This window comes from Musca vetustissima, unplaced genomic scaffold (assembly GCF_032173495.1).
Source record: "Musca vetustissima isolate MV318-11 ecotype Yass unplaced genomic scaffold, APGP_CSIRO_Mvet_v1 utg21585, whole genome shotgun sequence".
NCBI classification, from domain to species: Eukaryota; Metazoa; Arthropoda; class Insecta; order Diptera; family Muscidae; genus Musca; species Musca vetustissima.
This window is the reverse complement of record NW_026872787.1, coordinates 1,464-73,552: the sequence shown is the minus strand read 5'-3', so window position 1 is coordinate 73,552 and position 72,089 is coordinate 1,464. Positions and strand designations below refer to the sequence as shown.

Here is a 72,089-nt window from a genome sequence, read left to right as displayed (position 1 = left end):
ATAGCCTTTATAAATGACAGATCAAATGTATGTGTAGACTTTAAGGAATACGCCCAAGAGTGCCGGAATAAATTAAAACCAATTATGCCGCAGGAGAGAGAGATAGAGGGAAGTTCATTTGCTCAAAGAAAGCATTGTTAGGAAAAATAATAAATAAATAAAAAAAATTGTTTTGGAAATATGTTTTATCAATAGGTGATTAAATGTAGATACATCACTTAGAATGTTTTGGTCGGTTTTGCTTAATTAATGGCCGTGCTATTTTCTATAGCTTTCTTTAACGTGTCTGCGGAGTCAGAAACGAACAATTTATGAGCAAGGCAAATTAGGGACTCATTTCTCATTTTATGACGTCTTTAGTCTGGTTTCCCAATTTTTCTAGGAATTTTGTTTTCTTAGTGAAGCCCTGTTTGTAATTGAATCTGTGATATGTAAGTGAAACTTTATAAGAATGTGCATTAAATGTAAGCACCATTTGATATCTACTCCTTATATACGAAATTCTTGAAGCTGTATGAATTGACATTGGTCGTGGAGTGTGCTTTCTGCTAACACAACTTGTAACATTGTTGGTATTTGATTTAAACGCACGCACAGTCACGCATTTGCAAACTGTTCATTCATATAATTCATTCAGTTGACGTATTGACTTGACCCTTGTCATGTTAACATTTCGAACTACACGATTATGTGGACTGCTAGAAAAGATGCCCTGTAGGAAGCCTGGTGTCAAGTGTATCAAAGTCAAAACTAAATTTTGCCTGGCGTCATTTGACATATACGTTTAACGTAGGTCCATGTGTTGTTTCCAGTAAAATTGATTTTTTAGACCTCCGCAGCCCCTTGACAAATTCAATTGTGATAGACGAAGAAAAATTGATGCCGTAAGCGAACTGATACTTCAAGATCGGTATTTTAGTATAAAGTGTAGACCACACATGATTCACCATTCGCTAGTTATGTAAGTGTTGTTATCGAAAAGTTAACCATCTGTAGATTGTAAAGGAAAAAAGTTCTCTCGTTTTAGTGGTACTGATGACAAACTCAATATAGTGTGTCGGCATTTCCTACATGGCATATATACATAATTTTAAACACACCCACCCACAGTGATAAACCATGAAATCTTCTTGGAACGTTCGACGTAAACTAGTAATTTGATTTCGAGTGCAAATATTATTGGAATTTATATAAGGGAAGAATGAAAGATTTATGACTGGATGACAAGAACTGAAGTTGTATGTTGATTCTCCGCATTTTTTGACACTGAGTACCGACAAAAATGATTGATTATCTATATTTGTAATATAAATATGTAATTCTCGTGTCACAATTTTCATATACATACATCGTTGAAATTGCCTGACTGATTTTAATAAACGTTTATATTTAGATTCTGTGAATTTGAGAATAAGACACAAGTTATTTTTTCCGAAAGTAGAAAACCAGAACAATTATCCAAAACACATTTATTCCGGAAAAAATACTTTTTTCTATTACAAATTAATAAGAATAGAAAATAGTTCAAATTTGCTCTGTTCATCTTCTATATCTATCTATATACATAAAATAGAAAAAAATTTGTTTGTTTGTTTGTGTGTATGTTCCCGATAGGCGCTAAAACCGCTGAACGGATGTTAATGATATTTACACTGTATGTCATGACATGCCCTGAAAGTAACATAGGCTAGCTAAACTTCTAAAATTCCGCGTAGATGCAGAGTTATAGCGTCAATAGTAAACAAACCTCAAAATTTCAGAACATGTAACATGCGTATATCTTAAGAACGGTTGCAGATACCGTGTTCAAAATTTGTGTGTATAACGTAGGTGTAAATACACACCATCCACACAAAAAACGAGCTTGGTATGATCAACGGAAAATACAATTTCTGCTACATTTTCAAAATCTGCATATTGAAAACAGAAAACATTTCGGTTGTAGACTCAAAAATCGCTGGACACATTTTACTGAGACTTTCACAGAACGTCATGCGGAGCTATAGCACCGAACGTACTCATACCTCAGAAATTATGAACATGTCATTTGTGTATATCTTAAGAAAGGTTACAAGTACCGACTTCAAAATATGTCTGAGTAACGTGGGCGTAAGTACGCATAATCCATTTAACAGGATCGCCGGCTACCAAGGGAAAATGCACTCCTCATTGCATAAATATGTATGTATGTACATATGTGTATAGAAAATCGAAAGCATATTGTTTGTGGACTTAAGAACCACCGAACAAGTTTTACCAAGAGTACGTCAAGCGATGGAAGTAACATAGGTTAGATAAACTCCTAAAAATTCGCGTGGATGCGGTGCAATATCATCAAAAATAAGGATACTTCTGAAAGAATATATGTTTGTATGTATGTTAGTAGCATGTAGCTACATTCAAATTTGTTTCACAAAGATTTGTTTCCGAAGATTTTGGAACGTCGAGGATATATTTTGAAATACATAAAATACAAAATATGTACATATGTATGTGTATTGAAATACAAATAGAAAGAAATAATTGACATTATAATTTTTTCATTTTTGTCAGTTTGTGAAAAACTTTGTTTGAATAAAAAAATACCAAAACAATATTATTCTTATAGGAAAAATGGCAATGCCCAATATCGAATATTAAGGTTGGTCATATATAAAAAATGGCACGTTTGGGACGAATTGAGAATAAGTTCATTGAAAATAGTATTTGAAGTGAAGACCCTAACATACTCTAACAATTTATTAAAAAAATAAATAAAAATTGGATTGAATGTCACTTACACCCTTTATAACCCTTGATTTTAACTATAAAACGATTTATTTTCATCTGGAAAACACGTTAAGTCGTATTGATATTGAGATTTACCCTATTAAGTGTACTTATCTGTACTGACAACAACTACCAGTTCAGTAATTATACTAACCGTCTTCTCTTCATTTTAATGCACATATGTACATACTTATAACGAAATAAAATTTGTGTAAAATTTATGAAAGGTATCAATTTTGAATTTTATCAGTATATGAAAAACATATTTTTATTAGTTTCAAAGGAAACAGGAATTACCACCATTACAGAAAACAGCGAAAAATTCAATCACTTTTATACAAATATCGTCAGTTAACATTGGAAAGACAAGAGAACGCATAAATATTTCACACATTTCTGTATTGTTAATACGAGCATATAAAAATTCAAGATTCAGGGGCAGCGAAGCGCCACGGGTCCTGCTAGTGTTGTATAAAAGCAATATTTTCCTTATTTTAAATTACAGTCTAACAAATGACACGGATATAGTTGATAAGGTCTTTGCATCGCTGTTCTGTTATCTAGGCCCATGTCCATGGAACTACATCCCATAGTTCGGCTTTTGTTTTTGGTTCGGTATTGGTCACACATCGTTTTACATCTGCCAACAAATTTTCTATAGGATTAAGATCCGGTGACTGCGCATGTCGTTGCATTACACCAATCCTTTCGGATACAAATTAGTCCTTTGCGCTTTTGTTGGTATGTTAAGGATCATTATACTGTTGAAATACCTATTTAATGGGCATTTCCTAACTGGATACCGACGTATCCTATGTGGATTGGTCCTGCGCCATAATATGAAAAACAGGCCCTATTTTTATGAACACAACTGTACATATATCTAAATCGGTCTAAATAAACGAAATGTGCTAAATTCCAACTCATTGTTTACAATTTTATGAACAAACTGTGCTTCACAATTTTATGGATGGTTGCTGGTTTCATTTGAATTTTCGAACATTTAGATATCTTCACAGTAATGTTACAGGGTGGCGTAGGGGATGATAGATACCAAGCAACGGATCTGATTGGCTTTAACATGGCGAAGTCCAGGCTTATCTTGCTCCCCCTTTCATCTCAATTGTGGACACTGACCTCCCCGCAATGCCACCTGGGGAGCTAATATGTGCCACGAGTTCACCCATAAGAACTATAAAAAAATGGGCTGAGGCGTCGGGTTAGTTGCCCACTCTCGGAAAACCCAATCTACTATGAAAAAGCTAAGAAAAAGAAAACCAAACCCCCTAATGTTGACGACCCCCGCAAACGTATAAAGGACCACGATCTGCGAATCTGCACTTGGAATGTGCGCACGTTCTACAGAACAGACGCAGTGTTCGCTTTGGCGGATATACTCAAGAAGTACAAAGCCGATATTATTGCCTTACAGAAAATGCGATGGAAAGGGACAGGCGTAAGTAAATCAGACGATTACGCCCTGTATTATAGCTGCCATGAAACGAGACATGAATTTGGCTGCGGATTTACGGTTAACAGGAGAATAAAAGACCTTGTCTCCAGATTCAATCCAGTAGATGAACGAATTGCTATAATCTGTATAAAAGCGAAGTTCTTTTACATCAGTCTAATTTGCGCCCATGCTCCGACCGAAGATAAAGATGAACAAACCAAAGACATTTTTACGAGCGCCTAGAAACAGCATATGACCGTTGCCCTCGTCATGACATTAAAATTCTACTAGGAGATTTTAATGCAAAAATCGGAAGGGAAAATATCTTTGGCCCCACCGTCGGAAAATTCAGCCTTCATGAAGAAACATCCGACAACGGCATGAGGTTGATTGACTTCGCGGCAGCAAAAACATGGTAGTTAGCAGCACCAGATTCAAGCATCTCGATATACACAAGGCCACCTGGAGCTCTCCTGATCAAGTAACGAGAAATCAAATTGATCATGTTGTGATAGACGGAAGGCATTCATTCAGTGTTTTAGACGTCCGATCGATCCGAGGAGCGAATATCGATTCGGGCCATTACCTTCTGGCAGCCAAGGTACGCACCCGTCTTAATGTAACAGAAAAGGTGCGATCTAATATAACACGGAAACTCGACGTCGAAAAGCTGCAAACACAACAGGTAGCCGAGGCCTACTCCGCTCAACTTACCCATCTGCTTGAAGAAAGCACTTCTAGTCCCGATAATAGTATAGAAGCACAATGGCAAAGAAAGGCCCCTCCCTACAAACTGCAGCAAAAGCAACAATTGGGTACCAAAAACCACCACCAAGAAACCCATGGTACGATCAGGAGTGTCGTAATGCTACTGAGGTGAAAACGCAGCGTATAGGGCAACCCTGCAGACAGTAGCAACACGTAACGTGATGGAGAACTATCGGGAGAAAAGGAGAGAGGAGATACGTATTTTCAGAAAAAAAGAAGAAAGAACAAGAAAAACGTGAGCGTGAGCAAATCGAGATGTACAGGAGTCAGAATGAAGTCCGGAAATTTTACCAACGAGTAAAACACCAAACCGAAGGCTTTGGTGCAGGCACATCCTCCTGTAGAGATGAAGAAGGAAATCTGGTGACAGATACAAACAGCGTGTTGAGGATCTGGAAGGAGCATTTCGAAAAGCTTCTAGTATCAAATAGTGGCGAAGAAGATACCCCAGAACCAATAATAGATGACGCTATAGAGTGTATACTACCTAGCCAAGATGAGGTCATAAAAGCAATTAATCGGCTCAAGAACAACAAAGCAGCAGGAGCCGATGGGTTACCAGCCGAACTATTCAAGACTGGTGGCCAGATGCTGGTCAGGAGCATACACCAGCTGATTAGCACAATTTGGCTAGATGAATGCATGCCCAATGATTGGAACCTCAACATCCTGTGTCGCGTGCACAAAAAAGGAGACAAGACGATATGTGCCAACTATAGAGGAATAAATCTCTTTCCCATCGCATATAAAGTGCTATCCAGTGTGCTGTGTGAACGATTGAAGCCAATGGTCAATGACATCATCGGACCATACCAATGCGGCTTCATACCTGGCAAATCCACCATTGACCAGATTTTCACTCTGCGCCAAATCCTGGAAAAGACCCACGAAAAACACATCGACACATACCACCTATTTGTCGACTATAAAGCCGCATTCGACAGCCCCATCCGTTCAGAGGTGTTTAAAGCCATGTCTGCGTTCGGCATTCCTGCAAAATTAATACGGATATGCAGGATAACTTTAAGTGGCACAAGGTCAGCAGTTAAAGTCGGAAAGGACCTATCGGAGCCCTTCAATACCGAACGAGGATTCAGACAAGGTGTCAGTTTGTCGTGTGATCTTTTTAACATCCTACTGGAAAAGGTCATACGAGACGCAAAGATGAACAGAAATGGCACTCTGTACACCAAACAACACATGTTACTCGCCTACGACGATGACATCGATATAATGGGTCGAACATTGCGAGCGGTAACAGCCACCTTTGAACAAATTGAAAAGGAGTCTGCCAAAGTGGGTCTGGCAGTAAACGGCGAGAAGACCAAGCTGATGGTATCAACGCGCAAGACGTCCAGTAGACTCGGACCAACTGTGGAACTTGAGAACTACAGCTTCGAGGTAGTTAAAGACTTTATATACCTTGGTACCGCCATAAATAAAACGAATGACATCAGTTTTGAAATTCGGAGAAGGATTGTGATGGCCAACAGATGCTACTATGGTCTAAGTAAGCAGTTTAGAAACAAGGCCACCTCCCGCCAGACCAAACTTTACAAGACGCTGATACTACCCGTGCTATAATATGGATCAGAAGCATGGGTACTTGCGCAAGCAGATGAGGCAGCTCTTGGGTTGTTTGATTCGTCAAAATCGGTTCAGATTTAGATATAGCTCCCATACATATTTTCGTCCGATTTTAGGTATATAGTGCACCAAGGTCCCTTTATATCCTTCGATTTGCACAAACTTTGGCATAGTGTACTGAATTGAGCCTAGGGTGATGTGTGGTAAGATTCGAAAAAATCGGTTCAGATTCCTATATATTCGTCCGATTTTACATTAATGGTGCACCAAACTCTTAATATATATACATAATACACATATAAATATATATATTCGTCCGATTGTACGTAAATAATGCACCAAACTCCTTATGTTTGTCCGAATAACACGAAATTTTGCACAATGTATGAAATTGAGTTTTGAATGACGTTATTGCGTTTTGCTGAAATTGGTGAAGATGCACCCATAGCTTCCATATGTATTTCGAACGGGTGTCTGATTGAGATTACATTTTTAACAGTGCGGCGTACCGAATAGCGGGTATCAATTTTGCTATAAATCGTTTTCCATAAATTTGTCCCATGATACGCAGACGACTCTAAATCCGCCCGAATGATATTAAATTTATCATAGGTTGCAGAAAGACATGAGTATGTTCCTTCGAGGGAACATTTACATGCAATTGTAAGGATACATATGTACATTATACCTAAAGTGGTGAAGGGTATCATATAGTCGGCCCAGTCCGACTTTACTACTTTCCCTGATTTATATTGAATAGTTTTCCCACACTCACACTATCCATTTGAATTGAAAGCTCAAAAGTACGTATGGATGTACAACACAAACATATATTTTGATTGAAATGTAATAAAATTGATAAAAAAAGTTGCAAGTGTTTCTTTACAAACAAATACTAGCACGTCACATAACTATATTTATACACGCTCATATTTGTGCAATTGAGTACATACGTTTGTGTGTAGATGAATGAATGCAAAAAAGTTTTAAGTTCTTTAAATCCTTGAGTTTCTTTAGGAATCCTAACTAGTTATCTTGTTATTCATTTTCCTTTTCCTTGCGATACATTTTCATTTAAGTAGTTTCATCCGATAATAGAAAATTTATTTATATTTTCATAAGTAAATGCCGATTAGCTTAACGTCGGAAAATGTTGGCATTGTAATTTCATGATTTGTTAAATCCTTAAACCAGGCTTTAGTATACCGACGCCAAAATTGCAAAAGCACTGAAAGTTACAGCATTGATAGCTAAATTCATCCTCAATATATGTAGCATAGCCATGAAGCTCATTACACAAAATGCAAGGAAAGCTAAATAACCTTCGGAGTACCCTCACACATTTCCAAGGACAACTTTAAATACCAAACCAGTGAGCGGAGCAGTATAGTCGGACGGGGTCGACCATACGATACCCTACACAACTACCACTGAACTCAAATTTTCTACGGATGTGTATTCCGAGCCTGGGCAATATTTCGTGATATTTGCACACTCTTGCCCGATCAGAGGTAAACAGCACCTCTTCCTCACACTGACATATTTTCCGAATATTACGAGTATTCAGTACAGTTATTGTCCAGATTCCCTTCACCGTGGGTTGTGTTGTTGTAGATCCACTCGAAAATAACACAAAAAAATTAAGTTTTCGGTCCACTTCATTCCAAAATTATTATCTGATCATCACCGAAAATTAAAGGCGTTGTCCTTGACCATAACTGGAACCTCATGAAACATTTCAAAGCGATCAGCGCTATGTTCGGCTCTCTAGAGTGATAATGGGTTACTAAATAACATACAAATACGGAGATACCTGTAAATATTTAGGTGTAACTCCCACATCAGAGCACATGCGACAATATAATTGGTCTTAATTTAAAGGCCAACCACTCCTCTTGGATATATTTTTCGGGTCTATGTCCTTCAGGGGTAAATATATACGCTATAGAATACAAATTTTGTCATTTTGCACACAAAAGTCAGGGTCCATTTGACCCGCTAAATATTGACCGATCTTTATCAAAACAGGCATGCTTATTCTTTGGCCCGACCCCCTTCTCCATGCAAAATTTCACGATGTTCGGGTCATTATTGCGGCCTGTGGAGCGACCAGAAAAACCGACAAAAATTTAGTATTTGGTCCATTTCATCCCCTAAATATTAACCGATCTTTCCCAAAAACAATAGGGGTCTTCATTGGCCAGAACATATCCTACATGCAAAATTTCGTGAAGATTGGTCCATAACTGTGGCCTGTATCGTGTTTACAAATTATAATGAACGGACGAACACACATGTCGAGATCGACTCAGCTAGTCGACGATCGGTATACTTAAAGGTGGGTCTAGGGCCAATATTTCGCGGCGTTACAAACTTTTGGGGCTGCACAAAGCTATAATACCCTGACAACATAGTTGTGTAGGCAATATTTCGCGATATTTACACCCCTTACCCATTACAGGTCAATAGCTCCAGTTTCTAATCTTGGCATCTAAACAGCTGTTCTATGTCTTTGGTAAAAGATGTGATCTGAAAACCAAAAAGTTTTGAAAAAATAATTTTTGGGTTCATAGCACCCCCTAAATATCATATCAACATCACCACAAATTACAGGCGTCATCCTTGACCATAATCGGAACTTCATGTAAAATTTCAAAGCGATCAGCGCGATATTTCCGCCCTCTAGTGCGGTAATAGTAATACTAAACAATATCATAACATATAGACACCCTTAAATATTTACGTATAACTCCCACATCCGATATATATCTCAATATCTCGCGAAATATTAACCGATCTTCATCCAATAGGGTTCGTCATGCTTATTCCTATCGCGTTTCCAACAGACGAACATGCGTCGATTTACGCATAGAATATTATTCTGATTAAAAATAGATATATTTTGTGGGACATTCCGTGAATATTTCGGAATGACAAATTTAATATACACTCCTTCTTATCCGTATTTATGTTTCGGTGCATTTTTATACCCTCCACCATAGTATGGAGGGTATATTCATTTTGTTTTTCCGTTTGTAACACATCGAAATAATAATTTCCGACCCTATAAAGTAGATATATTCTTGATTAGCGAAAAATTCTATGATGATATAGCCATGTCCGTCTGTCTGTTGTAATCACTCTAGCTTCCCATATTGAAAAGTACACGACCCACGACAATGTTCTCACTTAATTATTAAGAACCAGTAGGGAAATTTGTAAAGTCGGACGGGCCGACTATATGATACCCTTCACCAATTTGAGCATATTCAACAGATGCATCCTAACAGACGTCGCATTTTTGAAAGAACATTAACATGAAGTTGTTTGGTGAACCGACTTAGATCAACCCATAAACATATTAGTCTGCAACCTGTACCAAATTTTTCATTTGGACATATATACAATTATGTAAATAGATTTAGAGCAAATCTCAATCGAACACCCGTTGATTATTTGGAGGCCAATTAATATATAGTCGATCGAAAATACAAAACGCAATTACGTCTCTCTATACTCATGTTATGCAAAATGTTATGTCAATCTGACAAACATAAGGAGTTTGGTGCACCATTAACTTAAAATCGGACGAAAATATACATGGGAGCTATATCTAAATCTGAACCGATTTCAACAAAACTTCGCAGATATCAAAACGGACTAAATTCAGTGCGCTGTGCAAAATGTTGTCCCAATCGGACAAATATTGGGAGTTTGGTGCACAATTTACATAAAATCGGACAATACTATATATGGGAGTTATATCTATATCTGATCTGATTTCAATGAAACTTACTACTCTCAATTCCATACGTTATGTCAAATTTCGTCTCAATCGGACAAAAATTCGAAGTTTGGTGCACCACTTAGATCAAATCGGACGAAAATATATATGGGAGCTATATCTAAATCTGAACCAATTTTCTCCAATAGGGTTCGCTCTTGGGCCAAATAAATGAGCTGTGCCGAATTTCATCCAATTCGGAACATAAATGCGACCTCCACTTTGTTCACAAATATACATTGGCGGAAATACGTAAATCAACTCAGAAAGTGATTCTTTGCATATTCTCAAAAGGAACCATGTGTCTTTCTCGTTTCCTTTTGCCTGTTACAAACATATGCACAATGACATAATACCCTGTACCACAGTGTGGTGAAGGGTATAGAAATTCAATACCCACCAAATGTGGAGGTTTAAAAATAGTTCGGGTTTTCGGAGCTTTAAGACGTTTTCACATGTTCCTTTATATATACGAACAATTTTACCAATTTTTGAGTATGGGAACAGACAATTAACTACGTTTATTTTTATTAATCTAGGGATGTAGAACTTGCTAAAAAAAACCTTTTAATAGGCACCAATGTCAATTCAGACATATTCAATGTGAGTAATTCGTCATCCTTAACTCATTTAGTCTTTGATTTCACAATCTTTAAATTTTTGTTCCTGTGGTGTTCGATATGAATTTCAAAACAATAGCAACTTTATTTATTTCGCACGGGATTTGACGGAAATCCTCTTAAAATTAAAACTTAAAAAAAATTAAAAAAATATTTTTTATGTTTTAAAAAATATATAGAATCTATTTATATATCATTTTCTACTGAATCATAAATAAATGTACGGTAAATGTTCAACCCTTACTATTACCAATTATGAAATATACAACAAAAATCCATATCGATTTTATTGTTCGCAAACAATAACAGAAATAGCCTTAACAATTCGATAAAAAAGTTATGGCAAAGAAGACAAACTTTCAACGTAGAACTTTTCTTGTTATCCGTAAAAAAACAACGAATGAATGAAGAAACATTGGACCAGCAAAGTACCAGCCCTACTACACCTGCAATGCCCAGCCCAATCGACCATGCTGTAAGACGTTTCAATAATTTTTCTTTTTTTCGTAAACTGCGTGTTGTGTGTTGCCCAAACTCCGTTATCGTTTACCATTACTTTCAATTGCTTCGAACTTCGAAATAAAAAAAAACTTAGAATATATTTTGCTACAGTTAAAAAAAAATTACAGCCCTGAGCGTACTTCGGCTTATTTATATCTTTATGTTTTCTTGGCTATTACATTTACTTGTTCGATTGGGGTTGTTTGTTGCTGTTGTTGACTCTCCATAACTTTTTGAGTTTCAATAATTTTTTTGTTTCTTATATAATTGAAACTTTTCCGCCTTGTTATAAAAGTAATATCCAAGTGAAACTTGTTAAGTTTCATGCCTTGGATGACATAAAAAACAGGTACAGAACTAAAACGCCTACAGAATTCATTTTAAAAAGACTTTCCTGTTTGAAAAAGGATAATTGGTAAAATGTGTGTTATTTTATGTAATTAGGTCTGCAAATATTAAAAAAACAACAACTAAAATGGGGGGCACTCAAAATATCTTATTTCGGTCTGGATTGTCGTTTTTATATCCTTCACCACATTGTGGTAAAGGGTATTATTCTCTGAGGAAACGAAATATCAAATTACAGACATTAAAATCGGAAAATTCGGCTAAGGCCTTCAGAATAATAAGTGGGTCGGGAACTTCAAAGAGAGCAATATTTTACCGTGGAACTATTTGATGTTGTTAAAATTTCCACACTCAAAATACCTAAAACCAGTCAGGATTTTCTGCTATGATTTTTATAGCTTCCGCCATAAGGTGGAGTATATATTAAATTTGTTATTCCATTTGCAACACCTCAACAAAATTCTTGATCGGAAGAACATGCTCCCCATATAACAGTACACCAAAATATTTGGTATTTTTGGGCAGATTTTCCAACCCAATTGGCTGCAATTTGGAATTTGGGGCTCCCATTTAATAACACATATCCGTACCAAAAATTATGAATTTTACTTCTAGCTTTAATACGCAAACAGGAATTTCTAAAAATCGATTATAAGATTATTGTAGTTGCGAATCTGCGTAATTTGATATGTATTTTGTGTATGTATTATGCACAGCTTCAGAGTAATTCTCATCCAAAAATGGAAATTTTGTGCGATCAAATTTCTAAAAAACCTATTTTTCGGGCCAAATTTTTAGATCTGTCAACTGAATGATATGGGTACTCGCGATCAATAAGGTTTTTTACGTTTCGGATGATATAAAATCTTCTTCGTAAAAATCCATCTACTAGAACGGAGGGAACTGTATTTCCAAAAACACGAAATTTGGTAAAAAATGTTTTTGAAAATATCTCGGATTTATTTGCGTTTTTGTGGATCATTTCCGCTTCAACAAATGACCTCATACGTATTTTGATCTTCTTCCAAAAAAGAACTTTAAAAACTTCAGCCGAAAGAGAGATGTACCCAATTTATTTCAAAAATAGTGCGAGCTGGCACATCCATGGTTCTTAATGGACCACATTGAAATCGGTATAGATCGATGTATTTTTTTAGGGTACACACCGAAATCGGATGCGCGTTAATGGCATATTGAGTTTTCGGAAATTATTCGCGTTTTACGATTTTTTGGGTACTTCAATGTAACGTGTGGCACATCTTAGCCGTCAAATGAAATTTCGCAAAATATATATGGATTGGAAGATAAACTTCAGTACTTCCTGGAAACCGCATGCGCATCAAATGATTTTGAGAATTACGCGATTTACACGCAATTTAAAATTTATATTTCATAATATTATTTTATTTTAAGATTTATTCCTATTTATAGAATTCTAAGATTTATCGGAAGGGTCTTGATATAATCCGCAAGGCGTATACTTATACACAAAAAGTGATTATTATTATATAGGTCAATTTTTCGGCGAAATTCGGGTAAAATAGCAGAATAACCCCAACATTTTTTCTGAAATTTCTTGTATAAAATTAAAAAAATAAATATGATGACATTATTTTTTCGAACCAAAAACAAATATTTTTCCTCAATATCTTGTTTTGTTGTAGCTGTGATTTACAAACCGCTACACGGACTTGTGTTGATTCATCATGGTGTTTAGATTATGTAGATATTTTTAAATTAATTTTTAGGTGTGTGTATGTCATTAATATAATGAAAATATTGATGTAATCTCCTATATTTTTCTTATTCTTCTCATATTTCGCGAAGATGTGCAACTTTATCGCGATTATTATATTATATTCATATTCTTATTTTACGGAGGAAGATATATATCAACGTTTTTGGTCAATATAATAAACGGCGTAATTTTAAGATTTTTTTCTTATGCCCAAAATTAAAACCGCGATAACTTTTGCGCGCATCAACCAAAAATTTGATCGCGAACGGTTTCGGAGTCAAAACATGTGCCACATAAACAAAAAAGCTGATTTTTTGAAAATTGAATATTAAAAAATTGGCAGTATTGCCCATATATATATATACATATATATATGTATATATATTGACTTACGTTTAAGGGAAGGCCAATTAATATGCTACCCCTCGACCCCAATATGCGGACTTTTTACAGATTTTCCAACCGAATTGACTGCAATTTCGTATTCTCATTGCCTGTAAATTTCCACTAACAAAAATTTCAATATTGAACTCTTCTTAAATATTTTAAAAGTTTTAATCATATTTTGCTCACGTATTTTTCGGTATATTCAAGGTTCTATCATGAGTTTTCTCGTAGGAGCCCCCATTAATTTTAGATATTTTGATTGTCATCCTCATGGTGGAGTGTATTAAAAGTTCCCCGGGCCGTATTTAACATCGTATTTACGTGTTTTATTCGGGGAAGGTGAAATATAAATTTACTGGCATTTAGTTCGAAGTTTGCCCAAGGCCTTGAGAATACCGAAACTGGCTAATCATTTTTATACCCTCCACCATAGTATGGAGGGTATATTAATTTTGTCATACCGTTTGTAACTCATCGAAATATTCATTTCCGACCCTATAAAATATATATATATTCTTGATCAGGGTAAAATTCTAAGACGATCTATCCATGTCCGTCTGTCTGTCTGTCCGTCCGTCTGACCGTCTGTTGTAATCAAGCTATCTTCTGAAGGAATTCAGATAGGGTGCTGAAATTTTGCATAGGGTTGTCTTTTGTCTGCAGACAGGTCAAGCCCATTTTTGGTATTTTGGGGTTCCTGAGCGCGTTTTTCAACCAAATACGCTGAAATTTGGTACATTGAGTTCTTATTAGGTACTAAATGTCTCCACAAAAAATTTTAATATTGGTCCACTTTTCCGGTAGTCTCTTTATAACGGTATCTCCTAATTTTCAGTATTTTGGTGGTTTTGATCGTATTTTTCCACCGAATTGGCTGTAATTTAATATTTTGAGTTCTTAATAGGTACCAAATCTCTCTACAAAAATGTATAAATATAGGTCAATTTTTTTCGGATATCCCCCATATAATGGTACCCCCCAATTTTCGCTCTTCAACCGAATTCGCTGCAATTTGGTCTCAAATATCCCTACAAATCAAGAATATATATACTTTATGGGAATAGTTCGGGGTGAATGACAAATTTTGTGGCATTTCAAAAGATGTTTATAAAATCGGCACGAATAATCATTTAGCCCGAAATAAAACATCAAACGACCGTGTGTTGATTGAAATGCGAGCGAAATCCAACGAAAGGTTTTGAACTGTTCCGCTCGAACAATGTAGATAGCAATTTCCGAGTGACACACCACAAAAATATATAGTAGTCCTTGCAGACTAGCTGACATCGCCAACTTGGACCTACCTGTCTTACCAAACCGAGAATGTTAAAAAAATTAAATTTTTTATTTTAGATATTTTGATTTTCCTACTCACAATACAATTCGTGCTTTAAATATTGAATATCCATTTATCATTTCTAATACCATTCTAATAATGTTGTATAGTTTGTTCTCTCTCTCTCTCTCTCTCTCTCTCTCTCTCGAATAGGACATGAAAACATATTTGCATGATGTTAACTTCTACAAAGGCATTTCATTTTGAATCCTAACAAAGGATTTCTAAAATCACTTAACACCAACAATACTCGATAATATGTGTTGTTTGAAACAATGGTGCTCAGAACAAACTTAGAAGAAATCGATGTTCTTGTCACCAGACTCTTGTAGTTATTTTACAAGTGTTTGAGATTGTAATCGACAGACATTTCAAATGACAATCTCAAGAAATGCTCTTCAGATTTTAATGAATCACTGACATGTTAAATATTTTACATGAAAAAAAAACACGCATAAAGAGGTAAATATATTAGGGAGTAACACATTTTTTGCTGTGATCTTTGCATACAATTATTGCATATAACCTCTACAATACTGTTGGAACCTTGATTTTTCTTCATGTTTAGAAGAGTATTGCAGTTGTTTGTGGATGTTTCAAACTTTCTCTTAAATATTTGCATATTCAAATCCATAAGTTTTAGGAAATGGTCAAATAGACAGTCCTTGTGAAATATTATAGGCCAATTTTCTAAAATGTCCTTTATGGAAGGAATATGTTAGGTAGAATTAAAGTACACTCTCCGCGTGGCAAACAAGTGGATATCAGTTTGATTTTTTTATAACCTTCACCACACTGTGGTACAGGGTACTATGTCTTTGTGCATAGACCTATGGTTCCTTTTTGAGAATATGCATAGAATCACTTTCTGAGTTATGATTTACATAAACCTAAATGATGCACCAAACTCCCAATATTTGTCCGATTGGGACAACATTTTGCACAGACTACTGCTAAAATCGGTTTGGATTTAGATATAGCTCCGATTTAATGAAAATGATGCACTAAACTCCCAATATTTGTCTGATTGGGACAAAATATTGCACAGCGAATTGAATCAGGTTCATACTTATGTATGCGAAGTTTTGTTGGAATCGGTTCAGATTTAGATATAGCTCCAATATATAGTTTCGTCCGACTTTATGTAAATGATGCACCAAAGCCCCAATATTAGTCCGATTGGGACAAAATTTTGCACAGCGTGCTGAATAATGTCTGCGAAGTTTTGTTAAAATCGGTTCAGATTTAGATATAGCTCCCATATATAGTTTCGTCCGATTATTTGTGAATGATACACCAAACTCCCAATATTTGTCCGATTGGGACAATATTTTGCACAGAGTACTTAATTAGGTCCAGACTGATGTCGGCGAAGATGTGTAAAAAACGATTCAGATTTAGATATAGCTCCCATATATAGTTTCGTCCGATTTTTTTTTTTTTTGTGAATGATACACCAAACTCCCAATATTTGTCTGATTAGTACAGATTTTTGCATAGAGTACTGAATTAAGTTCAGATTGATGTCTGCAAAGTTTTGTTAAAATCGTTTAAGACTTAGATATAGCTCCCACATATATAGTTTCGTCCGATGTGTTCATATATAGCTTCCATATATAATTTTACCCGATTTCATACAAATGGTACAGCAAAGAATCCAAGTCTGATCGTTTGACATGCAATTGCTTATTGATTTCAGAATGGTATGTGTATGGGGTTTTTTTCAATTGGTTCAAATATCTATGTAGATAGATATATTATTATGTCTGTTCTATCTACAGGATATTGTAGATATTAACATCTCTTGAATGTACCCAAAGTGGTGAAGGGTATCATATATAGTTTCGTGAAGGGTATCATATATAGTTTCGTCCGATTTTTTTTTTTTTGTGAATGATACACCAAACTCCCAATATTTGTCTGATTAGTACAGATTTTTGCATAGAGTACTGAATTAAGTTCAGATTGATGTCTGCAAAGTTTTGTTAAAATCGTTTAAGACTTAGATATAGCTCCCACATATATAGTTTCGTCCGATGTGTTCATATATAGCTTCCATGTATAATTTTACCCGATTTCATACAAATGGTACACCAAAGAATCCAAGTCTGATCGTTTGACATGCAATTGCTCATTGATTTCAGAATGGTATGTGTATGGGGTTTTTTTCAATTGGTTCAAATATCTATGTAGATAGATATATTATTATGTCTGTTCTATCTTCAGGATATTGTAGATATTAACATCTCTTGAATGTGCCCAAAGTGGTGAAGGGTATCATATAGTCATTATGGCTGCTTGAAATTAGCCATTTATACACATTACACAATATTTTGTTGAATATTACGCACATTAAAAAAATACAGTGAATTTAATTGAAATTTTCATACGATGAACCGCCAAACGGTTCACAGCGCCAAATATACAAAAACGTTCAATTTAAAACTTTTTTTTTAAATTGTGAGACACGCTTATATACAAAATCAGATATGTATTTCAATGCAGATTCCACAACTATTTGTGTGAAAACAACATCATTTGTTTTCTGCAAACTATGGGTTAGCATTCGTTTATGATTCATTTTATCGGCATTGTACGCAATTGTCGTTGCTGTCATTTACAATTTCAATCAACTTTTGTTTTATAGGTAATTATTAAACAAAGCAGACGAACTTCAAATATGTACTTGATAACTACATGGTTGTGTTATTGAGATTTGAGATGCGTCAAAGGCTTCCAACCTTTGTACCCCAATTGTTGTACACAGACTTCAAAACGTTTATATATATATATGGGCAATATTGCCATGTTTTTAATACTCCATTTTCAAAAAATCGGTTTTTTTGTTTTCGTGATACATCAATGATTTTTGGTACACATATAGAGAGAAATGTTCTGACTCCGAAACAGTTCGCGATCAAATTTTTGGTTGATGCACGCAAAAGTTATCGAGGTTTTAATTTTTGGCATAAGAAAACAATCTTAAAATTACGCGGTTTATTGTATTGACCAAAAACGTTGATATCTATCTTCCTTCGTAAAATAAGAACACGAAAAAATTTCACATTTTTGCGAAATATGAGAAGAATAATAAAAAATATAGGAAACTACGTCAATATTTTCATTATATTAATGACATACACACCTAAAAATTAATTAAAAAAAAAAATATCAACATAATCTAAACACCACGATGAATCAAATGATATCAAGATCACAAAAGTCTGTGTAGCGGTTTGTCAATTACAGCGACAACAAAACAAGATATTGAAGAAAAATACGTTTTTGGTTCGAAAAAAATGTCATCATATTTATTTTTTTTAATTTTATACAAGAAATTTCAGAAAAAATGTTGGGGTTATTCTTCTATTTTACCCGAATTCCGCCGAAAGATTGACCTATATAAAAATAATCACTTCTACACCTTGTAGCAAGACCCTTCCGATAAATCTTGGCGTTGTATAAATAGGAATAAATCTTAAAATAAAACTATACATTTTAAATTGAATCTAAATCGCGTAATTCTCAAAATCATTTGATGTTAATGAGGAAGTACTGAAGTTTATCTTCCAATCCATGTATATTTTGAAGTACGTTATGCCAAATTTGGTGCAAATCGAAAGATATATAGGGACTTTGGTGAACCATTTACATGAAATCGGATGAAACTATATATGGGAGCTTTATAAAAAGTTCGTGCAAATTGACACAATATCAAAATCTGAACCGATTTTTCCCAATTTCAATAGGGTTCGTCCTTGGGCCAAACAAATGAGCTGTGCTAAATTTCATCCAAATCGGATTATAAATGCGACCTGTACTTTGTTTACCATTTAACACCAACAGACGGAGGGACGGACATGCATAAATCGACTCAGAAAGTGATTCTATGAATATTCTCAAAAGGAACTATGGGTCTATCTCGTTTCCTTTTGCCTGTTACAAACATATGCACAAAGACATAATACCCTGTACCACAGTGTGGTGAAGGGTATAAAAACAAAAAGAACGATGAAAGAGAAAGATTCAAAGGAAGTATGTAGGAATCGGAACTATATGGAGAAAAGGAACTATAAAGAGCAAAGGAACTACGAAGAGCAAAGGAACTGTATGGAGTATAGGAACTACATGGAGCAAAGGAACTAGATGGATCAAAGGAACTATATGGAGCAAAGGAACTATGTTTGAAAATAAGACAAAAACGAAAAAAGAACGATGAAAGAGAGAAATGCGAAGGAACTATGTAGGAGTCGGAACTATATAGAGAAAAGGCACTATATGGAGTAAAGGTACTATATGGATCGAAGGAACTATAAATGGAAAAGAGAGAGATGCAAAGGAACTATGTAGGTGTCGGAACTATATGGAGCAAAGGAACTGTATGGAGTAAAGGAACTATATGGAACAAAGGAACTTCATAAGGAACTAGTACGTTTTTAAAAAAATGAACGAGAAAGATCGATCCGCGTAAGTGACATAGATTGCCCAACTCTACAGTAGAGGCTACAAAACGTGAAAACGAATCAGCCACTCCATATGATGAAGGACAATGCATTTCATATCTATGGTTGGAAGGTGAGTATAAAACCCAACAGCATCTCATTAGTGTAAACATTGCTTCATATTAGAAAAACGCGTATAAGAAAAACACTGATATAAGATATGTTTGTCAAACGCCAAAGCTGACAAAGGTATTAGAAAACGTTTCATATAAGAAAATATATACGATTGTTGGCCAATTTATTAACATTGAAAATGTTTTAAAATAATAAAATAAAATACTTTTTAATTGTATTTGAGAGAATATTATTTATATGAATAGAAACATATGAACCTATTTTGTGAACTGATTTTAATTTAGTAATTTTTAATACGCATATAAGAAAAACGGCATATAAGAAAGAAATCGCCGGAAATTCATATACATGTGTAAGTCCAGCATGCTATCAGCCTTGAACCATTATTTCACCCCATCATCCTATGACATATTAATGGCAGCAGCAAATTGTCTATTCAGACATTATTGTCGAATAGGACCAATGGTGGTTATGTAATTACGTAAACGATCGACTTAAAAATTTAGAAAGAACTGTTGGGAGTGGACTGAATTGAAAATCTGTAAAATACCTGCTGCACTAGTCGGTATTAAAGTAATCTATGTGCCTCCGAATAACATCATGGACAAAAGAGGTAAAGCGACAAAACATCATCTTTGTAGTTGCCATTGAACCAAGTCAATAATGAAATACTTAATACAGTGGACTGTACATATAACTTCGTTTTGTACAAATTTCTATCACTAATCGTTAACCCCCATATGTCTAATCAAACATCGAACATTTTATTGGCTTTGTGTAAAATATATTTCCACAGAACTAATAATCGAAATTAGCGACATCTATTAGAAGTTTACTTCCTCCAATTTGTATGGGTATCCCAACGTGGAAGCTTAGTAGATTCACCAACCACTTGAGACTGTACAAACAACTTAGGAGATAATAGTTGTGTCGGTTTACTTGGCATTTGATAACAATTGTTAACAAATTTGTTTTTTTCGAAGTCCAGTAAATGAGAGAGCTAGTTTGACGAACTATGCTGTTTATGTAAGATTTATTTAGTAAAAATAAACCAGCACAGTTCGATGTATATCAATCAGACGTTAATTTTAAATGTTGACCGAAGTGGAAAAACAGGATGTGTTACCCAATGTCAACCCATAGATTTATGCCTTTTTAGGGCGAAAGATCATTTATGTAAATAAATGTTTTTATTTATTTCTCCTTAGAAAAGGAACGACAGAGAGATACCACATTCCCACCACTATGCGACACGTTTCGCCGTTGGTTAAGCGACTCATCAGGCATATTGGGCAATGTGGCTCGATTGAAATTTGGAAGGTACTGCTATATGGGGACCATCGTGAAAAAATTGAACGAATATTGAACGTTTTCAGCACGAATATTTGACGGCAAATGAAAATTCAAATTATTTAATAATTCTATTAAAATGTGTAAAAAATTGGTTATTTTGTCGTATATCTGTTGGATATGGGACTATATTATAACGCTGATATATCCAAAACTCTAAAGCTTGTTTTAAAATATTGGGAGCTCTATCATGATTTCAACAGACAGACGGACGGGCAAACATGCATAGATCAACATACTTTGTGGCATCTCCGGTGAATATTTCAAGGTGTTGAAAATGGAATATACACTCCACCTTAAATACTGAAAATTTGTGTATCCCCCCAAAAATAACAATAAACACATAATATCCTTTACCACCGTGTTGGGTAGTTTATTTAAACTTTATATTTTATCTTATAAATCTATATATAACACTGATTCTCCTTATGCACTATTATAAATATCTTCTATTTGATATTTCTTAACCAAATTATTGTCCTTAATACACGCTTGCACCGTTGTTACCACGCACAACGGTCGTTGTTCACTGTAGTATGGACTCTGCTCACGAACGTAACTTATTTGGCGTATTTCCAAAAAGTTCACCAATTCATCCCAACATGGACATTGCCATGGATTACCTTCCACCGATACTTTTCGTAGCCGAGGAAATGTTGCATTGGTATCAGGCAAAAATGAAAGGCGATTATTATCAATCAACAATTCACTGACATCTGTCAGGCTATCAAGAACCTCTGGAGGTATAACCTCCAATAGATTATTCCCCATGTGCAGTTTGTCTAGACGTCGCATTGGGGCAAACATTCGTACATCCAATGTGGTGATTTCATTATTGCCCAGCGAGAGATACTGAATGAATGGCAACGAGGCAAATGCCAGTGGGTGCAAACGTTTGATGTTATTCGATTTTAAGATAAGTTTTTTCAAACGCGGTAATGTCGACGGTCCAAATACATCTGCATCGAAATATTCCAGTGCGTTTTGTGACAAATCCAGAGTGTCCAGTGTTGTTAACCCGGCAAAGGTATTTGATTTCAGCATTTTTAAATCATTTTCCTGTAAATATAATTTCCTCAACGATGAAAGATTTGAAAACGCTGTTGAATTGAGTGCGGTCAAGCGGTTGCGACTCAAGTCTAAATATTGAAGTTTTATTAAATGTTCGAATTGCTTATCTGTCAGTTCTTTGAGATCATTGGAACTCAAATCTAAACTCAGCAGACGATTGAGACCTTCAAAGACGTCAACATCTAATAGCTCTAAGCTATTTGCGGATAGGTTTAAAGTTTTCAACTGTGTCATACTGCTGAATGTATGTTTACCAATATAATGCAAGGGATTTGAGGTTATTTTCAATTCATCCATTCTTTCCAGGCCGCTGAATGATTTAATTGTAAGCTGAAAATGAACAAATAGAAACAAATTTATTAAAACAAAAACTATTGTACATTTTTAAATGTCCCTCCACCATGAATTGTACGTTTAACATAAATGTAAACGTTCCGGATTTTAGAGATATGGTGGGTAATGTCCTGAATTATTTTTGGTTGATTTAATTACCCAATGAGAATCAGGAGGTATTACTATATTGAGGAGATGCCTAAATGTCTGTCGATATATTTTATTACTGTCATGTTTGAGTTTTTTTTATCACAATATCTTTAGAAGGCGGAATGTTTGCAACAGATGGCTAAAACGTCTTTGTAGGGTAACAATTCACTATTCCACGTAACGACTACCCAACCCCAACACACGGAACAAATCAGATAACTATTTTAATATAAACAAGTAAAAAAGCGTTAAGTTCGGCCGGGCCGAACTTTGGATACCCTCCGCCATAGAAATACTGACAAATTGTAGAAATGAAAACATAGGGAACATACATATAACGACAATTCTTTTAATGGATAAATAGAAAATTCAGCAATTTCAATGGGGGTTTTCCTAAAATATAAAAACCCTAAAATGTTGACATATGTTATTAACGCATGATACGGTGAAACATGTGTATAAAGTCCTGAAAATACTCCTATTTAGAGGGCAATATTATATATGAGGAATACTAAAGCGGGACCAATATAGACAACATTGTGTAGAAATTAGCAACTACTTTGTGTTTTTATTTTATAAAGGGTTAGGCCTAATTAAGGGCCGCTGTAGCTCAAGTTCCAAGCTAATATTTTAGTTTTGAATCCCAATACCGTCCATCACGCTAAATATTAAAGAGGAAGGATGTTTTATGTAGGATCTGGTCCTAAATGCGGGTCGATACAGTTCATTCTCAAACCTCACGTTCTAGTTTTTATGTCGATATCCTCCGAGAGAAAAATTATTAAACATATGGCTAAATCGACTAAATCGTTTTAGAATTCCATACTATGTGGGATATAAACTGAAAATTTCGTCTACCGAATATCCCCTTACTATGGTGGAATATAGTATATGTGATAACCCCAATACACGAAAAAAATCCTATAACTATTTTAATATAAAAAAGGGGTTTATAAGGGGACTACCCCTCAAAGGGGGTGAATATTAATAATTTTCGGTAGGAAGATTTGTTACCATATACCACTGCAAAGTACCAAATTACAGCGAATTCGGTTGAAAACCGTGCTCAAGAAGAGAGATTTGCTACGCAATAAGAACTCAAAGTAAGAAATTTCAGCGTATTCGGTTGAAAAACGGGCTCAAGAACCCCAAAATACCGAAAATTGGGGGTTACCCTTATATGAGGGCTACCGAAAAATGGACCTATATTTATAATTTTTTGTGGAAAGATTCGATACGCAATAAGAACTCAAAGTACTAAAGTACAGCCAATTCGGTAAAAAAAAATCCGGTCAAAACCCCCCAAAAACTGTAAATTGGGAGGTACCCTTATATAATTTTAGTGGAGAAATTTGGTACCCAATAAGAACCCAATGTACCAAATTTCAGCGAATTCGGCTGAAAAACGCGCTCAAGAACCTCAAAATACTGAAAATTGTGGGTATCCTTGTATGGGGGCTGTCCAAAAAAATGGACCTATATTTATAATTTATAGAGGGGAGATTTGCTACCCAATAAGAACTCAAAGTACCAAATTTCAGGGAGTTCGGTTGAAAAACACGCTCAAGAACCTCAAAATACCGAAAATTGGGGGGTACCCTTATATGGGAGCTATCTTCGAACTTGACCTGCCTGCAGACAAAATACGACACTATGCAAAATTTTGGGGCACTATCTCAATTCGTTTAGACGCTAGAGTGATTACAACAGACAGACGGACATGCTTAGATCGTCTTAGAATTTATGAATTTCAATCATCTTTTTCTCAGGGGGTGGGGACTTCCCCGTGAAAAAAAGATGATTGAAATTCTTAAATTCTAAGACGATCTAAGCATGTCCGTCTGTCTGTTGTAAAAGGGGGCGAACATTAATAAATTTTGGGAAAGAGATTTTTTTAATCTATATGACTACAAAATACCAAATTTCCGCAGCAAAAATTATTATTATTGACCTAAGTCGGTATTTAGAGAATTTTGGACACATTTTTAAATCGAATTCGCTCTATTTTTGTATTCCCATTGGATGATAAATCTGTCTACCCATATATAAGAGTTAAATATTATGAGAATTTCAATCATCTTTTTCTCACGTCTGTTTCGGTATATTAATGGTCCTATTATAACCTAAGGTAATTTTTGATATTTTGATCGTTATCCTTATGGTGGGGGTATAAAAAACTTGGTTTTCCCCTACTTCTAATTTAATTAAAAAAAACTGCACTTGAATAACCATAAACAAAGCTTACCTCTTCAATTTGATTATCGCTCAGTGTCAACAATTGCAATTGGGGATAATTATGAAAGCTAACCGTTTTCAATTCGTTATTATCCAAATGTAGACATTTCAATTTTTGAAATGATTTCCATAAATCAGCTTCGATATTTGTTATTGAATTGTGTGAAAAATTGCCATACTGTAAATACAACAATTTATTCTTCAATTCAAATGTTATTTCTGTTAAAGAATTCCAGCTAGCATCGAGATTTCCCAGTCTATTATATATGGAAAAGTAGGAACCTTTTAGTTCTTCTACACCTGTACGCGATATGTTCAAGTATACAAGATTTGTCAGGGCTTTAAAGCCATCATCGTCATTGCTTAATTCCAATGATCTCGCTTGAGATAAATCCAATGATTCCAAGTCATTGCAACAGTTGATAATTTCTAGAAAATAAAAATTTTCAATTCCCATTTTCATTACTTTCAACAATAATTACCACTAATTTGAAAAGTGTTTTTCTTTTCGTTCAAAATTTTTAGATGTTTCCAATTCCTCTGTGCGGCAGAATGTAAATCCCTTATTTTCTCTATATCAATGCAAACAACAACGTTGTCTGGATGCTCAGAAATATATTGCTGTTGTTGTTGTTGTTGCTGATGCGTTGAAGTGTATTCCAGAAACTGCTGATTTGTATTTATGAATGGTACCAATCCCGTAATCAAAATTAAAATTCTCAATGAATTTAAGATCATTTTATTTATTGTTATTATTTTTTTTTCGAATATGATTGCTTCTATGACTAATAATGTTTCTTTTCTGACTTCAGATTTAAGACTGGCTGCATTTGTTTACGAAGAATACTTTTTGATAAAGAAAAAAAAAACAGGTTCTCTCCATGAGTTTTTTTATTTGGTTTGTTTACGCGAATTAATGGTGCTAACTTAGTATTTTTGTTGATATTTGCGTTTTCGTCTTGAAATGAACTTCGTTTTTTGAAATTTCGTACAATAGCCTAATAACCGTTATTTTTAAATTTCATGAGTTGCAAATATTCGATTTTCAATTTTTTTTTTCTTCAAAAAGGTCATCACTGATGCCAAATAATATGTGTATGACTATGACAATGAAACCAAACGGACACATCCCAAAGAGCCAAGACCGAAAATAGCGATCACAAAACAAGTCATACGCCGTTCGCGCGAAGCAATTCGTCAGAAGCACACAGGTGAGGGTAACACTTGGCCCAAAGTTATCAGATAAGGCGGCGTTTTGGAAATTCGTACTAGAATGGTACGAAAACTACTAAAAAGTATTAAATGTGGTATCACTTGCATTTGTCACTGATGGAGTGTAGAACAGATGTAGCAAAGTAATTCGAACTATAAGTGTCCGAAAAGTACTAAAATATACTAAATTTGCTACAATTTCGTAGCATGTGAATGGATAGAGCTAAAAACTTGAAATTTGGAATGCGAATTATGGTTAAGAAGTAGAGTAGTACTAAACAGTACTAAATTTGGTACAATTTGAATTTGGAGAAACAGATGAAGCTGGAATCCTGAAATTTGGAATAAAATTAACATCGGAGTGTAGGATTAGAAAATGTAGACAGTTTTGAATTTTTTGTACACATGTGTAAAAAAAGTAATGTGTAAAAGTACTAAATCGTACTATAATTGGTACAATTTCTATTTTCATAAATCGATAGGGCTGGAACATTGAAATTTGGAAATAAGGTTAATTTTAAATTGTAAGATACTAAATGTAGGTACATTTGACACAATTTGAATTTTCGGTGGACCGATAGAGGTGGGATTCTGAAATTTAGAGTTAATACAATTTTTGGTGGGTAGGATTGGGGTTGTGTAGGAAGTTTTGGAAATTCGTACTATTGTGTACCAAATGGTATCAAATTTGGATTTTGGTGAACCGATAGAGCTGGGACATTGAATTTTGGTAATAGGGTTGAAGTGTAGGATGGATGTTGTTTTGGAAATTCATACTTCTGGATATTAAATTTGGTACAATTTGATTTTTGGATGAACTAATAGAGCTGAAGTCTTGAAATCACTGTTGAGGTGTAGAATTGGGCTATGTAGGAAGTTTTGGAAATTCATACAAATGTGTACTAAATTTGGTACAATTTAAATTTTGGGTTAACCGATAGAGCTAGAATCCTGAAATTTGGAGATAGGAACACTATGTTGTGTAGGATTGAGTTATGTACATTTTAGAAATTCGTACTGGTGCGTACTTGGGAAATCTGATTACTATTGGATTTATATAAATGTGTACTAAAGGTACTAAAATTTGCAACATTAAGATTTAACCTATATGACTCGAATCGTAAAATTTGACACTTACACTTACATTTTCATAGTGAGAGTCGGGTGCATTCATTTTTCGGGTCCATTCATTTTTTTCTATATAAATAAAAAAGGCACATGATGATAGATTAATATGTTATTATTGCGTAAAATTTGTTTAAAATCACAAAATTAAGATAAAACGCTTTTAAACCCCTATTTTAAAAAGATACTTAGGTTTGTGTTGCATTTATTCCCAATGAATCTTTCGATTGACACAAAGAGCTGATTTGAAATAACAGCGTACAAGATATGGTTACCAAATGTTCCCCTTAAATCAGTCAACAAATTAATGACCGTAAAGAGTCTTTCATACACATATTTTATGTTGCGAATAATAAAATATTAAAAAATTAATAAAATTATCATTAGAACTTACGAAATTACTAAAAAATAATAGAAACTACGAAAAAAACGAATACAGTTTATATTGTATGGCAACACTATTTCTGCAAAATACCATGTCGGCGTTTATTTTTGTCGCAATTCGAAAATTTCAAATCACATGAGATGCAGAACAGGAGGTAACTTCTGAGGTGAAGTGTATGTGTGAAGTGAAAAGAACACACCGTGAGTTCCAGAACATACCCGATTGCCTGGTAATTATCAGCGCTATCAGCCTTGTTGAACTTCTGATCCTTTAATGGTTCTTTTTTGTTTTAATATGCGACTCCATGTTTGACTTTTAAGGTTATATTTTCTAGCGGCGGGCGTCGACCTCTCAAGGCCACACACACCAGCAGAATTAGCTTTTTTCTATCTCATATCTCAAGCACATTTGGTCTTATATATGTAATTTCGAACCATATTAAAGGATTATTTTTAGGGACAAACTCAAATACATGTTGAGGAAATAGTATACAGTAGACTACGGATATAAGAACATCCAAAAAAATCGAGAAATTTGAATCTACGCCGAAGGTGTTTTTTATAGTGTTTTTTTCATTTCTATACCCTTCACCACACTGTGGTACAGGGTATTATGTCTTTGTCCATATGTTTGTAATAGGCAAAAATAATGGAGATAGACCCATGGTTCCTTTTGAGAATATGCATAGAATCACTTTCTGAGTCGATTTATGCATGTCCGTCTGTCCGTTCGTCCGTCTGTCCGTCCGTCTTTGTATCTTTGTTAACAAAGTACAGGTCGCATTTATGATCCGATTTGGATGAAATTTGGCACAGGTCACTTAATTGACCCATGGACGATCCCTATTGAAATTGGGAAAAATCGGTTCAGATTTAGATTAGCTCCCATATATATTTTCGTCCGATTTAATGTAAATGGTGTACCAAAGTCCCTATACATATTTCGATTTGCACAAAATTTGGCATAGTGTACTGAAATGAGTCTGGAGTGCTGTGTGTAAATTTTCCTGAAAATCGGTTCAGATTTAGATATAGCTCCCATATATATTTTCGTTCAATTTTATGTAAATGCTGTAGCAAAGTCCCTATATATCTTTCGAGTAGTACGAAATATGCATAGCGTACCAAATTATGTGTAGAATGGATTGTTCTAAGTTTCTTAAAAATCGTTTCAGATTTAGATAATGCTCCCATATATATATATTTTTGTCTGATTTTATGTAAATAGTGTACCAAAGCTCCCATATTTCTTTCGATTTGCACCAAATTTGGCAAAGCATGCTGAATTAGGTCTAGGATGATGTGTGCTAAGTTTCGTGAAAATCGTTTAAGATATAGCTCCCATATGTCTTTTCTTCCAATTTAATGTAAATTGTGCACTAAAGACCCAAAGTTTGGCCGACCGGCACACAATTTAAAAAATATGGAATAGGTTGCAGAATGGCATGTGTTGGAATTGAAGTTAGTCGGTTTAATAATAGATAATGATCGCATATTTAAGTTCGTTAAATGTCATGTATTAGGATACATATGTAGAATATACTCAAAGTGGTGAAGGGTATCATATAGTCGGCCCAGTCCGACTTTACTGCTTTCCTTACTGGTTTTCTATCAATCGATGGATCAAAGCTAGTGATGTACAATGAGGGTTTCATATCGAAAACGCCATTACAGAAGTTGACCCAGTCTCCCCTACTTTGGGATATATACATAAATAATTAAAGGTGTCGATTTGTTACGATATTTTTTAGTGTTATTACTCTACTAGAGGGCGGAAATGTCACGCAGATTGGTTTGAAATTTTACCAGATGTTCCGGTGGTGGTCAAGCACGATGTCTATAATTTTCGGTGATGTTGAAATGATATTTAGGGGGTCCAATGAACTGAAACCTTTTTTTTTTGTCAGATTTTCTAGTCGGTCTAGTGGCCATTATATGCAGAACATCACATATATTACACAGTAAGTGGATCTGACCAAATACTTAGAACGGTTGTTTAGATGATGTTCGGTAAACATTCAAATGTACAATTAAAAAATAAAACAACCAGTATAGATTTTGTTGTATATATACATATATATATGTATGTATATATTTATTTTTGTATATATTTCAAAAATTTATAAATATGTTTGAATGAAAACTAATATAATTTGCCTGTTTAGCTTAGCTTTTTTATGCAATTGGAATATGAGAATTTTTACAACAAAAGATAACCAAACTAGTGATTAAGGAAAGTTAATATACTTAACATTTATTTAAGTACGCATAAAAATAATTATCAACAGAATTTGATTTACATACAACTTAGGTGGCTAAAAAAAATACAATAAAATATTTATAAATAATTAAAATATGTATAGTGAAATAACATTATTGTATCTATGTTAAGCATAATTTAAATTATTATTTATTTTACTAATTATTATTAGAAATATTTTTTTAAGGTGACAATGATGAGAGTGGGGGCAGGAATCAAGAACACAGGCCAACAATGGTATACCAAATTTGTAAAAATAAAAAGAAATTTATAATGAATAAAAACACTTTGATGTTAATATTTATAGTCATATATTGTGTTTTTAGTAATGAGATCAGTGGCTAGTGGGAACAAAAATTTTACAGAAAAATTAGGTTGAAAAATAAATGAAATAGATTTTATAGACATTGATAATAATTATCAGGGTGTTTGAATTAAACAATGTTCCATTCAAGTCCTCAAATATGGAATTCTTGACGCTATCGACCAACAACATTACAATTTGGTTGCTTAAATTTTCTTGACATTTTTGGCTGGTAGTATATCCATTCTATTATAAGTAGCAGCTTCGTGTTTATTATGAAACAAACATCTGATCATGCATTTCAATCAATTATTTTCAATTATTTTCATTAAAACCAAAAAAATCACACCTTTTATTGGAAATTCCTTTATCTTTATCAAAAATAAGCTATTTTTAGAATCCCACAAAATCTTTCTATTAAATGTTTAAACGGGAAATTTCTTACAAAATATTGAACAATTACAAAAAAAATCATTATCTTAATAATAACAAAACAATAGTAATAAAATAAATGTTCATAGGTCAACAAATTAAATATTGTGCGAATATTAGTTGGCCTGTGTTACAATACACATATTTGTTCTTCTTATCATATTTGTTTTTATTTCATTTTTTCCTCCTTCATTCAGCTATCCGGTCAATTTTGTTTTTTGTATAAATATTTTAGCTTTAATATACGTACATACACATAAATATTCAAATTATAAACGTTGTTGTTATCATTTCTTTGTATGTAGTTCACATTTAGATTATAATGTACGCTACAATACGACTGAGTACTACTTCTAAAACATTGTGGGGTATTCCAGACTATTTCAAAACTAAATTCAGTTCACAAAAAAGATTCTAAAATACATTTTCATATCCTCCCTAATTATATCCCACACAACTATGTTGTCAGTGTATTATAGCTTTGTGCAGCCCCAAAAGTTTGTAACGGCGCGAAATATTGGTCCTAGACCCACCTTTAAGTATACCGATCGTCATATCTCGTCTGTCCATTATAATTTGTAAACACGATATAGGCCACAGTTATGGACCAATCTTCATGAAATTTTGCATGTAGGATGGGTTCTGTCCAATGAAGACCTCTTTGGAAAAGATAGGTTAATATTTAGGTGATAACCAAAAACTTTATTTTAGTCGGTTTTTCTGGTCGCTCCAGAGGCAACAAATGTGACCCAAACTCCGCGATGGAGAAGGGGATCGGGCCAAAGAATAAGCATGCCTGTTTTGATAAAGATCGATCAATATTTAGCGGGTCAAATTGACCCTGACTTTTGTGTGAAAAATGACAAAATTTGTATCCTGGAGGGCATAGACTCCAAGAGGAGTGGTTGACCTTTAAATTGATACTAATTTTATTGTCGCATGTACTCGGATGTTGGAGTTACACTTAAATATTTACAGGTGCTTACGTACTCAGATACTATTTAGTAACCCATTACCACACTAGAGGGCGGAAATATAGCGCTCATCGCTTTGAAATTTTCCATTAGTATCCAGGTATGGTCAAGGACAACTCCTATCATTTTCGGTGATGATCAGATAATAATATTGGGATGAAGTGGACCGAAAACTTATTTTTTTCGAGTCGATCTACAGTCCTCAATTGAAAGCCGAACATCACAAAACCACCCACGTTGAAGGGAATCTGGACAAGGAATTAGAAGGAGTGTACTGAATATTAGTAATATTTGTTGACCTCTAGTGGGTCAAAAGTAATTAAGTACTTTGGGAACTAAATTTCTTCACAAAAAAATTATAAATACTTTTACTTTCCACTCTTTCTGGAAGGCCCTATATTACGGTTCCCCTAAAATTTGCTGTATTTTGCGAGTTTTTATCGCATTTTTCGACAAAATTGGCTGTAATTTGGTACTTTGAGTTCCTACTGGGTAGCAAATCTCTCCACTAAAAATTATAAATATAGGTCCATTTTTTCTGGTAGCCCCCATATAAGGTTACCTCCCAATTTTCCGTATTTTGGGGTTCTTGAGAGCGTTTAATCACCATAAATGTTCCCCATACATTCCCTATATGTTCTTCGGCCAAATACGTTTCAGCCGTTTCAGCTCTATTTTTATGGATTCCCAAAAATTAATTTTCCTCTTAACTTTAGAATTAATGTTGCGATCAAAAATATGCCTCATCGAAATAACAGTTATAGGCCCCAAGTGTCCCCGAAATAAATTTGTGAAATCTGTCAAAAATATTGACAATTGGAAGACTCCAAACTTAATTCGATTTTCGATGATTTTTTCAAAATGTTGGAAACGGAATGATAAATTATGAGGGAGTTTATACAAATAAGTAAATATTATCTCGAAAATGTCCTTAAAATATTTAATGTGTGCATTTTAGATTCAAATATCTTTCTTGTGAGCATTCATTGTTTCAGGGACAAACATGGAGTTCATCCTTCCTTAGCCATTACATTGTGGAATACCCTGTTTACAATTTAGTAATACTTAAGTAGTAGAATGTTATGTTAATGTATGTAGGTATGTATGTCTCTCTGTATATATTTTTGGTATATAATAGTTTATATTAATTTTGATAATACTTTTGTTTGTTCTTTTTTGTTTCTGTTTTATATGCAAATTTGTATGGTTTTTATTTTATTTTCCCATTTTGTTTTTTTTTTTTTTTGCTATTATGTATGTGTGAAAAAATATTGTATGCTGTTGAATTTTACAATGAAGGCGAGCAATGTTTTGTTATTGTTTTTTCCTCTTTCATTCAGTTTAGCTGAGAAGTTCAAAATTAAAAATATTATATATGTAGATATTATGTGGAATTATTTTTTATGGGCGAGGGGGAGAGAAATCTTGGGCAGGATATACTATATTGTACATAACGGGATTTTTTGTATGCCGTTTCATTAAAGGCGAATTAACAGGTTGTTGCTATTATTTGTGTTGTCATTGTTATTGTTGTTGTTTGTTGTATTTGTTTGTGTTATTACAGATATTAGAAAAATCTGTAATCTGGATTTTATGCGAAAATATATAGATTCATAATTGTGTGCGTTTATTTAATAATAACAATAATTAGTGTAGGTGTTTTGTTTTGTTGTTGTTTAAGAACAATCATAATTGTTGTTGTTGTCTTCGTTAAACTATAGTAACTGTTGGTTTAAGATTATTGTGATGCTGATGATGATTATGATGATGTTGATAACGATGATGCTGTGAATGATTATGAAGTTGCTGATGTTGATGCTGTTGCTGGTATTTTTGTTGATGCTGAGTAGTTGGCGGCACTGATGCTGTTGTCTGGCTCAACAATTCATTGGCTTTAACAATATCCTGTAACTGTTTACAACTATGAGTATTTCCTTGATGATAGCCCTCTGTTTGGCATTTTCCATTGGTTATGGAATTTTTTCCAGTCTGTTCGCAATGCATATTTTGAGACGGCTGGCGTTCATTATTATTATTATCCGAATTCTTTACATTCTCTTCTTCATTTGTTGGCTGTGTTACATTCACACATCCACTGCTACTCCACTGTTTCAAAGGATCACCGATTAATGTAATTTTCACCGGTTTATATGAGGGTGCAATTTGTTTGTCCCATGCAATCGATGCTCGACGTGCCGGTGTAATGGTGTTATTCGGCATGGGTTGTTGGTGTTGTTGCTGTGAAAACATTTGTTGATTATAATTGGACAATGTTGTTGAAATAACAGTATGACGACGAATTGGATTACTATTATTATTGTTGGTATTATTACTGTTTGTCATACTGCCAGGATTTGCTTGGCCAGAATTATGATGTTGCTGCTGCTGTATGACCGTAGTGCCATTTGTAACCGGAAAATATGTTGTATAACTTGTATATTCCGGCTTACTTCTAAATTCAAACAAAAATGCAAAGAAAATAAAAAAAATAGAAAAAATATATATTTAAAATCCTTTTTTCCAAAAAATTCACAACAATACATAAACAAACAAGTAATACATAAATATATAGTTGGTGTTGGTTTTATTGTGGGTGGGGTGGGGAAATATGACATAGGGTAATGGGATCAAAATATATTTAATTGCATGCTCTCTATGCCCATGGGCATATCAATTGGACACACACATTTAACATAAGATGTTAATATGTTAGTTGATATAATTGGAAAATTTACCTCAAATTTCTATATTTTATTTGCAGCATGCAATCAAAATTTTTGAATACATATAAATACTATCTTAATTTGTTAATGTCTGTTTTATATTATTACACATAAATATACAATATAAACAAAATTAGTGGGAATTTTTAAACAAATAAGTAACAGCAAGTAATTATCTTGATGTAATGTTCGTCCGGTAGAGAATTGTTTATATCCTCAGTTGGGAATTTTCTATTAGCATAACAACAAAAGTGGGATCTTTAGAATTACTTTGAGTTGTTTAGGACTATCGACCATAAAGTTCCATTGGATCTATATTAACAATATTTGGTGAGGTGTGCTCTGCCTATTGTTCATTAGGTTGTGTAATCACCGTTGTAACTTGCGAAATAATGGATATTAAAAGATACATATACGTATTTACCTTGAGGATGTTTAAAGGATTTTTAACACATTTTTCATCGAAATGGGTATAATTGATATTAAGGGTTCTTATTACGATAGGAAATCTTCCTGCCAAAATTCATCATAATGGTCTACGTTTACGTCGGTATATAATTCAACCCCATGGTGATAGAAATCGTAACATTTAAAATATAATTCTTCACAAATATTGCCAGTACATCTAGGATGTTTGATATTGCAAATGGTATATATCGCTCCACATTTTGGTATAAATGGGCTGTAATTTTAATTTGGTAGCAAATTTGCCCACCCAGACCTATTAATATTGGTCAATTTTTTAGAGTAGTAGTAGGAACCGTTATGTGGGAGCTACTCTAAAAAACTGGCCGATATTGATTTGAATTTAACCCTTTGAGCCCCAATGTTGCCCAGATGCAGTGTTGGCAATTTAGCACTTTTAGTGCTAGATTTAACACTTTTAAAACTCCTTTAGCACCAAAAAAGTGATCTACCACCTAGCACCTTTTAAGCATTTTTTTCTTCTGGAATTCGTTAAAATGTATTAAAATGTCCCTATGTCAGTTTGATTTTCCAATGTTAGAAAGTATCAATACATATGTAGACAAATAAAAAAAGGTTAAAATTTGGCCGATCAGAAATTTTTATATCCTGCACCATGTGGCGTGTATTATTTTTTTTTTTTTTTAAATGGTCGGGTACTATAGGAACGCCTGCTAGTAGGTTTTTTTTTTTTTTGCTAAAATGAAAAGCCAAATTAAGAGGGACATTATATGGGAGCGATGTGAAAATCGGTAACTGTCAGGAAAGGAGTTTCTTATACAACGGAATTCCAATTTTAGCTACTTCAGAGTGCCGAAATGTGTCTCGTAACACTTTATAATGGGGTTATGTCAAAAGATGGACTTCCATCGAAAAATTTTGTTGAACATATTTTTAAATTACAGTCAATTCGGCGGGAAAAGTTTCTAAATCTTTATATGAGGGATATGTTCAAACATAGACCTATGTAGATATTGTCCGCATAAATATATTCTACCCAACAAGAACAATATATTAACCCTTTCAGTGTTTTTGTCGAATATATTCGACATTTAAAAATTCTCTCTTTCTTTGCGATTTTTCGGTTATCCTATGTACCGTTAACATTGATGTTTTTGTTTTTGCAGAAAAACATAAAAAGTTTCTAAATCTTTATATGAGGGATATGTTCAAACATAGACCTATGTAGATATTGTCCGCATAAATATATTCTACCCAACAAGAACAATATATTAACCCTTTCAGTGTTTTTGTCGAATATATTCGACATTTCAAAATTCTCTCTTTCTTTGCGATTTTTCGGTTATCCTATGTACCGTTAACATTGATGTTTTTGTTTTTGCAGAAAAACATAAAAAAGAAAATTGCTTTTTTTCTAAACTCTATGCCTTTATAAAATTTTAAGTACAAAATTTTAGATTTTTATTCCGACAAAAAAATTTTTTGACACTGAAAGGGTTAATATGAGGACTATGTGCAAACCATCACCTTGACAATTGTGTGAGGTAATAATACGTTTTAGTGAGACAATTTGGGTACTAGGGCAAGCAGATGAGGCAGTTCTTGGGGTGCTTGAGAGAAAAATTCTCCCAAATATCTTTGAACCGATCGGCGTGGACGGTGAATATCGGCGTCGAATGAACCACCAGCTTTGCTATCTATACGCGGACATCCACCATTTTGGGCGAATGAATGAGAATGCCACAGCTCAAAAGGCATATAAAAGCGAGCCTACTGATGGTTCTCACAGAAGGCGAAGGCCACGAATTAGATGGAACGACCAAGTAGAACACAACATCTCGGAACATGGTCTTTCAAATTGGAGGAAATGCGCACAAGACCGACGCGCTTGAAAATCATTTTTAAGCTCGGCTTATGGAACAACCGTTCTGTAACAAATCAGGTAAGTAAGTAAGTGGGACAATTTGACACACCGTTAAAATCAAAACTTTCAAATTATAGTCAATTTCGTACCCGACGTTCCCAAGGACCTACCCCTAATTTTTGGTAGGAAAATTTTAATATAATGAGATTCAAAAATATCAAATTATTAATTTATCTGTATATATAAAAATGAATTGCTGTTCGTTAGTCTCGCTAAAACTCGAGAACGGCTGAACGGGTTTTCTTATATTAGTCTTGAAATGTTCGTGAAGCTCCAGGAAAGGTTTAAAGGTGAGAAAAAGTTAAAAAACGCGAAAAATTTGCAAAAAATATTTTGAAGCATGTTTGCATTTCCACGAATTTATTATCGAGCTATTGTTATTGCTCCACGTCGTAGTTTTTATTTTGAGATATTTTGGGCGAAAATTGGTAGCGTATCATTCCTTTAAGCTTATTTGTCAATTATTGAAAATTTGGAAAATTTTTTTTCAATTAGATTGACATTGAATTTAAATTTTTTTGTAAGAATGTTAAAAATAATTGAATGCCCGTACATTTGGGACAAATGCAATAATGAAAATCAGAAGACATGCGGAATAGCGTTCTGATTCTAAGATCCACGGGAAATCAAGTGGCGCCAGTATATGGTGGTTATTTGCCTTATCGTTGGTTAGTATCTTTGAACTTATAAACTTAATACCGCATATATTCGATACTAATAATGTGCTGCAAAACAGACATAACTCAAAAACGTGATTAATGATGATTGTTCGCTATAATAGACCTCATGTTGTGTAGAAAAATCATAAGAATCTGTCTTACACTCTCTAATTGAGAAGCTGTAGAAGTTCCTCTGTCCCATATAAAGTGTGAGTAAATTGAAAACTTTAAACGCATTTTCTGCAAAATCGTTTTTTGAGTTATGCCTGTCTTGCATCAAATGAGCGATATGTACGATGATATTTTCTGTGCAAAATTCTATTATTAAGTCATATCATAAGAAGATATGTTATCTATTCGTATTGAACCTGTGACTATAAAATTACAAATACCTCAATATGTCAGGAGATCTAATAACATGTAAAAATGTTGTTAAGATCGAACTTTTCATATCTTCTCATATGTATATTCCTTAAATCTGTCGGGACATTTATATTGGTACAATGTTACAACACTATTAGGTAGTAGGTTGTCCATGATCTTTAACAATAAGGTTCAAAATTATAGACACTCAGGTTGGAAAAGGGGGAAAGAACTTCAACGTACCGAAAATTAAACGGGAAATATGTGTGGCATACTCTATGAGAAAATTCGATTAAAGTCTTCACAATTCCGAAAATGCCGAATATTTTGAGTACAGTTATATGGGAGCTACCTCAAAGAGTGGACCAATATAGATAATTTTAGTGCGATTCATTCTGCCAAATAAGAACCAAATGTCAAATTACAGCCGATTAGATTTAAAAACGTGTCCAAATTCCCCACAGCATCAAAAAATTGTAGAAGTGTCCACGTCAATGGCATTGTAGCATTTAACAATAATTAGGTATTCCATCTGGGTAAGGCTATACAAAATTCGTACCGGCCGATCATAATATCGTTTTCACTTGATGTTAATACAGTGTTTTCTTTTGTTGTTTTTTTGCTCATAGATAAATATTAAAGCTATCACATATTAGTTATAAATATTATGTTATTGTTATTATTCTTAATTTAATTAAGTCATGAGGGACAATTGTGTGTACAAGTATAGGTTAGATGTAGTAAACAAATAAAGTTAATTGCACATAACAATATTACAGCCAAGAAAAAATCACAGTAGAATACCTTTTGTTCTCCAAATTGTTGTAGTCTGTGTGTTTTTGTGTTTGTTTGTTTGTTATATTAAATTTATATTGATTGTTTGGTTTGTTTTCGAAAAAGAGTAGAGGAAAGAGAATTTATAAGTGTTAGCAAGTTATAACTTATTTGCGAGGCATAGTAAATAGATTAGGTAAAATATTATAGAAAATATGTATTAACATTTTATTTATTAAAATTAAAAATATCGTAATGTTAACTAAACTAAAGAAAAATAATGCATAAATGAAAAACAGATGTATGTACATAACTGTTGCAATATCAAGCTCATTTTGAGGTTGCAACATGCAATTTGAAAATTTCTTTAACTTTGTAGGTGAAAGCGGTTATTAGATGTACAAGATTGTAGGCAATAGAGATGCATTGTTGCACCGAAAACAAAGAGTTGGCCTTTTTTGGGTAGGTACCAGGATTAGTTGACCTATAGACTCCATCTAAGGATTTATTGTAGGTATAGTAATATCGCAATATTGAAGATAGAACTTTGAAACATTGCTATTACTCCTAGGATATTTGGTATTGCAAATGGGACATACCGGTCCAAGTTTTGATATAGTACTTATTTTTTAAAAACATGGATGAAATTGGATACTAATTTCGTTAAATATTGGATTTACAAATATTAAACATTTTTAAAGAGGAGTAAACCGATAAAATCAATTTTCGAACAATATGTAGGCATGATAAACATTCCTTAGATATTGGCTTTAGTAAAGAAGACGTACATATTTACAACCTCAGAGCTTGTTAATACATTTTTCATAAAATCAAATCATATAAACACTATTCACATAAAATTACAAAAAATAAAATAATAATAATAATACAACTCAAAATTCGAAATAATTAAAAAAACGAAGAAATCACTCATGTTACCTCGATAAACCCTCCATGCCAATCGATAATGGTCGAGTCTGTAAAGAAAATGTTTTTTTTTAATTAAAATAAAAATAATTCCAAGTCAATCGCATAGCTATACATACCCTTTCGGTTTGAGTTGCCGTGGTAACACATTCCTTTGCGTTTTCAACAGACGTTGGATTTGTTGTTTTATGTTTTTCCGCCTCTAATTGTTCAATGAGATTTTTCTGCATACGTATTGTACGATCACGATCATCAACTTGTCCCTGTTTTTTTGTCGATTCATTTTTTATTGGTTTTCATAGTCCACATATGGCGGGCAGCAAAATGGACATTTATTTTTGTAGAAAAAAAAAACACAAAAAAAAAATAAGATAAAAATGTTTTTGTTCGTCAAATTAACTGCTAATTGTTCAATGAAATTTTGAATACTTAAGGAGGAAATTGGTAAAATTAAATCAGAAAAAAACGTATATATAAATATATATTTATTTTACAACATTAAAGGTGAGCAGGTGTATGTTTTTTTCATATGATTATTTATATTTATACTAATTTATTATATAGTGTTATACTATACACTTCATAAATGTGTTTATGTATATATTTGTATATATGAGTACTCTAATTTCTTCAGAATAAAATTTCGTAAAAGTTTGGATAGTCACATCAATTCCACGCCCTCAAAAATAATTATATGGCAAGGGCAAGAATTCTGGCTTGAAATTTTACATCGAAAGAAATCAGGATGGCATCGTGTAACCAATATTGTACGAGCAAGTTGTAAAACTTAGGTAGGAACTTCAACATACAGAAAACTAAAAGTGGGGGATTATTTTAAAATATTAATCAATATCGGGAACCCTGTGTGGGTTTGACGCTTCAATCAATCATGGAATGGCAAATTACAGCCACTACAGTGGTAATATGACTCTAAACCCTTCAAAATACTGTACAAAAACGTATATCAATATTGATAATTTTCGGTAGGAATATTCGACACCCCATGAGTACCCAAAAATCAAAGTCAAAGGGTCAGTTCGGTTGAAAGTCGTGAATATTGATACTTTTTTGTATTGAGATTTGACAGCCAATGGGAATACACAATACCAACTTACAGTCAATTCGGTTGAAAAACGTGCCAAAAATTCTCAATTCTCATATGAATGCTTTTGAATTATGTCTTTGTGCATATGTTTGTAACAGTCAAAAGGTATCTAGATAGACCCATGGTTCCTTTTGAGAATATGCATAGAATCACTATCTGAGTCGATTTACGCATTTCGTCCGATTTAATTTAAATGGTGTACCAAAGTCCCTATATATCTTTCGATTTGAACGCAATTTGGTACAGCGTACTGAATTAGGTGTAGAATGATGTGTGTTAAGTTTCGTCCAAAATCGGTTCAGATTTAGATATAGCTCCCATATATATTTCCGTCCGATTTTAGGTAAATTGTCCACCAAAGTCCCTATATATTTTTCGATTTGCACGAAAATTGGCACATTAGGTCTAGAATGATGTGTGTTAAGTTTCCTGAAAATCGGTTCAGATTTAGATATAGCTCCCAATATATATTTTCGTCCGATTTTATGTAAATGGTGTACCAAAGTCCCCATATATCTTTCGATTTGCACGAAATTTGGCACAGCGTAATGAATTAGGTCTAGAATGATGTGTGTTAAGGTTCGTGAAAATCGGTTCAGATTTAGATATAGCTTCTATATATGACCAAATGAAAACTTTAGTATCGGTTGCAGAATGACATTTTTATGAATCCAATTTCATTTTACTGGTCCTTTAAAAATGGGACCGATCCAAGGTTAGGCAAAATATAGGCTTAGTAGAAAAATATGTATCAAGTTCGTTATAACCAAATTAAAATATAAATCCCACACTGGGGGGTACCAATTTTGGAGACTATCCTTATACGTGGGTCAATATTTACACTTTTAGTACGGAAATGTGCTACACAATGGGAACCCAAAATATAAAATTAAGCCAAGTGGACCGATATATACCGTTTGCAATACCAAACATCCTAGGATTACTAGAAATAACCGTGCAAAGCCGTTCAGAGCCCTGTCTTAAATATTGCAATCTCATTCGTGATTTCAACAGACGGACGGACATGCATAAATCTCCGGCGAATAATTCGAGGTGTATTACACGGAATGACAAAATTAAATATACACCCCACCCTACGACGAAGGATAAAAAAAGGAACAAATTCGAAGTAAAAACGTGGTCAAAACGATATATAATGGAGTTCCCGCTGCATGGGGGCTACATGAAACTTGGACCAAATAAAATCTACCCAATAAAAATCTAAAATCTATATTATATATATATATATAAATGGAGCAAAGAAAATGTATACTAACGCATCAATTGAGAACGGCTGGACCGATTTGATTCAACATGGGTTTGAATTGTCGGTAATTGCAGTGAGAAGGTTTTTATGAAGTAAAATTTTTAAGAAATATCTCGCAAAATTATTTTGAAGGAAAGGCTGGACCGAATCGACTCCAAATTACTTTCAGTTGTCTGTTATTGAAGTGGAAAGGTTTCAAAGAAGGAACATTTTGAGAAAAATCCGCGAAAATGTTGCAAAATATATGTTTAAGAAAATTTTCATTTCCACACATTTTCTTCGAAGTTTTATGATTTCATCACATCGTAATTCTTTTTGGACATATTTTAGTCGAAAATTGTCAGCGTATAATCTCTTTAAGCAATTGTTAATTATGGAAAATTCTCAAAATATGTTCATTTTCTACAATCAATTGGATTGTCATTGCTATTTTGATTTCACCACGTCGTAGTTGTTATTTTGAGATATTTTGGTCTAGATTTGGTAGCTTATCATTCCTTTAAGCCTTCATTTGTCAATTATTGAAATTTTTCAAAATATTTTTTTTCCAATTGTATTGACATTGTATTGAAACATCTACAAACCGTATGCGCCTTTTTTAATATGTTAGGCCAACTCTATAAGAAAAGTGGGTCAAAGACTTTGCAAAACCGAAAATGGGGAGGGACCTGTATGTATGAGCGATATCAAAAATTGGTCCAAAATAGAAATGCTTGCGCAAAAATGTGTTGTGCCCTTTAATATCCCGGAATGATACATTACATCTACTACATTGGAAATGGATATATTTTAGTATACTTAATATTAAATTAGAAGCAATTCTGCAGAATGTTGGGGGTACCCTTAAATGGGGGCTACCCTAAAAAGTGAAGCAAAATTGAACATTTTCAATACCAAATATTTTATGAGTAGTAGAAATTATGTGCAAATTCCAAAGTCCTATCTTAAATCGTGGAGGGTAGAACAAGCTAACATAGTATTTGGCTACCGTTATATGGAAGTCTTCCAAATATTTTGGAAAAATTAATTTAAAACCGAAAGTCAAGCTTATGGAGGGTATAAAAAAAATCTAAAATGTCGAAAATTTTACATCAACAATATTGCTAGGCAAGACAACGTTTGCCGGGCCCGCTAGTATTAAATAAAAGACAATTTGCTTATTGGTTTTAAAAAATCTTATAATGAATGGTATCGTTATGTGGGGGCTACCCTTAAACTTTTTGTAGGGATGTTTTTTGCCCAATGGATATCCAAACGTATTTAAACTTCATAAAATACCGAACCGTTATATGGGTGCAGCCTTAAAACGTTAACTTAAATTAGGTTGAAGTTAGGTACCGAATATTGGCAGGCTTGTGTGGGTTCTACAATTTTCTCATACTGTGGTTTGTTCAAGTCATATACAAAAATGTGTGACTGTGTGTAGTGTTTTGAAAAATATAACAAAATATATTCGAAACTTTTTTTGATGATGAATTTTACAATACTTGTAAGAAGAAATGTATAATTTGTGAATAAATCAACTTGCAAATCATATCCCTAACTCGATTTTGAAAAGAAAACCTGACATTCCATTAATTTTTCGCGTTTTTTGGTAAAATGTTAAAAATATTTCAAATGAACAGAGCGACTTTTTGCATTTGTTGTCATTTATTCTGATTATGGGCAATAATGCCATAAGGTAGAGGTGTATTTCCAGCTTTTGCAAAAGCTACCTTGTATATTTGTACTATGGTTCTACACTAAAAAACCATTTCTTCGTTTCTTCTCGAAAACATCAATTAGCAATTTCGTAATTCTATTAGAATTACATTGATCGTTGCTTGTTTAGGGGGTCATAGGGGGTTGAAGGTTTTTGGTTCTTAGTGCGAATTTATTTGTTTATTTTTCTTTTTTTGCAGTCAATTGCAAAATAATTATTATTTTTTATAATTTCTCCTCAATATCGCCTCACATAATTTATTTTTATGTTCTATGTATAATGTTGAAATGGTGTAAACTAGTAATATGTAGTTGTGTTTTATTTGTCTATAAACTTCATGTTAAAAATTAACGTATAAAATAAGAAGCAAGAAAAAAGTAATTCTAAGGCGCCATATAACATAGAATCAAGAAAATAATTATTTTAAAATATGTCAAAAAATTAATAGTTAATATATAAGTATAGGGAACATGCTAGTGTAATACTACATTCCAAATTTGTTTTTTTTGTTTTTAATTTGTTTTGTAATTTCGATTTCCTAATTTTCAAAATACAATATCGATGTTCTCCAATTATTTGCATCAATCGATTCGATATTATTATTCTAGAAATATATACGAAATGTTACCTTTCTTAGGGAATTAAACAGAACATAGAACATTGTAACAGCAACTAAAGATTTCTTTTATAGAAAACTAACCTTGGTTTGATTTGATAAATATTGATTGGCTTCATTTTTTGATTTTTGGTTTTTTTTTTTTTTTTGAATATTTATACATATTAATGTTCACAAGTAAATGGACAAACACACAAACTTAAGGTGTTGGCAATCAAAATAATGCAACAAAAAACTAAATACCAAATAACGTGCAAATACCTGAAGGTAAACCACCTGTCTTCGTAGATCCGAAAGTTCCTGTACCGGATCATCTGTGGTCGATGACGTTAGGCTGGCCAAATCGATGTCGTCTAGCAATTTGCTGTCCAAGCCACAGGATGTAAATAGTTGTCCATTATCGTTTTCGAATGGATTGAGAGTTTCGGTCTGTAAATATTAGTTATTTGGATAATTATAATAAGGTAGATATGTACATGGGTTTATTGAAAGATAAATTTGGATTTGGCAAGTATATAATCATAATTTAACGTAAATAGAAAAGAAATCATATATAATAATAAACGGAATTATAATAAAATACATTTTCATTCCATGTTAATACTGGGTTCCAAATTGTGTTTCTTTGGAAAAAATTAATTCTCCCCGTTGAAATCCAGAAATGTAGAAATTTATTTTTAACTATTTTGAAGGTTTTATTCTTCTTTCTCAAATCCCGGCTGGTTCCGAAATCTTCCTGTAAGAAGTGAAGACAATGTTATGTTCTATCACTCCGAGCTTTTTATAACAAAACATTGTCAAGTATTGGGATAATTTTTACACAACTATCTTGTCAGGGTATTATAGCTTTGTGCACACCCAACGGTTTGTAACGCCGCGAAATATTGGTCCTAGACCCACCGTTAAGTATACCGATCGTCATATCTCGACTAGCTGAGTCGATCTAGACATGTGTGTCCGTCCGTCCGTCTGTCCATTATAATTTGTAAACACGATACAGGCCACAGTTAATCTTCAATCTTCAAGAAATTTTGCATGTAGGATGGGTTCTGGTCAATGAAGACCCCTATTGTTTTTTGAAAAGATCGGTTAATATTTAGGGGATGAAATGGACCAAAAACATTATTTTTTTCGGTTTTTCTGGTAGCTCTAGAGGCCGCACTTATGGCCCAAACACCAAACACGAATTTTTGCATGGAGAAGGGGATTGGGCCAAAGAATAAGCATGCCTGTTTTGATAAAGATCGGTCAATATTCAACGGGTCAAATGGACCCTAACTTTTGTTTGAAAGATTACAAAATTTGTATTCTATAGCGTCTATATTTACCACTGAAGGGCATAGATCCGAGAAGTTGATAGTATATCCAAGAGGAGATACTAAACAATTTGGTATATTCAATATAGTCCCAAGCCTTAACCTACCCACAATATAAATGTATATTGAATATCCCAGCTGAATATTCCTAAGAGTCGGTAATTTGGGATTTTCGGTGGTTATGCCCTCCGCAAAAAAAAAACTTAATCGCCAATAATATTCAATATAGGTCCACAATATAAAGGCTCGGCAACATTTTAGGTGTCTTGAAGTTTCTAGCCGGATTTTCCAATTAAAGTGTTGGTTATTTGGTATTTAATTTTCTCAGATGATTTTAGGTATTGTTAAGGTCCGAATTGAATCTATAACTTCTGATCCAAATAAGGATGTCGACCGCTTTTAAATGTTGTTTAAATCCGACACGAATCAAATTTCAACCGAATCTGATTAAATTTGGCAAAGATATCGGTTTTTAGTATAGACACCGATTCAATCCAATTTTCGATCATTTCCTACAGAACATCTTTGCATAAATTGTTTCTTAAATATCCTCAGTTCAAAGTAACTCCATTTAAAATTGTTGTCCAATTTTCGAACCTGAACCCAATGTCATTTTATAAAACCTTGCTTATAAATTTAATTTTGAAAAGCTTTAACATGGAATGAATTCAAATGATTTTTTTTAATAATATCTGATAGACCTACCCTCGTCAAACAGTTTTCATTCTTGAAATATCAAAATAAAGAACATAAGATCCAGGAGAAAACGTAAACATATACAGCAAATATGAAATGCAGGATGTTGAAATATTTGTGTGTGTGTGCGTTTGTGCAGATTTTTGTTTTGTTCGTTTTTTGAATTTGATGCGATCATAATGTGCGTTACCAAGTAAACCATATAAGTACATATAAACGATATAAACAAAAGAAGCAATTATTATAAAAAAATGTAAAGGAAAACACAAAGTATAAAAAAAAAACGAAAAAAAATTCTGAGACAGCTTGTTCCATTCCCACGGGAATCCACTATATAACATACCTCCTGCAGTATTTTACGCAAACGTAACAATTGCTTCTTGAACTGCAACACATCTTGGATCATAGCATTCCTAAATGATTTATCATACAACATGAGATCGTCCGATGAACTGTGCGTGTCACGTTGATGCTGATGGTAGGCGGCCGATGATGACGATGTTGGCTGGTGATTCTGATGATGATGCTGCTGATGTCTTCGCTGCAGCGATGAGTTGGCTGTATTGTTACCACTGCTATTGTTGCCGGTATTGTTGTAGTTGTTGGTCACCGATGATGCTGTGGAATTGCGCGACGATGTGGCCGTATTGTGGTGACGTCGTGTGCTTAGTGGAGATCTTGTGCTGTCGGAATCGTTATCGTTGTTCAGGGTACAGTGTTGCTGCATACGAGAACGATTCAATAAACGGGTTGCACGTGCAGGCAAGTGAGCACTGAAAGTAATGAAGAACAAGATACTTATGAGAATATTTTTATAATGGGATATTGATTTCAAATACAGGCTATTACAGCAGATATCAGTTGTAGAGGTACATTTTATTAAACAGAGTCTTTAGTGAGATGGAGTTGATTAATCGATTCCCTAGACAAGTCCTTCTAAAAGTGAACTGGGCAATTCTTTACTGGCACGGTTCATTAATTGGCTGAGAATTGTTTCAGATTTAGATGTATTGCTTGTATATATTTTTTTCGCCCGATTTGGTGCAAATTATGTTATTCGATTTTTTATAAATTCAACCGGTTTGCAAATGGATGTGCATTAGATTGGAGCCTTGTAACTTTTTGTATAAATACTTTTCGACGGCGGGCATAATTTCCGATCATGGAATTTTAACAATTCTAACGGAATTCGAAAGAGTAGGGGAGACTGGGGCACCTTCGGCACTTTTTTTAGCGCTCTATATCTCAGTACTTATTCAACATATATAACAACTTTATGGCTGATTATTGTCATCTGACACTTAATTATAAAAAATAGTACCAAAAAGATATAAAAAAATAGTATTAGTTAACAAATTTTACAGTTATGTAAAAAAAGTCAAATTCGCCGAATGTGCCCCAACCCGGGGTAGCTTCGGCATTTGATGGGGCACATTCGGCGCTATAGTTATAGCCGGGTAATTGTCATCGCTATCAGTCTGGTTGAAATTCTGATCCTCCAAAAGGCTCTATTTGGTTTTAATACGTCACACATTGTTTGAATTATTGGGCTTTATTTTCTAGCGACGGGCGTTTACATCTCAAGGTCGCACACACCATCAGAAATAGGGGTTTTCTATCGCATTTTCGTCAATACAAGCATGTTTGATCTTATATATGCAATTTCGAGCCATATTAAAGGATTAGTTTCAAAGACAAACTCAAAAACATTTTAAGGAAATAATATTGCACAATCTGTATATGGCCGAATGTGCCCCACTTTAAAATGCCGAATGTACCCCGAATGTACTTTTCATAGTTTTTTTTCATTTTTTTTCGATCTGTTTTGTAAAAACAATATATTTTTTATATTTTTATAATAATACACATCGTAGTTAACAACTTTTTAATAATATTGTCTTAAAAATTTAAAAAGTTTTATACACGAAATACTTACGAAATGGAATTGAAATATTGCAGAAACATCTATTAAAATACAAAAAACATCTATTAAAATATACAAACCTATGTATCTAAATAAGCTTATTAGCTAGAAATTTCAAACTTTGTGTCAGTTATTTATTTCGATATTCGATACCTATGTATCGAAACTAGTGATGTACGGTGAGAGCTTCATATCGAAAACGCGATTGCCGAAGGTGCCCCAGTCTCCCCTACATGTCTGGCTCGGGTATGAAGTACAATTATTAACGCAATAAGGAAATAAAGAAACCGAGAATGGGGTACCCCTTAAGACCCAACATGTGATCAATAGAGACGTCAGTTTGCGTAGTGTATCGACTTATGCATAGGAAGACGCATGTGCAAACATTTTGACCCTACACAACTATGTTGTAAGGTTATAATACGTTTTGCAACACTACAAAATATTGGTATTAATCAGAGATGGTCCGTCAGAAACAGTGACGTAAATGACATACATTTTCGACGTATATTACATACGTCAGAAACGTCGGAAACCCACCCAAAACCATTAGGTTTTTGACAAAATACCTATTTCCATTAATGAATTTGGAAATTACGTATGCTTTACTGAAATCCATATAAAATTTCAAAAATGTTTTCTCCAAAAAGTTTAAAATTTTGTATTAGTTCTAGTAATGAACAGACATATATATGTAAAAATAATATGTATTTTTGAAAATAACGGTATATGGTAATAATATTCGAATAAATGACGTTTTCTACATTTACTATATTTTATACAGGTATATGACGTTTTCGACGTTTACACCTTTTTGACAGTCGAAAACCTAAAAATTCGTCATATGGACCATCCCTGGTATTAATCCCCAATCATATCATATCTCGAGTATATGAATCGATCTGCCTATATGTGTCCGATCATCTGTCCGTTATAATTTGTAAACAAAGAACAGACCGAAATTATGGAAATTTTTCATGTTTATTCGGTACTATCCAAAGGCGACACCTATATATTTTTGTAACATTTGGTTATTAATAGAATAAAATACTTCAATTGTGTCCGTTTTTCTGCTCGCTCTAGAGGACTGGTTGGTAAACATTTATGTGAAAAAATTACAAACATTCCATTTTACGTCTCAGACTTGGTTGTTAGCTCCGTACCAAATGTCCGACCAAATGTAGGTACAGATTTGCCTAAACCTGGAATGTAGGATACATAAAATCTGCTTCGTTTGGAAAATGGGCTTAGAATCATCAAACTAAATAAAATGTGTCGTAATCCTCAAATAGGTCATAACATAGACCAAAATTTACTACATTTGCAAACAATGAAAATTACAGTCACTTTGTAAAATGGTGCAGTACCGTTTTTATACCTTCCACCATAGTATGGAGGATATATTAGTTTTGTTTTTCGATTTGTAACTCATCGAAATAATCAGTTCAGACCCTATTTTATGACCATCTATGCATGTCCGTCTGCGTCTAAACGAATTGAGATAGATCGCCAAAATTTTGTCTTTTGTCTGCAGACAGGTCAAGTTCGATGATGGGCTAAACCGGTCTGCGTTTAGGCATAGCTCCCATATAAGGGTACCCTTATATGGGAGCTATGCCTAAGGGTATTTTGGAGTTATTGAGCGGGTTTATCAACCAAAATTCGGGTTCTTATTGGGTGCCAATTTTTTCCACTAAAATTATAAAAATAGGTCCACTTTTTTTGGTAGTAGTTTTTCACGGAGTTGACTGTAATTTGGTACTTTGAGTTCTCCCCACTAAAAATTATAAATATAGGTCCATTTATTCGGGTAGCCGCCATATAAGGGTACCCCCAGATTTTAGGGTACTTGAGCGCATTTTACAACCGAATTCACTGAAATTTGTTACATTGCGTTTTAATTGGGTATCAAATCTCTTCACAAAAAATTATATATATAGATCCACTTTTTCTGGTAGTCCCCATAAAAGGGGACCCCCAAATGTTCGGTATTTTGTGGATTTCGGTGGTATTTTTCCACCGAATTGGCTGTAATTTAATACTTTGAGTTCTTATTGGGTAGCAAATCTCCCCACTAAAAATTATAAATATAGGTCCATTTATTCGGGTAGCCCCTCCAATTTTCGGGATTTTGGAGTTCTTGAGTGCGTTTTCAATCAAATTCCATGTAGTTTTTAGTCGTGTATGGTAACGAATCTCCCTCCCAAAAATTAATAATACTACCTTTAAGGGGTAGTACCCATATAACCCATTTTTGTATTAAAATTATTATCTAAATTTGTTCCGCGTTTTGGGTTTGGTTCTAAGACTTTGTTGTAATCCGACATGGTGGCGTTTATAAACACCTCCCACTTTATGGCAGAAGCACTACAAGAGCAGATTCCCGACGACTAGTGAATTATTATTAAATTAAAAATTGTTCATATTAGGTTTTCCTATAGCCAATATCTACTGTATGCACTTAAAACACACACACAACATATTTTTAGTGTAAATAAAACAAAACACAACAAAACAAGACAATGAAAATAGACCTAAGGTATGATGAACCTTCGTGCGGTGCACTTGTGGACAGAATACGTGAATCATCGACAACATGTTTGGCAGCAGTCAGTATGAAATTGCTTCGTCTCAAATACTTTCGTGTGCTAGCAACAGTTGTTGGTACGTTTGTTGTAGTTGTTGCTGTGGCTGCATTGTATGCAGCAGAGCTGCATGCCATCGAACTGCGTATATTTCTCGACGATGGTGAAGACAAGGTTACCACATTGGCAGATGTTGTGGCATTGCTTTTATATTTGTAATGGGAATTTTTGGGACTACCAAACGAAGGAGGATGATGATACAGATTTTCATGTGACATTTGTTGTTGTTGCTGCTGCCTGGAATGATACGGTGAGTGTTTACGTTGATGTTGTTGATCAGCCACCGCAGTGTGTTGCCTGCCTTTAATTGCAATTGGTGATGACGTCCTCGAACGTGTTGTTGGTCCATATGTTTTGTTCAGATAAACATTTTGTGAAGTTTTCAAATCGGTGCGTACTCGTCGTGCAGTATTCGGTGATATATCACACACTTTTTCTGCGGAATTATCATGCACATCGTTTGCTGCGGTTGTTGTTGTAGTTATTGTTGTACATGACATAATGAACTAGGGGGGTTTTTGTTTGATTTAAGTATTTTTATTTTTTTTTTATTGTAACAAAATAATTTTGGGTATCACTTGATGTCTTGTACTCTAACTACAGCTGTTCATTTTGGACTAACGTCATCACATAGTCCTTTTTGTATTTGGTTGTTCGTTTTCTTTATTGTGTCATGGAAGTATGACACAATCGTGACATGCGCAAACTCATACTCCAGTTATTCACTACTATTTTCTTTGCGTGTGTGTAGATATACGAGGTTAGTGCTGATGTTTTTATACATTTATTTTCATACATGTATTCAGGTTGTCGCAGAGTTGCCTAGATGATACCAGTAGGACGATTCAAATTGATTTAAAAACAAAAATGTTTATTGGGTCTAGTCTTTTGGTGTTGTAATATTGTAATACTCTATTGATGGATTCAAAGAATTGAAAGTCAGAGTATGTTGTTTTAACATTCATTAAATGGACATACCAAAAAAGTGACCATTTTGCTATGAATGTGTTATAAACTGCATATTCAAATAACATAAATACACACATATGAAGGCATTAATATATGAATGGCAATCCTAGTTTATAACGTATAGCCTTTAATAAAGCACGAACATATTCATGTGTACCTTGGTTATTTATAGGTTTTTATACCGTCCACCACAGTATGGAGAGATTCAAGGTGGAGCCCCTAGAATGTTTGGTATTACAAATGGTGTATATGAGCCCAATTAATAGTTATTCGCTTCTTTAGGTTATCGTGACAACAGATGAAACATATTTTCTCTCAAAATCAAATATATTATTTCCCAGGTCCTTCCAAGAGAAGGGCCTGTAATTTGCCATTGCCGGTTTTAAAAGACTGACATACATATATGTAGAATATTATGAGTATATGTCCATTTTTATACCCTTCAACATAGTATGGAGGGTATATTAACTTCGTTTTTCCGTTTGTAACTCATCGAAATAATCATTTCCGACCCTATAAAGTGAATATATACTCGAACAGCGTAAAATTCTATGACGATTTAAGCATGTCCGTCTGCCTGTTGTAATCACTCTAGCGTATAAACGAATTGAGCTAGATCGCCAAAATTTTGCATAGAGTCAGGCAGGTAGGCCAAATTTAAATATTGACTATAACGGTCCACATTTAGGCACAGTTCCCATATAAGGGTACCCCCAATTTCGGAGTTATTGAGCGCGTTTTTCAACCAATTTCGCTGAAATTTGGTACATTGGATGCTTAATGGATACCAAATTTCTCCACTAAATATAGGTCCACTTTTTCTGGTAGCCCCCACATAGCTGTACCCTCAATTTTCAGTATTTTGGGGGTATTGAACATATTTTTCGACTGAGTTGGCTGTAATTTAGTACTTTGAGTTCTTACTGGGTAGCAAATCTCTCCACTAAAAATTATAAATATTGGTCCATTTTTTCGGGTCGCACTATAATATTTTTAATGACCCACGTTTAAGGGTTGCCTCCATAATATGGTACTCTCCAATATGGGGATTTTTGAAAAGTTTTTCAATGCAATCGACTGTAATTTGGATTCTCATAACGGTATCACCACATCTCCCCACAACAAAATAATATTGACTCATGTCGGTATTTTCAGAACTTTGAATACGTTTTTCAACCGAATTGGCTCTAATTTGGTATTTTATATTCTCACTGACTGTCAAATCTCACTACCAAAAAACATCAATGGCATCAACGTTAGCCTTACTATATCTGATATGAACTAAGATTATTAACATCGAAAAATAAAAAAAAAACATTAAAAAACCAGTAAGGAAGGTTCAAAAGTCGGACGGCGCCTACTATATGATAACCTTCACCACTTTGGGCACATACAAGAGATCCTTTAAATATGATAGACATAGCATCTCTGGAGGAAATGGAATCGGACGAAATTAAATGCGTGAAGTACACAGAATCTTGAACTAAGTTGCCACAACAACATACACATACCAATCTGAAATTTATGATAAATTTAATGTCAATCATTAAGAAAAATATGTATAAGATCTATATATATGGACGTATTTGAGCAACCGTGGCATCAATCATTTGGTATGCTGCAACATAGTGCTCTATCCAAAATGTATTTCTACACAAAATCCAATACACGTTATTCTAAGTTTGATTTGGTACGTTGTGTACTAATTCCTCCTTAGTGGCGAACTTTAATTATTTGGTACATCATTTTTATGAAATCGGATGAAAATATATATGGAAGCTATATCTAAACATGAAATGTCTCAGTCCAATATGCAGACCTAGGCTCCTCTGTTTGTTCTATTTGCTTAACATCGTACAAAAATGTATGAGGACCAAAAATGTATGAGTATGAACCGATTTCAAATAGAACCGGATCTATGATGCTACTTTTACATAAAATGGGATTAAGACATGGAGCTATATCTAAACCTGAACATATTTCAACAAAACTTAACGGATGCCAACCTGTAGGAGACGCTTCCTTGGCGACCTACCACCCAACATCTTAAGATTCATCGATGAGCGGAAAAGGCTCCGGAAACCTCTGAGAAGAACTGCAGATCCTGATCGCACCGAAAAAATCCTACGGCATCGACAAGGTCCCCGACATCGCTTTAAAGAAAGCTGGAGAAGTCATTATGATTTTCCTAACAGTATTATTTAACCACTGCCTCAACATCGGCTATTTCCCGACAGCATGGAAGGAAGCACTACCAAAACCTGGAGCAGATGCTAGTCTGCGTGGAAGCTACAGACCAATTTCCCTGTTATCGCCCTTTGGGAAATTGTTTGAGTACTTCCTGCTACGTCGCATCAACCGGGTTATTGATGAAAGAAGGATTCTTAGAGACTGTCAGTTCGGATTTCGGCCAAAGCATTCAACAACACACGCTCTTGCCGCATTCTCAACATATGTCACAAAAGGATTCAAGCTAAACCAGATAAGATATGTAACCGGTTATCTGAAAAAAAACTGATAAAGACCAGTAAGGAAAGTAGTAAAGTCGGACGGGGCCGACTATATGATACCCTTCACCACTTTGAGTATATTCAACAGATGAATCCTAACAGAAGTCGCATTTTTAAAGGACCAGTAAAATGAAATTGGAACCATAAACACGTCATTCTGCAACCGATACTAAATTCTTCATTTGGTCAGATATAGAAGCTATATCTAAATCTGAACCGATTTTCAGGCAACTTTACACACATCATTCTAGACCTAATTTGCTACGCGGTGCCAAATTTCGTGCTTAAATCGACTCAAAAAGTGATTCTATGCATATTCTCAAAAGGAGCCATGGGTCTATCTCGATTATTTTTGCATGTTACAAACATATGCACAAAAACATAATACCCTGTACCAGAAAAAAGAATTTGGTTCAATAACCTCAAAACCTGGGGGCTACCAGAAAAAATTGACCAATATTTATAATTTATAGTGGAGAGATGTGCTACCTAATAAGAACTCGACGTACTAAATTGCAGTCAATTTGGTCGAAAAATCCGATCAGAACCCCCAAAATACCAAAAATTTTGGGGTACCGTTATATGGGTACTACCAGAAAAACTGGACCTATATTTATAATTTTTAGTGGAGTAATTTGGTACCCAATAAGAACCCAATGTACAAAATTTCAGCGAATTCAGTTATAAAACGAGCCCAAAAACCCGAAAATACCGAAAATTGGGGGTGCCCTTATATGGGGGCTTTCCGAAAAAATGGACCTTTATTTATAAAGTTTGGTAGGGAGATTTGCTACCCAATAAGAACACAAAGTACCAAATTTCAGTGAATTCGGTCGAAAAATGCGATCAAAACCCCCAAAATACCGAAAATTGGGGGTAATCTTATATGGGGGCTATCCGAAAAAATGGACCTTTATTTATAATTTTTGATAGAGAAATTTGCTACCCAATAAGAACTCAAAGTACCAAATTTCAGCGAATTCAGTTAAAAAACGCGCTCAGGAACCTCAAAATACCGAAAATTTTGGGGTACCCTTATATGGGAGCTATGCCTAAACGTGGACCGATTTTTTCCAATTTCAATAGGGTTCGTCCTTGGGCCAATTAAGTGACCTGTGCCAAATTTCATCCAAATCGGATCATAAATGCGACCTGTACTTTGTTAACAAAAATACATGGACGGACGGACAGACGGACGGACGGACGGACAGACGGACAGACGGACATGCATAAATCGACTCAGAAAGTGATTCTATGCATATTCTCAAAAGGAACCATGGGTCTATCTCGATTATTTTTGCCTGTTACAAACATATGCACAAAGACATAATACCCTGTACCACAGTGTGGTGAAGGGTATAAAAAGGGAACCATAGCTGTTGGCTTGGACTTTTTCAAAGCCTTCGACACAGTATGGCAGCATGACATTTTATACAAAATGCAATCGTTTGGTGGCAAGTTTCCTTAAGGGGACCCCCCCATTCTCGGGGTCAAAATTTGTTTTTTGATTTAATTCGATTATACATTCTAATTCAATTCAAATTCAAGAATGTCTCTACAAAATTTCAAGTGAAAATCTCAAGAACTCTTGAAGATATAGCCGATTTATTGTGTCAGCATCAATTGACAGCTAAAGGGCTTCTCAAACTTTAAACGCGTTTTTCTCTTTTGCGAATGGCGGGCACGATTACTCAAAAACTAATAACCCAATCAATTCCATGTTTTTACACGTTTCTCTGTGAGTGTATAGCTATTGTATGAACTAGGATAAAGCCAATCGGTGAAGATCTTCCATATTTATTAACTTGGTTTTTGGTCAAAAATCGGCGATTTTCCAAAAATATTTTTTCAAAGGTGCGCCATTTTGTTAATTTTATTCGAAGTTCATACGAGAGCCAGACATGTACTCTTTCTAACACTGTTGGAATTTTCGGATTCCGATGTTCCAGTGAGGAGTTATCATGCCCGCCATCAAAAATAAGGACTTTTCTTTAATTACAAAAAACAACAACAAAGCAATAACAAAAATTTTTTGTAAATTATTTTTCTTCTCTTTTAAATCTTCAAATATATGTACAAAGTTACAAACCTTAACAAGCATTGGTATTGATTTACCAGCCCATTGAAAAATTAAAATCGAGAATGGGTGGGGTTGCCTTAATGATCGAGTCTTTCGAGTACGAGTCGAGGACAAGCTGTCTGAGCAGCGTCCAGGGGTACCGTAAGGATCACTGCTATAAGATTGGCCTGTTTATCTTTTTAAGGCATTATAAATTAATGGACGTGTAAAACACGAATAGTTTAATGGATTGCTTAGCTCCAAATGCGGCACTATAATAGCTTTAAGTTTCGTAGTCTCCTTTTTGTAAGCCATATGTCATAGGAGAATGTTTATTTATAGAAATATGTTTATACTGTAGCCATTAAGTATATCCTGTAACCTGACTTAATTTTCTAAATAAATGACAATTATCAAATCAAAAATTTAATTTCTGAAAAATTTCGCATTTTCGACCACAAACCTAGTTAGATTATAAGGAAAATCTTGACCGATGGCTTTTATCCGCATTTTCCAACGGAAGTGGCTATAGTTTAACATTCTAATTTAAAAAGATGAAATTCCTCCTCACAAATAGTATTCCATATACATAGTTTTGTTCTTATCCCCCACAAGCATGGTAAATCCGGCCATACGTAACGCCTTGTTAATTCTTCTTTATTCCCTATATAATATTGTGGAATTTTACTGCGAATGTATACTGTCATTATGTTCCGCGTGTAACACGTTTCATGGTTCTTTGTCATTTGCTTTCGCAGAAATAACTTAAATGATGAAGAAGTAGACATAAATAGTGGCAAATAGTTCATGTGCAAAGAGAGATACCATAAAAGTACAATGATCTTGATTGTAACCAACATTAGTGCTTAAGGCCGGTTTGTAAACAAAGAAAAAAGTACTCTAAAAAACGCAAAGAAATAAACCATCTAAATGGATGGCGGAAATTTTTTAATGTGTGCGTAAATCTATGAGAGTGATATGTGAGAAACAATAAAACTAATAGTATCTACCAGGTCTGATGACAATCTACACATATTGGCGAGTATAAATATTAATGTCACACATTGATTGTACTAACAAAATTCATACAAACATACATATGTATATATTTTCCAGCATCATGTTTGTCATTTATATTATGTGCTAGTTGTTACAATCAATTACTCGTACAAATGACACCATCGCTTCAAAGGGATAATTTAATATCTTTCCATATTGGCAGACAATAAAAAAAACTAATAACGCATTTTCATGGTAATTAGCTGAGTTTCCTGTGTATTATATTACATATATGTACATATTAGATTGCAATGAGAATATACGAGTACAGAGATTTGTGGTTGACTATGATGCGATACGTTTCGATGTTAAGTTTATGTGCCTTACAATGTGTCTTTTGTTTTATGCTGTTGGGCGGCTTTGTAAAAAAACGTTCGACAAATCAAATCAGATTGATATTATTCGTATTGAGGTTATGTTTATAATAGTTTATCGTATAAATATGTTAGCTTCCGATATATGAGGGCTAAACTAAATGTATATTAGTAATTATAAATAACTCAATATATCAGCTATCGACGAGGCCCAACTCAATTGTGGGTGTCTAATGTGAGGCTCACTTGATATTGATGAACAACACACAAAATTCACTGTTTTATGACATTTTATATTCGGAGTTATTATCTTGATCACGGATAGTTGGGGAGAACATTTCATCTTTGTAGTTATATTTATTACTATTTTTAGCAGATGGCAAGGTGTATAATTTGTATAACCTTCACCACACTGTGGTACAGGGCATTATGTCTTTGTGCATATGTTTGTAACAGGCAAAAGGAAACGAGATAGACACATGATTCCTTTTGAGAATATGCATAGAATCACTTTCTGAGTCGATTTACGCATGTCCGTCCGTCCATGTATTTTTGTGAACAAAGCACATGTCGCATTTATGATCCGATTTGGATGAAATTTGGCAGAGATCACTTATTTGGCCCAAGGACGAACCCCATTGAAATTGGGAAAAATCGGTTCAGATTTAGATATAGCTCCCATATATAGGTTTGTCCGATTTAATGTAAATGGTGCACCAAAGTCCCTATATATCTGTCGATTTGCACGTAATTCATTGGCACAGCGTAATGAATTAGGTCTAGAATGATGTGTGTTAAGTTTCCTGAAAATCGGTTCAGATTTAGATATAGCTCCCATATATAGTTTCGTCCGATTTAATATAAATGGTGCACAAAAGTCCCTATATATCTGTCGATTTGCACGTAATTCATTGGCACAGCGTAATGAATTAGGTCTAGAATGATGTGTGTTAAGTTTCATGAAAATCGGTTCAGATTTAGATATACCTCCCATATATATTTTCGTCCGATTTAATGTAAATGGTGCACCAAAGTCCCTATTTATCATTCGATTTGCACGAAATTTGGCACAGCGTAATAAATTAGGTATAGAAAGATGTGTGCTAAGTTTCCTGAAAATCGGTTCAGATTTAGATACAGCTCCCATATATATTTTCGTCCGATTTAATGTAAATGGTCCACCAAAGTCCCTATATACCTTTCGATTGGCACGAAATTTAGCACAGCGTAATGAATTAGTTATAGAATGATGTGTGTTAAGTTTCCTGAAAATCGGTTCAGATTTAGATATAGCTCCCATATATTTTTTTGTCTGATTTAAGGTAAATTTTGTACCAAATTCGTTTAATATCTTTCGGTTTGCACGAAATTTGTCACAGCGTAATGAATTTGTATACCCTTCACCACACTGTGGTACAGGTTATTATGTCTCTGTGCATATGTTTGTAACAGACAGAAGGAATCTAGATAGAACCCTGGTTCCCTTTGAAAATATGCATAGAATCACTTTCTGAGCCGATTTACGCATGTCCGTCCGTCCATGTATGTATGTGAACAAAGTGCAGGTCACATTTATTATCCGATTTGGATGAAATTTGGCACATACCACTTATTTGGTCCAAGGACGAACCCTATTGAAATTGGAGAAAATCGATCCAGATTTAGATAGAGCTCCCATATATAGTTTCGTCCGATTTTATGTAAATGCTGCACAAAACTCCAAATACTGGTCCGATTGAGACATGAATTTGCACAGAGTACTGACTTAGGTCTAGATTGATATATGTCAAGTTTTGATGAAATCGGTTCAGATTTAGATATAGCTCCCATATATTGTTTCGTCCGATTTTATATAAATGGAACAACATACTGTCAATATCGGTCCGATTGAGACAAAATTTCGCACAGAGTACTGACTTAGGTCCAGATTGATGTATGCGAAGTTTTGTTTACATCGGATTAGATTTTCATATAGCTCCCATGTATAGTTTCGTCCGACTTTATGAAAATGCTGTAGCAAACTCTCAATATTGGTCCGATTGAGACACAAATTTGCACAGAGTACTGACTTAGGTCTAGATTGATATGTGCCAATTTTTGATGAAATCGGTTCAGATTTAGATATCATCAATGCTTGTCCGATTGAGGCAGATTGGAATCCGTATTGAAATTACTGCAGATGACGCCCATGCAGTTTTATTGAATTTGGTTCATATTTAGATATAGCTTCCATATGTATTATCCTCAGACTTTATGTAAATGGAGCACCATATTGGCAATATTTGTCCGATTGAGACAAAAGTTTGCGCAGTGTACTAAATTAGGTTTGGGTTGATGTATGCGAAGTTTAATTGGAATTAGTTCAGATTTAGATATAGCTTCATGTATAGTTTTCTCCGATTTTACGTAAATGACACACCATCCTGTAATGTTTTTTTTTTTCAATTGAGACAAAATTTTGCACAACGTCCTGAAATTACTGCAGGTTCACGTCCGAGGTTCAGAATTATATATAGCTCACATATGTATTTAGTCCCATATTATGGAAATGCTCTTCTATTTGATATTTGTTGTTGAAATCGGTTCAGATGTGGATATAGCTTCCTCATATATTTTTGTCCGATTTTATGCAAATGGAGTAGCCTATGCCTGTTCGCTTTACATGAAATATTGCAAAGCGTATTGGATTAAAGACGTTTCAGTTTTAGATATAGCTTCCATATATATTTTCATCCGATTTCATCAAAATGATGTACTAAAGTATGTTCGCTTAGGACTAATTAGTGCACAACGTATCAAATCGAACCTAGAATACCGTGTATTGGATTTTGTGTCGATTAAAATTTTGGATAGCGCACTATGTTGTTCAAATAGATCCATTTATATATAGATCTTATACATATTTTGTTGGATGTTTGACATTTTAGATTGGTATGTGTGTAGGTTTATTTAATTTAGTTCAAATATGTATATACGTAGTTAATTTCGTTCGATTACATTTCAATGGTCCTCCAAAGATGCCTTGTCTATTCTATCTAAATGATATTGTACACATGAGCATCTCTTGTATGAACCCAAAGTATCGAAGGGTATCATATAGTCAGCCCCGACCGACTTTTGAACTTTCCTTACTGGTTTTTATTTGCATTTCACAAGACAATAAATCTGCAGTACGATTTTTTCCAAGTATCATATTGATGGCATTTTTGTAAAAAAAAACCTATTTTCTATATAACCTACATACATAAAATTAGTGATTTCCCAGACCAATTACGTTAGCATTTCTTGGTAACGTTTTATGGCAGACAACGAAAAAAAAACAACAGAGTTTATAAAAAACTACCATGGCAAATTAGATGTAAGTGAGCAACAAGTAACTTCTGTTGTGAATATGACTCTGACTGTTGTCAGATTTGCAATAACTCCAATTTTTAGTAGAAATATGAACGAAGCAATGCAGGCATTGCAATTTGTAACAATGTATTTTGCTATAATTTCTTGTTAAAATAGGTATATCAAGCTGTTTGGGTAATTTTTGCTATAATCAGCAACATTTTATTTTTTATTTTCAAAATTTTAATTATGTGGTGCTGGCAACATAATTTACCTGCATTGCATTTTTCATTGGTATTTCGAGACCTTCACCTGACAACATTTAAAACGTCATTATAGAATAGGAAACGATTGAAGTTTCATTAATAACATGTCATTGATATTTTATGCACTTGAGCATCGTTTATTCATAGAGCATCATAGTTGAAAAAAATTGTTATTATTTTTGTTAGAGACCTTTTCTACTCAATGAGAATCTAAAATATTAAATTGCTCCCAGCTTAGTTGAAACACATGCTCAAGCTTTCCAATATACCGATCATTGAGAAATAGCATTAAGTGAGAACTTCCCTAAAAGCTGGACCGATATTATACATTTTTTGTAGGAAGATTTACTATCATACCACAACCCAAACTAACAATATACAACAAATTAGTTAGACACATGTGCCCAAACCCATCAAAATATCGAATATTGGGGGTACCGTTATATGTGGGCTACCCCGAAACATGGGCTAATATTGATCATGTATCGTACGAAGATCTGATAAGCAAAGTGTATCCAAAATGCCAAATTACAGCTGATTATGCTGAAAAGCGTATCTAAAACTCCCAAAATACCAAACAATATGGGGGCTGCCCTAAAAAATGGACCAATATTGTTAATTTTCAGTATGAAGATTTGATACCCAATGAGAACCAAAGTTAATGTAAATTACAGCCAAATCGGTAAAAATGTGTAATCGTGTAAAAATCCCCATAATACCGAATATTTGGCAGTACCCTCATACGGGGTTATAACAAAACGTGGGCCGATATTCCCCATTTGCAATACCAAACATCCTAGGATTAATAGCAATGCCAGTGTAAAATTGCAAAGCTCTAACTCAAATATTGCGATCTCTATCGTGATTTCAAAAGACAGACGGAAAATCGTAAATCGATATAGAATATTATCCTGATCGAGAATATATATATTCCGGTAAATATTTCGAGGTGTTGCAAACGGAATGACAAATTTAATATGCACTCCACTTTGTGGAGTCCCCAACATTTCACTCTTTTTGAGATTTTGCGAACGCTTTTCAGCTAAATTTGAAATAAATATATTTTGGATTCTCATTGGGCTTCAAATCTCACAATCAAAATTATAAATATCGGTTCACGTTTTGGTATAGCCCCAACATAATGGTAAGACAAATTTTTCAAACGTCAAACGTCGTTTTCGAGATGTTTAATATTTTGAGCCAAACCGAAGCGTCTTGTTATCTACTGGAAGCCCCGAACGATATTTGGTATTTTAAAAGTCCACCTCGGCCAGGACAAATTTAAATACTATTTTACTTGCTATTTCTTTATTATGTTTTCAAATGATGGAATTTGTAAAAAGTTCGTCCTATTCGAACTATATGATTTACCTAACAGCTAATAGAAAAACAAATTATTATGTTTTCATATAACTCTATATTCGGAATTTGTGAAAGATATTTGGCAGAACTATGTTGAGTATTGTATTGTCAGATTGTGGTCCAAGAATTTAAAACATTGTGAAATTTTGAAATTCTGAATCTATTAAGGATTATGTTCCATCTACCTGTCAATTTAAAATGGCAAAAATTTAAAGACCGCTGTTATGGACTGATCGCAACAAATTTGGTTATATAAGGTAAGATATGTTAATACCATGGTACAATAACATGTTCTGTCAAAACAATAACTCAACTTGCGTTTGTATAAAAAATACTATCAAATACCACAACTATTTTCATCTGCACTATTTTCCTACTTTACCACACTTTGGGCTAATTTCCCTCCCTCTCTCTCTCTCTTTGTAAATACAAATGTATTCCTCCCAAGAGGAAACCATTCATTGTTAGGCTGTGTTTTGTTTTAGTATCGTTCACCGCCTCTCCTCATACTTGGTGTTTGTAATTTTTGCAACGACGTTCCACTCACTCGATTGTGACTAGTTTTACTTCCCATTGCTTCTGACACTCTTACCGACTTCTGCATTAGTGTTACAAAATTCGCATATGTATTTTCCAAATTATTTCGATATATCTGTGTATACATCTAGTTAAAATCGAGTGTTATATGGGTAGGGTATCAAATGAACGGCCTTGTCTAAATATCCTGCTTTACTTTGTATTTTTACGAATGTATTTTTTTTTTGCTTAGTTTTTTTTAATGTCTTATTACCAAATGTAATAAAATAAAACAACGAAAACATTCGTATCAATTATATATCAGTTTCATTGGCACGCAATGACTTTCACTGATATTTTTTTCATGACAGAGTACTATTGCTGTGTACCACTGACGTTGAATATTACTGGGATATATTCGTATCATTTCTATGTATGTGAACAGTGAGTCTGATACTCCCTAAGGAAATAATTTAATTCACCAAAATTATGACTAAAACATGAAATTTATAATTAGCCACGCTCAGTAAAAGTTCGAATACACAGTTGTAAAAATAGCATAACTACGCCAATGCCAGCTACAAAGGCCAACAAACTAACGTTCGTAATTGTTTAATGAAGAAATTTTCGATAATGACGAGGCAAACTAAAGAAGATGTTGCCAAAGAAAAGCCAAAAGACCACACGAATTCAAGAAATTACATCATAATTATGATTATTAGAAATTAATGTTGAGAAATTATGAAATGTGTCAATTAGAGAATGAAAATATATATTTTGTTTTTTCTTTGAAATTGTGATGGTATGTCATGAGGAAATTATATGAATTTTCTGTGATGTTGGATAGATTAGTCGAAGACAATTGATGTTGCTTCCACTGAAAATAACACTTAAATATTTATTGATGTGTATGTTTTAGCAATTTGAAATCATTAGGAATTAAGTTTTTTCTTACACTTTTTTTAATATAGGAAACATAATATTTTCAATATCAATGATTCGCTCTCTTCATAGTTTTTTGACATAAGAAAGGTCACCCAAAGATTTTAGGTATTTCGGAGCATTTTTCAACCGAAGTGGTTGTAAGTTGACATACCGGGTTAATGGTGCTTGAGGTCATTTTTCGCACAACATGTGGGCCTAGCCCGCATATGAAAGTTCCGCTTATGTGGGATCATTAATAACCTTATTATCTTGTCCTCATGCATGATGTAGGGCATACAAAAATAGCTGAGTAATAAATGAATATAAAACAAATTCTCCAAAGCAAAAATGATTTAAAAACAAAGAATGGAGAAGCCATGAAATGAAAGAATGAAAGAATGATTTTTTTTATGCAAATTGAAAGGTATTTCCGTTTCAAAAACAAGCTGTTGTTAGTTCTCAAACAAAAGAAAAAGTAACATGGCTACGTTGGTGGTAACTCCTCCTTTTGACACACTTTTTTTCTTGAAAAACTAAGAAATAACAACGTTCTCATGTCGGTATGCTTGTTGGATACGTTTTAAGACATGCAAATATGAATAACAACTTAGTATTAAATTACAACGTCAATTCGACCGGCACCTGTAGTACAATCGAGTTGGTGTAATACACATACACACAATTAAAGGAAATGACTACTTCCCTTTGTTATAAGGAATCGGGTAAAACAAATATTTCGTTTTTTGGCAAAGTTAATAGATTGTGCAAAGATTGGTTCAAATCGGACATCCCATTCGCCTGTCATTGGATTTATAAATATTGAAAATTCTGACCCTATGTGGAGGAGGTACCAGACCATATGTGGAGGAGGTGGACCAATGGGTCTCATCTTCGGACTTCATCTAGCTTAGTAAAGATAATAGGTTGAACAAAGTTTGTTCCAAATCGAATTGTCCGTTCGCATGGTAATACAAAATTTATTTTCAGCAACATTTGTGGGAGGTACCAGAAGTTAAGTTTGGTAGAAATATTACGATATTAAAAGTTTGGATAAAATTGGCCGGATTTACTTTTGTAAATCGACACTAAGGTGTCTGAAGCGGATTTGGTCCAAAGAAACATGGGGTGTAAAACCAATATTTTTTTGTGGAACATTTTTGCAAAAGATCGCCTGCTTCTTCGTCAAAACTAATCATGTGGCGGCTATTTCCCTTGAGAAAATAAGGACGGTCAATAGAGCTCTCATATATCTAGCGTGAAATAAATGGAGCATTCACTGACTTGAAACTAAGTCTTCAGACTTGAAATATAGTCTTCACTTTTATTTCGTTGAAGTGTTCGAAAACGATGCGTTCGTGTACAATTTGGATGAAATTAGAATATGAGAGCTATATATAAATTCGAACCGATTTAAAAACCATTGAGCAGAGCAGTATAGTCGGACCGCAGCGACCATACAACACCCTACACAACTACCACGAAACTCTAACATTCTATGGATTTTTATTCCGAGCCTGGGCAATATTTCGTGATAGTTGCACCATCTTGCCCGATTATAAGTCAACGGCACTTCTTCCTTACACTGACATATTATATTCCCTTCGCCGTGTGCTGTATTGTGATGTTCGGCTTATAATTGTGGCCTAAAGATCGACTCGAAAAATAAAACACAAATATTTAAGTTCTCGGTCCACTTCATCCCAAAAGTAGGATCTTATCATCACCGAAGGCGTTGTCCTTGACCACAACTGGAACCTCATAAAATATTTCAAAGCGATCAGCGCGATATTTCCGCCCTCCAGTATGGTAATGGTTTACTATATAATATCTGAATACGTAAGCACCTGTAAATATTTAAGTGTAACTCCCACATCCGAGTACATACGATAATATAATTGGTATCCATTTAAAGGTCAACCACTCCTCTTGGATATAGTACAAATTTCTCGGGTCTATGTTCTTCCTTCAGGAGTAATTATATACGCCACAGAATGAAATTGTTGTAATTTTTCTCAAAGTCAGTTCTCAAAGTCTGGATCCATTTGACCCGCTAAATATTGACCAATCTTCATCAAAATAGCCAGATTCTTTGGTGTTCGGGTCATTATTTCGGCCTTTATCGCGACCAGTAAAACAGACAAAAACGGCAAAACAGACAAAAACAAAAGTTTTGGGTCCATTTCATCTCCTAAATATTAACGGATCATTACCAAAAACAATAGAGGTCTTCTTTGGCAGAACCCATTACACCATTATATGGTGGTTACTCGGATTCTTGGACCAATGTTGATCATTTTTGGTAAGGAGATTTCCTACCCAATGATAATCAAAAATATAAAAAAACGCCGAAATTTGGCATGTAGCATGGAAGCTATCCCGAAAAAAACCGCCGAACCATTTCATAACTGGTTAGGTGGAAATACTTTCCCTAGCGCCCCAAAATACAGAGTATTGGGCAGCCAACATTGATAATTTTTTAGTAGGAACTTGAGAATCCTATATGCCAAAATTAGTTTGAAATGCTAGCCTTAATTAAATTAAGGCTATTGACTTTCAATAACTGCTAAAAGCGAATAATTTTAATTACCTCGATTTTCAATAATTTATGATGCAAATTATGTAAACAAAATGTTCTAAAAATTAAAAAAAATACCAAAATATCTACCATTGTGTACTAAAATAGTTCTTCAGCAGTATTTAAATTGTTAAACTAAAGACTCCATTAATCAACAAAATTGAATGTGAATATGTTTCGCAAATCCAAGATCTAATAAATTATTTCTACACAGTATTATTGTTGAATGAAAAAAAAGCAACAACAACAACAAAAATTACCATACTTTTAATGCGGCAAAAACTCTATTCAAAAAATATGCAAATTTAACGTAAAATGATCCAATCTCTATGCTATTGCGCATGCGTTCATAGATGCATAACGAGTTTAGTTTCATCCTCACTTATGGTGTGTATGTTCCGTTCGCTTCATCCGTTCCGCAATGTTACCATTGTTTTCTTCAGAGTTGTTGCAGGTGTTGAGAAATGAAAATAGAAGTAAAAAAAACGTGAAGTACTCTCTACCCAAGCTAGCGCGCAACCAGCACTTAAAGCAACGGCAGCAGTAGCCGTTGCAGCAGCAAAATGTTTAAAACTGACAAATAGGCACTTTTGAAGCTAAATAACAAAAAGCTATACATATTTGGCAATGTTTTAGTGTTTGTGTTTTCTTGCTGTAGTTTATTATCGTCATAATAAAACATTAAAACGAATTAATAGCATTCAAAGAAAAGAGGAAACATCATGTGGGGGTTCCATATGCTAAACTATCAGACATTTTTTTTTTGGCGTTTGGTAATAAAATACAATAATAGTGTCTAATTCATTATCACGATTTGATAGTCACAATAAATGGCAATGTGCTTAGCCTCTTCAGCTTGAACACTTTCACATATTGACCTTTACAATCCTGTTGTATGATTGTTGTTGTGTAGTTTCCTGCACATTTTCTTAGAAAAATAACACAACGGATATAGGAAAGTTGGAAAAAATGCGGCATAATAATACCATATTCAACTATGTTGTTGAGGTATGATAATTTTGTTTTTTTTTCACGTGTTTGTAACACCACGAAGTAATCACGTTTTGGTAATCCGTTTATTGTATCCTGATTTGCCAAATAAATATATCTGTATTTGTCCGTTATATACATGAAGTGATTTTCGGCCAATCGAGGACCTATGGGGACGATAGGAATCACAAACGGACTAATTTGTGTACATTTTTCTAGATCCAAATACAACGACATTTCACACGTCGGAACTACATTTCGTTGATGTTCGGACAACATTCAGTGGATCAAAAGGAACGAATGATTCCTATTTCTTAAAATATCAATTATATTGAAGTATTCGTTTGTGATCGGATATATGAAATATAGTAAAATATGTCCCGTGTACAATCCTACCAAACTATTGCCATTAAAGTTAATTTATGTGGAAGCTGTCCCACATTTTTACATAAAATATCTGTTTCTAGATTTTCTTAGTCAGAGTCTTTGGGTCGAGATTGAGCATTTTACTGTCCATATCATAAAATCGGGAACCTTTGAGATTTATAAAACGGCACCAGAAGGAATGACTGAATGAATGCAGTCGATATTGGATTAAAGCATGTGCAATCTGAGGAGCAAATCTTTTGACTCAAAATCTAAACATCTAAACTCCATAATTAAAAATGTTAAAGTCAAAGGGATTCTCTGTTTTTAATACGATGTACAAAGTATGAATTATGTCGGTCAATCGCTTCAAGCGCCGATTTAAACCAATGCTCATGGTGCCATAAACCGATACTTTTTACATTTTTGATCTATTAAAGTGTATAAAACAAAAAATATTTATAATTTCCTCTTTGTTATTAAATGATTGTCATTCCATTTGCAACACTTCGAAATAATCAAGGGAGGCCCCTTAGACTATATATTCTTGACAGAATACAATTTAAAAGTCAGCCACTCCTCTTGGAAATACTACAAACTTCTCGGGTCTATGTCCTTCAGGAGTAAGTATATACGCCCCAAAATAAAATCTTTGTAATTTTTCACACAAAAGTCTGGGTCCATTTGACCCGCTAAATATTGACCAATCTTCATCAATATAGCCAGGTTCCCTGGTGTAAAATTTCGGGGTTTTCGGGTCATAATTTTGATAGAGGTCTTCTTTGGCAGAATCCATTATGTTCGGGTCATAATTTTGGCATCTATCGCGACCAGAAAAATATACAAAAATAAATTTCATCCCTTAAATAAAAACGGATCATTACCAAAAACAATAGAGGTCTTCTTTGGCAGAACCCATTATACACGCAAAATTTTGTGACGATTGATCCATAACTATGGCCTGTATCGTGTTTACAAATTATAATGGACAGACGGAAGGACACACATAATCCAGATATGACAATCGGTATACTTAAAGGTGGGTCTAGGAACAATATTTCGCGGCGTAACAAACTCTTGGGGCTGCACAAAGTCCTGACAACATAGTTGTGTAGGTATAAAAAAAATAAACAATTAAGCAGAATCCTATCAAGAATCCTTTATTCAAATTACAGTCGCCTCGGAAAGAAAATGCGACTTAATATTCCAAAATACCCAAAAAGGGGTCGGTACCGTTATATAGGAGCTATACCAAAACGTAAACCGATATTGACATATTGGTAGGAAGATTTGACACTCCATCAAAACCTAAAAAGTCAAACTGGAGGCAATAGAAAAACGAACCCAAACAAGTGTCATTATATAGGGGGTTACCCGGATTCTTGGACCAATTTTGATCATTTTTGGTAAGGAGATTTACTAACCAATGATAATCCAAAATATAAAATTACAGCCAACAATTTCGTTGAAACGCGTGGCCAGACTTCCCAAAACACCGAAATTTGGCATTTTGCATGGAAGCTACCCCGAAAAAATACCCCCGAACCATTTTATAACTGGTTAGGTGGAAATACTGTCACATTCAAAAGTGGCTGCAACGTTCTATGTCTTGTGGCCTATGTCCTTGGAAAAATACTTATTTGCTATGTTCCTTATATAAAGATCAGAAGATTATTCGCTCCGGTCATATCTAACGACTTTTTAATTCTTTTTTATTTATTTGTAAAAACGATCGCACAAACATTTTTTAAACATATTTTTTTTGGCATAATTGCATATGAAATTGCAGTTTTGTTCAAATCAACTCAGGAAAACACCCTATGTTGTGTCATGTCACGTCTGTCAAATTATTTCAATATATATTGAATCCATACACCACTTATAATACGCTACTATTTAGAGCACATCTTGTATATAACCAACTTTTGTTCTTTTTTACTTATTAAAAATTTAAAAAACAATCAATTTTGATTTATTGATATCTAAAAGAAACCCAATCACAGAAATACATTTTGGCTCCATTATCAAATCAAATGCCCGTAAACAAATCATTTGTATAAGCTGTTAAGACCACATATTAGTGTGTGTCTGTGTGTGGTTAACTGTTGTTTTGTGTACAATTAACTGCGTAAATTTATTAGTTGATGGCATTAAATAAAAAAAAAAAACGAAAACAACGGTACTATATTGATTATACGTGTTTCCCTTTTTCTTTTTGTTTTAATTCAATATTACTCCAACTCTGACACCGCAGCACATTGACACCTTCTTGTTGTGGGCGATGTAATGGCTTTTGTTCGATAGCGTTGAAGGTAGTTCGATGTTGGTCTGACATTTCCTATTTCATTGTCAACAAAGCGTAACTCAGCAACCGGTATCCAAAATACATACGATGACAGCGTTTAGACAACAGCAACAACAACAATAACAACTAATGTTATTCGACACTAATATGCGTTGTGGTATTTGTGGTTTGAACTATGAGATATTTAGACACAATTTTATGTTTAATTTCATTTGTTAGCATCATATTTTATTGTGTATTTTTTCATTTTCATGGATAATTGGGGAATTTAAAAAAATTATTTTTTATTTTTTCGTTTTTTAATATACTAACATTTATTTTCCAATATTATATTCAAAAAATTTTCATATCACAGATAATTGGTCATTATCGAAAAACAAAAAAACAAACAATTTTATCGCACGTTGTATATATATTATTTTGTTCGCATTTACGCTCACGTTTAAGGCACGTTTTTACTCTATAAGATCCGCTGTTAAACTAAAGTCCGCTTTGCATTACCACAAACCATATGAATGGAAACGAAATGAAATATGAAACACCACAGCAGATACTTTTTAGGTAACCCAACAAACTTAATGGTTAGTCATATGCGTGAAGTAATTGTGCAAATAAATATAAACGTCGTTAATTTCAGCTGGACTGAACTTGTTATACTGTCCACTTTAAGGTAGATATTTAAAATACCTTCATAAAGGGCGTGCTATGACATGGTAAATGTTTGCTAGAAAGATTTGACACACAATGACCAGGGGGAGGTACCAGATGGGAGACTTGATCTAGGCTTGGTAATGATAATAGAATGTGTAAAGTTTGGTTCAAATCGGATATCCTATTCGTCTTACTTCGGACTTCATCTAGGCTTGGTAAAGATGATAGGCTGTACAAAGTTTGGTTCAAATCGGATAGTCTGTTCGCATGATTATTTTAAATTTTATTATTATTATTTTTTTTTTTTTTTTTTGAAAATTTGGGGGGGTGCCAGAAAAAGTGGACCGATATTCCCCATCTTCGAACTTAAACTAAGTTTGGAAGAAATATTAAGGTGTGCAAAGTTTGGATGAAATCGGTTACTCTCTTTCAGAGTTATCGTGTGAACCAGCCGGTCAGACAGATGGACGTTTTGTAAATTGACTGCAAATTTTCTGAAGTGGATTTGTTTTGAATTCAATATTTCGAAGAGGCAAATTTTCACGGTATCGAAGTGTATATACCCTCATTAGCCATAGGATTAAGGGTATACAAATGTGGAGAGTACATACATAAGTCCCAGAATAGAGAACGATTTAAGGGGACCCCCCCATTCTCGGGGTCAAAATTTTTGTTGACATAATTCGAATCTACACTGATTAAGGAATGTCTCTACAAAATTTCAAGTGAAAATCTCAAGAACTCTTGAAGATATATCCGATTTATTGTGTCCGCATCAAGTGACGGCTGAAGGGCTTCTCAAACTTTAAACGCGTTTTTCTCTAAACATTTTTTTGCGAATGGCGGGCACGACAACTCAAAAACTAATAATCCAATCGGTTCCAAATTTTGCAACGTTTCTCTGGGAGTGTATAGCTCTCGTATGAACTAGGATAAAGCCAATCGGTGAAGATCTTCCTTATTTTTTAACTTGGTTTTTGGTCAAAAATCGGCGATTTTCCAAAAATATTTTTTCAAAGGTCCACCATTTTGTTAATTTTAGAGCGAAATCAATAATCCTAGTTCATACGAGAGCCAGACATGTACTCTTTCTAACACCGTTGTAATTTTCGGATTCCGATGTTC

At 34.1% G+C, this 72,089-nt stretch overlaps 2 protein-coding genes across 2 annotated transcripts; both read right to left on the bottom strand.

Moving 5' to 3' along the window:
• Nucleotides 1–21,644: 21,644 nt before the first annotated feature.
• On the bottom strand, nucleotides 21,645–25,745 carry LOC133338572 (insulin-like growth factor-binding protein complex acid labile subunit). Its single transcript, XM_061546745.1, has 3 exons — nucleotides 25,490–25,745; nucleotides 25,018–25,436; nucleotides 21,645–22,619 (listed from the first exon to the last, which is right to left on the bottom strand). Exons 1-3 carry the CDS (start codon nucleotides 25,743–25,745, stop codon nucleotides 21,645–21,647), a joined length of 1,650 nt encoding a protein of 549 aa, XP_061402729.1.
• Nucleotides 25,746–34,060: 8,315 nt separating this feature from the next.
• On the bottom strand, nucleotides 34,061–51,265 carry LOC133338583 (putative mediator of RNA polymerase II transcription subunit 24). The gene is made up of 7 exons (XM_061546756.1): nucleotides 50,655–51,265; nucleotides 46,540–46,969; nucleotides 44,446–44,613; nucleotides 39,614–39,757; nucleotides 39,507–39,544; nucleotides 38,598–38,622; nucleotides 34,061–34,150 (listed from the first exon to the last, which is right to left on the bottom strand). Exons 1-7 carry the CDS (start codon nucleotides 51,263–51,265, stop codon nucleotides 34,145–34,147), a joined length of 1,422 nt encoding a protein of 473 aa, XP_061402740.1. The 3' UTR covers nucleotides 34,061–34,144.
• Between the last annotated feature and the right edge of the window lie 20,824 nt (nucleotides 51,266–72,089).

Coding starts and splice junctions, on each gene's coding strand:
- LOC133338572 (XM_061546745.1), bottom strand. CDS start 25,745: ATGATCTTAAATTCATTGAGAATTTTAATTTTGATTACGGGATTGGTA. Junction 25,437..25,489: donor AAACACTTTTCAAATTAGTG/GTAATTATTGTT, acceptor TTTATTTTCTAG/AAATTATCAACTGTTGCAAT. Junction 22,620..25,017: donor GCGATAATCAAATTGAAGAG/GTAAGCTTTGTT, acceptor GTTCATTTTCAG/CTTACAATTAAATCATTCAG.
- LOC133338583 (XM_061546756.1), bottom strand. CDS start 51,265: ATGTCATGTACAACAATAACTACAACAACAACCGCAGCAAACGATGTG. Junction 44,614..46,539: donor TGCGTAAAATACTGCAGGAG/GTATGTTATATA, acceptor TAATATTTACAG/ACCGAAACTCTCAATCCATT. Junction 39,758..44,445: donor GACAGGTGGTTTACCTTCAG/GTATTTGCACGT, acceptor ACAAAAAAACAG/GGACAAGTTGATGATCGTGA.